The sequence below is a fragment of the Manacus vitellinus genome, unplaced genomic scaffold (genome assembly GCF_001715985.3).
Source record: "Manacus vitellinus isolate BGI_N305 unplaced genomic scaffold, ASM171598v3 scaffold_16_pilon, whole genome shotgun sequence".
In the NCBI taxonomy this organism is placed as follows: Eukaryota; Metazoa; Chordata; class Aves; order Passeriformes; family Pipridae; genus Manacus; species Manacus vitellinus.
In genome coordinates, this window is record NW_021939189.1 from 12201898 (window position 1) to 12273986 (window position 72089).

At 41.2% G+C, this 72089-nt stretch overlaps 3 protein-coding genes across 3 annotated transcripts in view; 1 reads left to right on the forward strand and 2 right to left on the reverse strand.

Moving 5' to 3' along the window:
- Window positions 1–1842: 1842 nt before the first annotated feature.
- Window positions 1843–26465, forward strand: SCG3 (secretogranin III). The gene is made up of 11 exons (XM_029958793.1): window positions 1843–1899; window positions 2214–2259; window positions 2354–2569; window positions 3628–3770; window positions 4923–5084; window positions 5404–5581; window positions 7401–7517; window positions 18984–19067; window positions 19656–19784; window positions 21795–21875; window positions 25906–26465. The coding sequence occupies exons 1-11, from the start codon at window positions 1843–1845 to the stop codon at window positions 26022–26024; spliced, it is 1332 nt and encodes a 443-aa protein (XP_029814653.1). The 3' UTR covers window positions 26025–26465.
- Window positions 26466–32511: 6046 nt separating this feature from the next.
- Window positions 32512–45063, reverse strand: LYSMD2 (LysM domain containing 2). The gene is given in 5 exon segments (XM_018069756.2): window positions 32512–33307; window positions 39444–39781; window positions 44873–44912; window positions 44914–45044; window positions 45046–45063. Coding segments are annotated over 5 exon segments (579 nt in total). The 3' UTR covers window positions 32512–33255.
- Window positions 45064–71930: 26867 nt separating this feature from the next.
- TMOD2 (tropomodulin 2) overlaps window positions 71931–72089 on the reverse strand; it is a 20349-nt gene continuing 20190 nt past the window's right edge. Inside the window, exon 9 of the mRNA XM_008927143.2 lies at window positions 71931–72089. This exon is cut by the window's right edge and continues 589 nt beyond it. The gene's annotated coding sequence lies outside the window, so the exon portion shown is untranslated.

Genomic DNA, 72089 nt, shown 5'->3' on the forward strand with positions numbered 1-72089 from the left:
CTTTGTTCTGCCGTGAAACGGCAAAAATGTCTTCCCCCGAGCTCTAGGGATTTGCTGGTGTTCTGTGCCTGCAAGGGCTAAACTTTAACATTGAAAACGTTGAGAATTATTGTCTTTTAATGATGCTTATCGTCATTTGCGCGACTGCCTTTTTTTAACCCTAAATTTTAAAAGAGCGAGACGTGCTATGATTAAACTTGTGATGTCCTCTCTTTGTAGTGAAAAGCAGATGATGATGAAGACTGATGACGGTGCCTTTGCTGGAAAGGGATGAAATAGATGGAAGTGATTCACAGGCCTCCCCTGAAGGGACGAATTCCACCCCTCCGGCTCCAAGCGCGGTGCAGCGCAGCCCTTGGGGGCTGATGGCGCTGCCGGGGGTGGGTTCGCGCCGGGTGGATTGTACCTGCAGCCCGTGGCGCAGCCCTTCCCGGAGCTCCTGGCCTGGCCCCTCTCCGCTTGCACACCCCGTTTGCCCCCACAGGCACCGGTGCCCCACAGCCCCTATCTATAGGTTGCCCCACGGACCCCAACTCCCCCTTTAAGGCTCATATCTGAACCCTAATTAGTCCGTCAAAGCGGTGCCCCACAGCCCCCGGCCCCCTGCCCGCCCCGGCGCGGGAAAAGGCTCAGGCCGCGGAGCCGCGCCATTGCTCCGCGCCCGCCCGCCCCGTCTCCTCCCCGCAGCCCCTGGGGCCGGCGGCTGGGCGGGCTCGACCATTTCTGCGGCGGGGGACGGCGGGGCCGAGCCCGGCAGCGCCTTCCCGAAGCTTCAGCACCGCGGGCCGGACAGCGCTCCGAGACGGCTCCCGCGAGGCCCCGCTCAGGGCCTCGATCCCCGCACGAGTTCCGTGGCGGTCGCGCGCTGCAAGGTGCTGTTCGCTTGCTGGCGAGCCCGCTCACGGCTTCCCAGACCGCGGGCAAAGGTAAGCGCCTGCCCCTCAGAGCCCTCTCCGCGGGTCCGCGGGTGCGGGACGTTCTGCGGGTGCGGGAAGTTCTGTGGGATGTAGAGGGAGAGGAGAGAAAACTTTCCTTCCACTCGGCGAAAAGCGATGAGGTCCTAAAGCGACAAAATTCCCGACGCTGATCGCTGAAGTTGCAATCTGATATTAAAGTGAAGGGATAGTTGCTGGTAGAGGGAAGAGCTCTGAATTTTTTCAGTCTTCTCCAAGCAGTGTTTTCATCCGTTCTACTGCGGCGTCTGCACGAGTCTTTCTTGCTCCCTGTCTCCCCCGCTATTCTGGATGGAAGAGATTTTTAATCTCTTGGTTGTGGCAATCCGATTATTGCTATTTTAGTCTATCTCTTCCAGGATTTTTCCCCAATTTGTGAGTTTTCTCATCAGAAAGAGGTTGCTGAGTCTGTATCTCTATATCTTGTGCAGAACCTCTTCCTCTGCCCCAATCATGGTTTATTTAAATGTTTGACTTTTTAATTGTGTTCTCGTTCTTCTAGGAACACTAATTTTTTTTTTTTTCAAGAACCAACAGTTGACATCCTATTTAAGACACTGTTTTTCGTGGGAGAAAACTATAAATTAAGAAAAAATGTGCCTTTTGTAGTTGCATGTATCATATAACTGAGTATATACGTGTGTGTGTTTATTCTAGATAAAGCTATACACAACAGACAATTAAGTGTAGAAAGACCTTTGGAGGAACAGGTGAGTGAAAGAAAAAATATTTACAATGGGTTTTTTATTATGGTATTCTCATAATATTTTGAGCCTTTCAAGTACCAAATCCCTGAATATCCCTGAGTTAAAAGTAGATATGTCAGTAAAGTGATTATTTATGGTGTTGAATACAAAATATAGTTTCAATAATTTTTTAAAACTGGAATATGGAGTTTCTCTGTCCAGCATTCCAAAAGCAGGTTGTTAGCTCCGACAGCTCACAGGTGTGCCACCCCTTTGTATTGACATCCTGGGGGAATATAGCATGAGCTTGGAATGAAGAAGGAAAATGTAACTGGCATTTGTCTTAAAATGGGAAGTTTGTTGCAGCTTCTTGTAGTGTGTGATTCTGATCAGAGATAGGGGGTACTGACAGAAAGTGCCAAGTGCTTAATCCTGTTCTACTTATTCAGGCAAACTTCTTAATAAGAGTGAAAACCAGACACTAAGGCTTCTGCTGGTATTGATAAATTAAGAGATCACGCATTTTATTCCTTCTGCCTGTTCTTGTTTTATTTGTTTTATTTTTCTGTATTAGATTGCTGAAGCTGAGGCAGATAGGAATAGGAAAACAGCTCCCACAGGTAAAATATCTTTCCTGGTTTTATAGCAATATTCGTAATGGTATTCAAAGAGGTATAAGGTTTTATGTTATGTGTGCATTGATATATTTTCCAGAAAATAAGCCAGAGTTCAGGAATTATTCCTTTGTTGATGACCTGAACCTGCTAAAATCAGTAGCAGAAAGAGAGAGGAATGAAAAGGAGAGGGAGTCAATTAGAAGCTCTTTGTACGAACAGCAGCTGGCCGTTGACGATGCAGACTCCACCAAGAACCGCAGGCTGGTGGATGACTATGACTCCACTAAAAGTGGACTGGATTATAAATTCCAAGGTATTCTATAATCATCTTTCAGTGACTTCTAGGTTAGATTTCTCTTGCAAAGTGACTGCTGTCATGAATGTTGTACTCAGCATCAAACATGAGCTTTATGTGTTACTGGAGTGCAGATTCAATTATTTCCAGTTGTGGAAGCTTGTTGTATTACAATTAGGGTTTTTTGAAATGCAGTACAAAACAATTGCTGTTGATTTTCAGTCTTCTTCCTTGGAGGAAAATCTAACTGTGTAATTTGTATTATGTGTTTTAGTAATTTAGATTTGATGGAAGGAAAATGGGACATATTTTTAAATGAAAATACATTTATTCTGGTTTGAGAGGAAGAAGCACCTTTACATGCACCTAAATCACATATATTTATTCCAAATGTTATGTGCAGTGTTAGATTATTCTCCTCATCATAAAGCTAAAAGAAATTACCAAAGGCAAAACAATACTTGCCTTTGCTACAGGAGTGTTTAATTGATTTGTAGTTTAAGTGAGTCCTCTGAGAGTTGTAAGCAGCATTTAACTCAGGATATTTTTAATTATATCAAAGTATCCTGATCACAGATCAAAGCTTACTCATCATGTTCTCTCCCATTGTCATTATGATATTATTTGCCATAAGTCATGATTACAAAATTAAAAGTTTATTTTCTGAAATTCAAACAAGAAGATCATGTACAGTTTGTCATGATATGATTTCATCTAAGTAGCCATACAATGAAATTAGATACCAGGAAGGCACATATAAGTATATATGGGAACAGTGCTCTCTCATTCTTACAATTTCTTCTATAAACAGGAGAGTATGCTCCTAATATTCATCTCTGCTCTTTTGACAGAGTCAGTCAGAAAGATATTTTTCAGATGTGGAAAATGGACACAAAGAACTTTTCACTGTGACTGATGTAGTGGCTTGCAAAGTGTGTATCAAAGTATAGTCCTAGTGTGTCTAAAAGGTGCAGCTTTGTTCTGAAGAGAAGAAGATGTGGGCAGATATTTTTACAAGATGTTTAATCCAAATGAGTTAGGACAGTCAGCACACAGTTAAACTATAATCCTTTCAGATGATCCAGATGGCCTCCATCAATTAGATGGCACTCCTCTGACTGCTGAAGACATTGTTCAAAAAATTGCTGCAAGAATTTATGAGGAAAATGACAGAGGAGTGTTTGACAAGATTGTTTCAAAACTTCTAAATCTGGGGCTAGTAAGTATCTTGTTAATACTTCATTTAACAGTTTTGTGGGTTGGTTTAATGCTCTTTTAAAAAACAATTTGGACAAACATCGTGTGTAATACTGACTTGAGTGAAAATGAATGGGATTCAGGCTCTAGGAAAATTTCTGTATTCATTTGGGCACACTGGTTTAGTTCTGCAATAACATTGTTGTTCCTGTGATGGCTTTGCAACAAAATAGGCCAAACTGCAGAATGTTTCTGATGCTGAGAAAACATTCACTGATTGTACTCCTCCCATGTCTGCCCTCATTTTTACTTTAAGTTCTCTTCCGATTTTCACTGAATTCTTTTGTATTATTAATTTCTATATTTAAGGGGGAAAGGTCTGACCTCATTCCTATCCACCTACTTAGTGTCATAAGCAAACATATAATGTTGCTGGTTTGTTGAGGATATATTATGTTACTGATTTTTAGCAAGACTGGATTTGTCTCTGACCTCTGGATGTCTCAATAGGTTTAGCCATGGCCATATGGGATTCTTGTATCTTAAAATATTGACCTGATGTTTTCTGCACTAGATTTTGCAGTTAGCTATTGCATGCTGCACCCCACTGATTACAGAGGGAGCTGTGGGCCAGATGCATGATAGAGTTCTTTTTCAAGTGACAGCTGTTACAAAGCAAAGACAAAACATTTTGATGATGCCATAGATGATGCCATGCTTTTTTCCCCTTCTATATCACTGTATGTAGATGTGTTGCAGAACATACTTTATATACACCTACATGTACACACATGCAGGGAGGTATGACACACTTGCAGTTCAATCTTTCAAGCTTCACTCCATTGTGTTAAGCCCTAAACAGATTTGTTTTCCTGTTGAAGGCTGTATCTGTGGATGAGTGGGTTTTATGTACACACAACGTATTTGGTGTGTGTTTCTGTGTGTGTATATATGTATGTGTGGGTGTGTTTATATAAATATAGACATGTGTATATGTCTATATATATACATGTATACACACACATTGGTGAAGATACCACGCCTAATTTGGTTGTGCTTTTTGTGAAGCAAACATATTTAAAGCAATCTATTTGCAAAGCTCGGGTTTCATATTGATGTTTCATCCAGGAGAAGCACAATATTCTATGAGTACTCTGCACAAATATTTCAACAGATCACAGAGAGTCAGGCCTATACCCTGGAGGATGAAGTGGCAGAGGTTTTACAACAGCTAATTGCAAATGAAGCAAAGGAACGTGAGAAGGAGTCTGAAGACTTTGATTACACTGCAAGCAGAGCAGACAGTGATCCAAAGGAAAAGCAACAGGAAAGAATGGTAATTTCTTAGCTAATGATTTTGTCTTCCTTGCCAAATGGTACTAGTAAACCAATATACTGCTTTCTTTGGGGAATAATTAGTTCAATCTGGAAACTAAAGGTGTTCTTAAAGAAATTGTTAGACACAAAATGAACCATGCGTTACTTTGGAGTTTAAGCCAAATGTCAAATTGAAATAACTTTGAGAAAATAGTATAGTCTTCACCTTGCAATTAGGAACATGTTGGCATAAGGTTCTGATACAATTTCTTGCTCTAGTAACTCTCTCACCAAAAGCAATGTGCTTATAGATATCTTTTTTTATATCTTTTGTGGAGACACCAAGCAAATCTTATCAGGATAGTATCATTAATGGAGAGATTGATGATACACTGGATAACACATGGTCATCATCTAATATCTTGGAAAGAAGAAATGAGCTGCCTTCTGAAGATAATTTTGAAGACCTCCAATACTTTCCAAATTTTTACGCACTATTAAAAAGTCTTAACTCAGGTGAGCTTATCATGTATTTACAGAATTATTTAGGAAAAAAGAAAATTAAGATTCTCTGTGTTTTCTCTTTTCCCTTCCCCACAACTTCCCTAGTTGCAAGACCACGTGCTTTGAAAATGTTCTCTAAGATGTGTAGCAGAAACTAATTTGATTAGTAATTTTGATGGCAAAACACTGGGAGGAACAGCACTCAGAACTGCAAAGAGTGTGACCTAGGCAGCCCTTCCCATCTTGTGCTGTGTGATTCAGGAGTCCTAAATTCTTTTCATTCCTGTAAGAACATGGTGAAAAACTGGCAAACTGTTTTCTCCAGAGATCATTCCAGTAACATCTGAGTCTTCCAAGCCAACAGAGGTACAAGTAAGCCACAGCAGAATCCTCGCAGTGATGGTACCAGTAAATGAGTCTGAGCCTTCCAGCCTTTTCACAAACCACAGGTTTGCTGTTTATTGCAGTGAAAGCTCTGCACGTCTCTTCCTATTCCGGTGCTGGGCATCACTGCCTTCCAGTCATTGCAGGCAGGACTGTGGCACCTCACCACAGCCCCTTTGTCAGCACCCACTCTGCAGCCACGCTCACACACACACACACTTATTTTTGTGTGTATGTGTGTTTGTTCTGTGGATTCCCTGTCCTGCAGGAGCCTTCAAACTGTCCCCATAAACACCTGAGTGGAGAGCTAAAATGAAAAACCCGAGGGCATATTTTGCTCAAGTCCAACCTACAGACTTCATATTCTTCCTGTTCTTTTCATTTTCCCATGGTGGTTTTGCATGCTAGCTCTTCTCCTTTTTCTGCTCACAAAGCAGAAAGGCATGTTGGGTTTAGCAGGTTGTCAAGCAAATCGAGCCAGGTCCCACTGGCTGCACATCCCTGCCTTGCCTCCTGCTTTGTGCTGTTCACCTGTCAGGTCGTATCAAGCTGGAGGAGAGGGATTCACTTGCATCCTACAGCTGTGTGTTAAATTGCAGGCAGCAATAAAAAGCCTGTTCAGCAGCTCTCAGAGTGGCTGGCCCTCTGCCAAGGCTGGGAGTGTGTTTCTGGCCGTCCCAGACTGACAGTGCCCCTAGCTCTGTTAGGTCCTTCTGTGATAACCTGGGGAGTGGGGATGGCTTTTGCAACTGGGGCAGTTTCATGCTGCTAATGCAGAAATAGCAGTAAAATTGTTCAGCTAAACAAAGGTATTGTTCAGGTAAACACAGCGGTGAAAGAAAAGCTAAGAAGGTAAGCATGGGCAAGAATAGATTTTTATAATAAAAAATAATTGTTTGTATCACTTCCTGAGGTCATGATCCTGTCAACCATGTAATATTACGTTGTCCCAGTACATGAGTCATGGACTTGTGCGTGGTAACAATCTCATTTGAAACACTTTATATTTTTATCATCGAACCCATGGGTCTTGTAGGAGAAAGGAACTCTGAACTCATACAGAGCCAGACTGCTCTACAAAATAGTTCACAAACAAATAAAAGAAAGATAAAAGAAACTGTAGAAAACTCTACCCTCTGATCAGCAATTTGGACTGTCAGGTCACTTCATCTCAGTGTGTTTAGTGTTCTTAGCTGTAAAATGGAATGACACAGCCCTTCAAGACACAAAGCTGTAAAGAAGAACTAAAGCCTGAAGCTTTAAAGTATATTCAGCTGTGTTTTGCAGGAACAGTTTATATGTAAGTTCTCTTTGCTGATCCAGCACAGCATTTTCTCTTTCAGTGAGTAGGTCATTCTTTATGCAGAAAGTTTGCACAGTTTGCAGAACTGAGTTTTCCCAAGTTGCCTGAAGTCTCTGACTAATTTTGCTTCATCCCCTCACACAGAGACAGAGACAAAAGAGAAGGAGACCTTGATAACTATCATGAAAACCCTGATTGATTTTGTGAAGATGATGGTTAAATATGGAACAATCACACCAGAAGAAGGAGTTTCATATCTGGGTGAGAATGCTGTTTTCTTACTCTAACAACAGTGATAACTATCTTCTCATCTTCCTTGCTCTTATAAAACCTGCTTCAGCTTTGTTCATTCTAAATGTTTTAAAGCTGTACTTCTAAATGATTGATTATTCACTATAGTGTGTTTAATTCCATACTGCTTTAATACTTCCATCTAATGAAGGGAAGGTAATTTATGAGATATGCATTTAGAGAATTATTGCATTTTCACACCTGTGAAGCACAATTGATTTCAAGGACTTTATGTCAGGGTAAGATCAGGGTTTTCTGTGTTCTGTTGAGGTGAATCAGGCACCTGCATTTTCTAAAGACAATCTAGCACTTCAGCTCCTGTAACCTGTCACATGTAAGTAGCCAGAATAGATGGCACCTAATGCTATGGTTGTCTACTAAGTAAAACTCCTTCCATCTATGAAAAGTGCTACATTTTGGCACAGGAGTAGATTTTGAAGCACTCTTTCCTGGATCCATTTTAGAGTCTGTGGCTATGTAGGTATTGTAAAATCATTGTAATTTCCTGAAGAGAGAATTTGGAACAGCCTGGTTTTGTTCTTGTTTTGTTTTGTTTTGTGTCTCACACACCTTTCCTGGCTTTGACAAACTCTCCTCCATTTACTGTTGGTAGCCTTTCTGTGTAAATAAGCAGACCTACAGAAGAAGGGCTCATCTGCATAAACTCTGCACAATCCTTTCATTTTTCTGAAGTGTTCCTGGTCTGGCTTAGTCTGAAAAGTTTTTGTTTACATCAGGGCAATTTCTCAGCTTCATAGATCAACCTGTCACAGAGATAGAACTGGCAATGATCTTTCATGGCTTCTCCAGGCTTGTCTGATCTGAGCCATTGCAGATACATGATTGATGGATGCAACTGTAACTGTACAGATTGATTATCACTCACTTGGCTACAAAAGATCCAGTGCATCATGACTCACATTCAGTACATGATTGCACTTCCTCTCCAAAGAATTATATCTCTGACCAAGACTATCCTTTTATTTTCCATGAGAAGTCCTTGAATTTTGGAATATTTGGACAAGTTATGCTACAGTTCAGCTCTTTATTTCTCTGTCTTCCTGTGCATTTAAAGAAAGATGCACATAAAGAAATGGTGGATTTTAAGCACATTTTTTTTTGTGTCATTCTACAAATGAAGATGGTATGACTTGAGCAGATATTGCCCTCACTGATAGTGTTATGCCAAAACTTAATAGACCACATTCATCCCTGACACAAGGCCACTCAGATAATGGAATTACACTAGGGATGCATTTTTCCTACTAAAATTCAGAGCAGTTGTTCACATTGGCTTTACTTTGAGTAAATAAATACTGTAACCCTGGAAACAAATTGCCATGATGACATAGTACAGAAGGCAGGGATTAGGTTAAGAGTTTCAGAGGTCTGATTTAGTCTGGATTTAAAGTAAGACTATCAACTGATGTATCCAGACTCTGCCTTGCAAATAAGTGATTTATGCAGAGATGGATTTTTTGCTCCATCAAAGGAACTTACTGTAGTGGAAAAAGCTTTCTCATAGTTCTCAAGTTGCTTCTGTGGTATTCTTTTTTTAGACTTGCTGTTGAGAAATTACTTCAAAGCTGACCTTCATTTATTGAACTGATATTCTCAAATACTCAAGGAGAGCATCCACAGGAGCTTGTTAGCTTCTTGCACTATCCTTGAGCATGGCAGCAATTTTATTGCCACTCTTATTCAACTAAAAGTTATATACACTAAATAATACTTGGATATGTACTGCGTATCTTGGTGCAGGTTGGGTCAGGGAATTGATGCCCAGCTGTGTTTACTTATAGCAGATAAGGGAATTAGTATGAATATGTCTCAGACAGAAGAATTAATTTTAAAAATTGGTAGCTTTTTGTTGTTCTCTCAGTCCAAAACCAGTAAGCAGATTCCATGCTAGTTGATGGAAAATACCTACTGGGCCAATGCAGAAGGGTTATATCCTCTTTCCATTTTATTAAAGTAGGAAACTGCCTAAGTTAATTTTTCCCACTCTGTGTCTGAAGCCGTGCATAAGCTATGTCTGTGAATTATACATTCAAAAAAATAAATCATTTATTGAATCAAGTCACAAGCCTTTTTGCCTTTCACAGGGGTGCAGAGACAGTGAATTTGAATGCATATACCAGTAACAGCTGGCTTGGGATTTGGAAACCACAGCATTATGTCATCATTGTATCTTACTCCAGGGGAAAGTATTTTCCTGCTGCAGTGACTGATGTTATTAGGTTTAGCTTAAAGTTACAAAGGATCTAGCTGCAGTGTGGTGCAGGAAAAGTGCCGATGCACACACATGAAAACACAAGGAATAAGTTCATTTTTTAATACGCATATTCAATATTACATAATAGATATTTAGAAGCTTTCCATATGCTAATCTGTAATCTGTAACAGAACACTGGAAGCCAAAACCAACATATTCATATATATGAAAGACAAGGAAAAATAATGCCTACATTTCCCAGTATGTTTTCAGAAAGTATAACTCTGGAAGCATTAAAGAGGAACTCTAACGAGCTGATATAAAATGTGTGTTCAGCTGAAATGCGTCAAATTTGATAATTTCCCTGCTGTGGCAAAATGCCACTATCTTCCATCACTCTTTACTTTCTTAGCTATGAATGCTGTATCTTGATGTACAGGGAGCAAATTCTGCTGTGGAGTGAAAGTCTCATGTTTCTAGCCTGCTTAAAGGCTTTCTAGAAAACCCATCTACCCTTTGAAGATTGAAAGCTGCTTTAAAATCACTTTTGCAATTAAAAGAATGGACAAGCATTATCAGTACAGAAAGCATAAGGTTATTACCTTATGACTCAGGATCACAGTTACACAGGTGGCTTGTGAATGAGATCCAACTGTGGTATCAGTTTACCCAACTTTGGGTTTGTTGTCAGGATCCAGCAAATGCTGCCCAAACAAGCCCTTGCTTGTCCCAGCCTGCTGGATGCACAGACTGTTATCACTGAACAGGCTGAGTGTTGGGAAGGACTTGAGACAGCTACTGAAATGATGTGGCTGTTGGCAAGGGTGCAGTGACAGAGTGGAATGGAAGAGTTGGAATAACTCCACATAGTGACCAGCAGAAAGCAGCGAGAGGCTTTCAGATAAGTTATGACTGATTCAGCATAAAATGTTTCATTACTCATGGCATTCATATACTGTTTATGTTGCATAAATAGCTGATACTGATGCATAACTAGCGGATACTCCATGCAGAACTGAAAGGACTGTGTCCTTCACGGTGCTGAGTGTTTGAAGGGAAAAAGTGCTTTTTGAGCCAATAGCAAAGCTCACTTTGGTTTCAGCAGAGTGGAATAAGCCATGCATTGCACAGATACTTGTACTGTCTGAGTATTAGGTTGTGAATAATATCCTACCTCATTTTCCTTCTGTCTATTGTGTAATGTCATGGTGGAGATTCGCTCTGATAGCTTTTCTATCAGACCCATCTATCATAGACCAGATAAATATTAAGGAGAAGCTTCATCTACACCACACAAAGAAGAGGAATTTTTTGTGGGACAAGTGACTTTTCCTGTGTATGCCAGACTATATAGCTAGTTTTAAAATGAAAGTATATCAGTCCACTACCATCCTGGTAAAAGCTCTATTTTTAGTAATTATGTAAAGTAAACAATAGTTTTTTAATGCATTTATTTTAATAATATTGTTGTCAGCTTAGAAACAGGAACAAATGTTTTCTGCCAGTTTGTTCAGATACATTTGAAAATCTTTTCCACTAATAAGATTTTTAGAACCATTCTAGGAAATACTTGTCATTAGAGGCTTGTGGACCATAACAAAAATAGTTTTCAGAGATGATGGAAAAATTCTTAAGAGGCACCAGTGTGTGTATATGAATTCTTTTTACACAGTCCATTAATTACGTTCTCCTGCTGTGCTCTGCTTACAAGAGTAGATTAGTAGCAAATTTACCCACTGCCAACCCAACCAAATGAAAGTTGTGTTATCCAATGAACTATTACCTTAGAAATGCAAATTAGTTACATGCACATTGTAATGTTGTGTGGAGTTCTCATTTATTGACTAGTACATGTAGCACAAACTTTTGCCATCGGTACTTCTCTATCTCACAGATACCATAGAAATCTTTTCCATGATACTGCATAAAATGTGTAATTTATCACATCTTATGATTGAGTTTGGTCATTTTGTTTTCAGTTTCTAAATCAGGGCTTCTGTATCTTCCACAACTGGAGAAAAGAAAGGGACAAAGGGCTGGGAAGAAAATTAAGTTTAAGAACTCTGTAGCCTTGCTCTCTCTTGAAGGGGATCACACTTTTCACCTCCTTGTAGTAAAGCATTTAGATTCCTGGAGCCACAGTGTACCACACACAGCCCGCAGCAGACTGGCTGGGGAGCAAATCCCCCTTTATTTAGGAGGGAAACAGAGAAATGGCTCCAGCTGATCAGTGTGCAGTGTTTGAGTCACAACTGCCTTCCTCCATAGACCAAACCAAAGCCACCTCTCACACCTCCTCCCTTTGGCTCTGACTCACTGTCAGAATCCACACTGTCCCTTGTGACTGAGTAGGAGATTGTGTTGGTTAGAAATGAGCAAGAACAGATGTCTCTGTTTACCTTTTCCACCCCCATATCATTTGTTCTTCGTGGACAACAGGGAAGAAGAGCAAACTGCAGGGGACACAAGGAACAGGGAGATGGATGGGTCATTAGTGAACTCTGGCTGAGGTATATGAACACTCATTACTTTGGTCCTTTTCTAAAGAACTGTTGGGATATTGTTTTGCTATAATACTCTCTTTTAGGCAGACTGAGGCTGCATGAAAAAAGTCAGGTGAAACAGAAGAGGCAGAAAGTCTCCTATGTGGATTTTTAATATGTCCCTGCCTCTCCATGCTAAGGAATATGAAATAGCTGTTCTTCCTCTTGCATTCGTGCTGTGGTGTCTTCCACAGCTCCACTTGTGGTGAAGGCAAAGCTCTGCAATTTCCTCATTACAGGTCAGTGCATAGTAGACACAATCTGGCCTTTTCTTGGGAGAGAAGAACTCATTTGAATAGTGTGATAATGCCTGAAGTTCTCATCAGCACAGATGCTGCAGGCCAAAGGTCTGATCCTGCTATTTGTTTAGTCAGCCAAGAACAGGCAGAGAGCCAGGAGTGTGAGGCAAAGAGCAGATCACAGCCCAGACTGGCATCATCTTTCCCATCCTCACTGTGACCATAAGCTGCTGCTCCCTGATACAGACTGGGATTTCAAAGGGCTGAGGGAAGGTGAGGCTAAAGCAGTGCCAGAGGCTACAAGTGGCATATGAACAGTGTCATGTGGACTTTTTGTTCTCCCCTTCATTTTGACCTGGGCGATGAAGGGCACTGACAGTACTTCATACAGGGAACCTTTCATGCATAACACCTTCTTTTTCTTTTTTAATTTTTTTTTTCAGAGGGCTCTTTCTTGCTACTGTAGGTTTTCTCCATAAGCATTAAAATATTTAACAAAATTTTCCCTATCTGAATTTCCCTTTGGTGATTTTCCTTGCCCAGTATTTATCATATGACTGATGCATACAGCTGCCAGTGGGAGTTATTTAATTTCAGGCAGCTCTCTTTTCTGTGCTATTTATTTTGTATCTGATGAACTAAGGTCACACAGATGCCAGTATACTGTACTATATCTGAAAAGCACAAATCAGGGGCACCTCAGATGATGAGAGTGAGCTGAATACTGAGGAGCAACAGTGATAATAGAAAGTATTTGTGAATAGTTAAACTCAAGATGAATTTGCATGGAGGTAAGATAAAAGGATATGGGGACAGAGAGTGTGCAAAGATAGGCAAGACTTTAATCTAGGAATTATGTTGGCTGCACACCCCACTGCAGCTTGAGCTTTTCTTTAGTACCCTCATCCATTTCTGCCCATGCTACTTTTGCATTTGCACAAACATGTGAATGTGGGTTTTTTCCCCCACTACTTAGATCTTATTTCCTATTTTCCCCCATTCAGACTCTCACTGCATAGAAAAACAAATGGGTAGCTATGGCAGCTGATCTCACAAGTCCTAAGAAGCAGGACACTACACACTGCAGTAAACTGGGCATCACCTGAGGGTGACAGTATGTGTGAGAGCATAGTTTTCTCAGTATCCATAGGCTCTAAATCTTCTCAGATATGATTTGGGAGAGACCCAGTAGTTTTAGTATCACTAATTGTTTTTCCCACCACATTACATGACTATCAAGTCATGTGTTCAAGAACCCAAAAAAATCTTTTACAGTTCATTCCTTTGCTTATCACCATCTACCTTTTAAATTTGCAGATATTTCTTGCAAACAAATTACCTCTTCTTCCATTTCCCTTCACTGCCTCCTTTATGCTTTCCAGACTGGATACTTAGTAAGAAATCTCCATCTTCTCATAGTGTCTATTTTGACAGGTGCATTCCTTAGTTCCTGAAAATCTAGCTTTTGCATCCTACCAGGTGGTTTATGTTTCTAAAGGAGGGCAATGCTTTTATTTTTTTGCACTGTATTTAATAGCTGCATAAAATCCCCCACTTTCTGAATTCAGTATGTCTCTGTTGACAGCTGAGCACTGAGCCCATAAGTTCTGATTTGAGATGATTATGTGGGTGCAGGGTAAAGAGGGTGTCACTGAACTTTCAAAACTGAGCTACATCCCACTCCTGCAGGAGAGGCAGCTCTGTGCTGCTTCAGTCCCAAACCATCATGTTATAAAGGGTATGCTATCAAAACATAAATGTGTGCACAGGCCGTGGAGCAGCTTCAGGATGGGAAAGGATTAGGAAAGAACAGCACCACACAGCTCTAGCAGACCTGGAATAATGCAAAGGAAATGCCTGGAGAATACTGAAAGGATAACTCTGAGAAATAGTCCATGAGGTAGGGAATTTAATAAGGATAATAAAGGAGACTTGGTCAGAGCTTTCTTTACCTCAAAACACATCTATTTAATTATGTTTTGCTTTTGGAGTTGCTTTTAACCTGATTGCTAAGTGATACTGCTGCTGTTTTAATTTCAAGTCACTCTGCCCATCTTGCCTGTAATCCATTTACAAGGAATGCCGTGACCTGGAGTTTGTCACCTGACATGTCATTCCTCATGGCAGCATTAGATTTCAGACACACCATCTCAACAAATCAGTCAAGCAGGAAGATTCAGAAAGGAAATGTCATATCTTGACGTGTAAGCCAGTGAGTAAGAGAGGAGCAGGAGGTTTGCAAGGCTCAGACCCATCTCTATTTCCACAATGGAGGGATTTCTCCTGTTCATCACAGTTTAACAGTTTATGTGACATATGCATGATATGTATATGAGCTGACTAAAAGTCTAACTCTGCTTTTGGCTACACTATTGAAAATCCAGTGGGTATTGACAGTTCTTGGACCTGCTATCATGTAAAGTGAAAGGCAGATTTGTCCAAAGAACTAATCAGTTATGCTCTTCCCACAGAATAGTCACGAGCAAATGCTGTGCTGTCCTGACATTTTTCACAGATGGAAAAAGGCCTTGCAAACTCTTCAGGATCATCTACTGCAGGAGACAGAAGAGCCCTGGGAGAACTGTGCTTTTTTAATGCCTGCAATATGTGCATCTCCCACAGGCAGTCGTCAGCACAAAGCTTTGCAGCTGAAGCAGTTGTAGTGTATGAACTCATTAAGTAAACTAATTTTTTCGCTATCATTAAGATTGATCTCAGGTACCTTGATGATCCCTTTTCTGCTTTAATAAACAGTCATTTTATGCTGTATGGAAACAGAACAGCAAAGCAGGCCTTTCTGTGGAAGTTGAATGACATAAAATCTCAGCTTCAGTCAATTTGATGAGGATAGAATGTGAAACTGCCTCCCGGGTACAAGACAATTATGCAGAAGAAAAAAACCTTTGCAGGAAAATTTACAAGAGTCTGGAAAACACCATGAATCTATCAACAGAGAAGGGTCCATTTCAGGCTTCCATTACCAATTCCATTAAATATTCAAACGGTTATGTTAGTTTCTGCCCCTCTAATAAGAACAAAGTAATTTAAATTGTAATATTTTTTTCATGTAGTATCTTTTCCCATGGATTTAGAGGGTATTGCCACAGTGCATTCTCCCAGAGAAAAACATTCTGCTTTTATGCAGTTCAGATTTTTGGATATCCGTCTTGAAGGACTTCAGAGTTTCAAAAGTGCTGGGAATTTGCATTTTCAGATGCAATTAAGAGGATCTATCAGTGTGTAGAAACCGGGCCTAGAATGCCTGAGAATGCCTACTCAAAATAGGAGCCCTCCTGCAGCATGAGTGGTTTAGTGAGTCATCCCAGATCAAAGAGCAAGTTAGAAAGTGAGGCAAGGCAGAAACCAGATCTCCTGACTCCGGGTGTCTGGTTCCAGTGATGAGATTATCCTGCTCCGGGAAAGCGGCCGCCAGAGTAGTGACCTATTTACCAACGTAGGTCACTTCCATTAGCTCAGTGGTTATTGTTCTGTTGTTTTAATTAGTGCCATTTCAAATAAGTGGCCATCTCTGTGGAAAGGTCAGTACCTTTCTAAACTCTTCCTCTGTACAAATGACATTGCTAGGGAAACAACACCGGAGAAGTAATCAATTCTTGTTAGACCTCCGAACACGCCATGCAGTTGCTAAGCTGCTGGCCAGGCACATCTCAGTTGAGGAGATGACTCACTCCATCAGTGGTTCTCAGAGCAAACATTGTTCAGCCCTGGCCTAACCACACATGACAAGTACAAACATGTTTTGAAACAATACCAGCTGTTAAAGCATTAATTCTGAAGCGGGGGGGGGGAAAGGGCAATAAATCCTGTTCAGGAAGAACTGGGACTCTGTGGTAATATCCTCTCTAGGAAATTTATGTAGGTACACCAAACAACCCCCACAAACATGGAGAGGCCCACAGAATTAACTCCTCTCTATCACAGAGGAAATATGTCTGCTTATAAATCTTCAGATCCATGTTGATGTGCCACCCAGCCAGCAAGGCAGCTTCGCCATTTCTCCTGTAAAGTGTAGTCCTTGTTAAAAGGCCTGTCATGTCAATTTGTTCATATTTTTACTGACAAAAAGAAAGCTTTGAAAATGGAACACAGTTGATACCATGTTCAGTCTGGCTTTAGTGGCAAAGCTCAGATCATTAGTGGTCAATGGTGCCTTGTTACACTTCATGTCTGCACATGGCTGGAAAGGAATACTGTACTGATAAAGGAGTCAGAGTGAACTCAAATAAAATTGTGAGCTGGATCAAAAGGCTCAGAGAAACTGCAGAACTCCTGATGTGATTTATAGAAGTGACTAAATAATGGAGAAGTATAAATCCTGTTGCCTTCAGTAGCACGTGCTGTATGTGGATATGTGCACAACTTTTAAACAATTTATCAAAAGAAGAAAAAATTTGGAAATATCAGTATGCAGACATTGAAATCTTAAGTTGTCAAAGCAGGTTATAAATCTATCTTGTGGTGAAGTCTTTCTGTTTTCTGCTAATAGAAACTGACTGCAGCAGTGCCTAAATGCAGACACCTTAAAGAAAGAACATGAAAGGCACTTATGAATCAATGCACTTATGTATGTGTGACATTTTAAACTTTTAAATACTCCTATTTCTTTTAAAACGCTATATTTAGACCTAAAATTAGGCCTAATTTAATAGATTTTGCTGGATTAAACTCTAAAATCAGTGACATTTTTGCATTTGCATGAATTAGTGAAGGAGAATAATCTATTCACTTGAGTTTACAAAGGGTTTTTAAGTTCTTGACTGTATAATCTTATCCTGAAAACTGTGCCTCTTACAACAGAGAAATCCTTATATTCCTGTTGAAATACTAGTATGGTACTGATTCAGGATAAAAAAATAGAATCTTAAGCTCAGCTGAAAGGAATGTTTATGGTCCTTTCCATAAGCTTTAGATCAAGTGATTAGTGAGGCATCAATACCACCACTATAATTCTAGCTTGTTTTTTTCTTCATCAGTATGTCTGATCCAGCTTGTAACACAGCCCAGACCTGTTTTGTTCAGGACATATGGCAAGGTCAGGAATCACATTAAAAGGATACATACCAAAATGAAAAGAGTTGTCACAAAAACACCATCATGTGATGTAGAATTGAGAGGGTGCAATCAGGCAGGGTGCCAGCAAATACTGCTTTCATTTTAATTTTATGTAAATAACATAGTATAGAGGACTCAGGCAGACAGGATTATGTGATTTCTCATCAGATGGCAGGCACAATTGCTTCTGCTGATCTGCCATGAAGAGAAATATGTTTGCTAAAAAACTAGTTTTTAGGTATCAGTGCTGTGTATCTTTCTGAAGAAAAAGGATCCTCCCAACTGATGGATAAAATATTGGCATTACACAGAGAATATGATCTAAAATTTTTACTAGCCCTATTATGTCTGTTCTGTCACAGTTCCCACATCTCATACTGAATATTTTAGCTGTTCATATAAAAGGAATTTTGATATTTCAAAACCAAGTCTCTCAAAAATGTCCACCAACTAGCTGATATGCATCAAATTTTGAATCCATGTTTAACTGAAGCTTTAAAAAGCTGATAAAGGGAAGGAAAATTCTACACCATGTCCATAATATGACTGAGGAAATATGGCAGATACTATGATGATCTGTATTTTGAATATCTACTGTGGTATCAAAAGGACTTTTTTCCCACATAAGCATACAATATTTATGTCTGAAACATCCATCTTTATGAAGAGATGCTTTTACTTTCAAATTAGATGAGTTCAGCCCCGAAATTTTCATAGAAATACATTTTCTAGTCTTCTAGAGCTGTATACATGGCTACAACTGTCCAGTGGGTTTTCAAGTAAATGCTTGACTTTAGCAACTTTGGAAAATATTTGTTTTAATCACTTCAATTTACATATTTATTTCATCTAAGTATGATTTTAAACATTTTATTAGACTTCTTTTCCAATGAAACCACATAAAATCCAGACATATAAGCAGTTTGGGATAGAGTTTTTCCAGCAGGATGAAGCACATATTTCATAGTCTTGTATTCTTTGTGAAGTTAATTAAAGCCTTTCATTGCTTTCATCAGAATAAATTGCTACAGATAGTTATCTGTAGTTTGTGACTTACGTGACTGGAATACAGAATATATATGCATACTTTTACTGTCTTTATGTATATTGCTCTATTTGGTGCTCCTATTGTCATGATTCAGTTATTATTTTTTTTTTAAGTAAGATTGATCAATATTCCATATAGCTATTTGTTTGTTCTTTTACTATTGGCTCTGCATTAATCCTTCAGAGGCAAGGGTGAAGGCTGTTCTTTTGGGTTTCTGCTTACCACTCAGACTGGTGCTAGGGAGCATATAGTATAGATTCTGCATTTTATCCACTGAAGAATAACTGGGGTTTGGTTTTGTTTTGCCTTGCTTTCCAGAAAACTTAGATACAATGATAGCTGAGCAGACGAAGAAGAAGCTTGAGAACCCTTCCACTAAAACCAGAACAAAACTAACAGCAGGTACCTATTCTACAATTTTCTCTCCTGGAATAACACATTTTTTTAATCTATTCAGTTGAAAGTATGCTAATTGCTGTAGCATCCAGACTACTGTTTAAAGCTACAATCCCTCAAGGACCTATAGCCAAGTTTGGTTTTCTAAACACACAACAAGAGAGAAATTTTCACTTAATTGTCCAGACTTTGAGAAGTGTACTCACTGTCTTTTTCTTCAGTGGAGTCCATACATTACACATATACAAAAGCTTTTCATAAGAATGAAAAAACGTTATTTGTCAACTTTGGATCTAGTGAATGTAAATTCCACATAATCTTTCTCTGCACAAAGAAATGTGGCTTTATGAACTCTGTATTATCACATCATAGTTACCTGTGTTCAGCTACTGTTTGTAAGAGCAGAAGCAGACATTCCAATTTCCAGAGGTCTGGAGCAGAGATGACCTTTAGAAACCACTTTGAGACAGACTCCAGTGAGGCTCTTCCTCAATCATCAGTCAAAATGTTTTACTTGCCAAAGATTGTTGGTGTGATTGAGAAATGCTTTTGGTATATTTGATGCAAAATTGTTTGCTCTTGTCATTTCTTTAGACAAGAGTAGTGAAGAAGCAGACAGTACAAAGGAAGAAGCAGCTAAAATGGAAAAGGAATACGAAGTTTCAAAGGATTCTACAAAAAATGAAGGGCAAAATGCAGCAGGAAATAGTGAAGAGACTGGAGGTACAAAATAGCCATTGCTTTTCCTACTGTGTCTGCTCCAAGTGATTGGAGTCTTTTCCTATCTTTGGTATTGTTTTTCCTTTGTGTTAGCATAAATACCTTCAGCTTAGAGTCACTGGGAGTCAGCACACAACAGCTTGATTTGGAAGTGTACTTATTTGCCCAGTTTTAAACATATGACACTATATCCCTTGCTGAGCAAGACCATAATTCATAGCCCCTTGTGAGAACAATATGAAATACAGATTGACACAGTAGTGCAGAGAGATTTTTGCTTCTTTGCATCTGTGCTTTTCAGTGAAATCAGATGATCAGAATATTCAATAATCTGAGTGGGCCCAATGTTTCTATAGTTTGTGTTAGAACAAGCTGGTACAGGAAAGTTCTGCAGTGACAGAATTTGCATTGCTCACTGCCAGAGGTTAAGGGTTATCAGCAATTAACTTGTTTTACATAACTCTGATACCTGTTACAGTAAGTTAGTGTCTCCCTAAGCAAACATAGCACAGTAGTACTGTTACTGTGCCAGTTGCCTCAGCATGACACATAATGCCACGTGCTAAATTAGACTGTGATAAAGTCACTTGGGTGCAAATCAGCTACTGTATCTCAAAACAAATCTGCAGAGGACATTGTGCCTCCTTATTGTGCTGAACTTTTGAAGGAGAATGTTTGTTAGTGCAGAAACCTTTCAGTGAGTTCTTATTGCTAAGGATCCAGCAGAAGCATCTATGTTTTGTAGTCAGTTGGCTAAACAAAATTGCTTATTATCTATTTTGCACCAATGCTGTTTAATGCTTTTTGGAATACCTGTGTGTCCACTGCAGCCTGCTCAGCCATGAATGGCAGAAATAAAGGCTGCAGTGGATTGTGGAGCATTGGCACCTGGGTCAGTCCTGTGGGCAGTGCAGCCACTCACAGATGGAAGGTGGCATTTTTTCCAGCAGGTCATTTTTTTGAGCATAGAAGAGGAAAATTTCTCAAGATGGTTGTCTGATTTCACAGGAAAAAAAAGTTGTCTCAATACCTGTGGGAAGTGATAAATAACACATTTTGCTTGTCCGTGAAGATTTGTCTTTCCAATTTGGTTCAGGTTATTTTCCTTTACCTTCAGCCCAATAGCTTTTTAGAAATGTTAATTGGATAAGTATTTAGTTCTTTGTATCATAATGCAATGCCCTTTGCTCTTTCACAGAGTAACTTACTATAAAGTAACCGCACTCCCAGCTCAAAAAATATGATATATCTAATACTATATCCATTTGGTAATAGAAGCAGACATGCATAGTTGGCACTAGTAATCTTCTACATGCTAATCACACTAGGTTTTTATTCCTGATAAATGTAAGAACATTACATCAATAAAGCTCCAGTCAAGTTAAGAATTCAAAATCCATTAGCTGGAATATTTCCTTAGGGGCCTTATTAGGTAATCCTTGAACTAATTCTGTACTGTGTGCTTTCTGGTCCAAAAATAGCCATCACTTTAAAATTTCAGCTATAACAAGGAGTTATCATGGTAATGTTAATACATTCCTTTTCTCAGTAAATGTAGTAGCTACATTTCCACTTGTCTTTCAAAATTTTGAAATTTGTTTACCATGTGCTGTTAGCACTACTGTATGGAAGAGTTTTGATACTCAAAGCTCTCAGTTTTAATTAATTCCTTGCTATCTCAACAGCTTCATCTTTGCTGAACAATAATGATGATCAAAAAGCTACAGGCTGCCTTTAATCCACACAGGCAGTTTGTGTGGATACCACCAAAAGCTATGTATAAAGATCAAAAAAAGCCACAATCCTAAATTTGTGTATGACTAATCTTGCACAGACAAAACCTTCTAGCTGTCTGGGGGAATTTTGCCTGACTAAGTTTGACAGGACTCAGCTTTTAAACAGAAACTAAGAATAGTTTTAATCTGCCTTTGCTGTGACCACCTTCGCCCAGTTAAGCAAGCTGCATCAATCATTGATGTAAGTGCCTGAATTCTCTCTCATCCTTTTCTCCAGGGAAATCTGAGGCATATTTGGAAGCAATCAGGAAGAACATAGAATGGCTGAAAAAACACAATAAACAAGGTAACAAGGAAGGTATGCAGTGAAAGGCCTTGACATTGGGGTGGGCACCCTATACATTACAAAGCACGTCATTTATATTGTGGTGTATGACTTAGCATTATGTTATAAGTTAAAAAATAGTGATGTGATACTGCGCTTGTCTGTGGTGATAGTTAGTGTGTTAAAGTTAAATAAATGTCAAAGTTAAATCAATGAATGAAAATAGTAGACTAAGGCAGATTAATTTAAGCTGGCTTGAATGGCTGCTGGCCACAAAACACAGAGACCTGGTGGTCTGCCAGTGTGGCAGGTTTGTCTAGTGCTTCATCTCCTATTTCAACATGCCTTTTAATTATGATTTTATAAGTGATAGGAATGTATTTTAAACGTCTGGATGTGTCTAGAAGAGCTCAGTGCATCTGGCTAACATGCCTTCATAAACAGCAATGTACTTTGTTTCATAACCAAGAATAGTTAAGATACAAATTTATGTCACAATGTAATACGTTGGATTACAGCCCGAGTCAACTTGAATGACTTGTAGCTCACACGCAAAGCTGTGCAGAAGGGAGCAGAGATTGAAGCAGCTGCACGGGGTGTGCTCACCAGCTGTCCCCCCGTTTGGCTCCTCCCCGGAGGCAGGGCTGTGTGAGCACTGGAGGCAGGAGATAACAGAACAGCAGCAGGATTTCTCGCTTATTTTTCACAGATCTTTATTTATCCATACCAGTTCTTCCCTCAAGATCTTACATAAAAGCAGCCTCCTATCCCTTTTCTCTGCCATGGCTGTGTGTTCTGCCATCAGCCTCTCTGGAAGTGAAGGCTCCTAGCCGAGGGACCCATCCCTGGGCTATGACTGGCGCCTGGTGAGAAGGATCCTTCTTTGCACCAGCCGAGCAGAGGGTGATCTGAGATGAGATTAGCCCTGGGTAATCTGTGTGTTGAAGTGTATATGAATTACATTTCAGACATGGGTGCATGCCTACAGCCCAACACAGGCATTTTCCTATACAGAAACTGTAATAGGAAGGACTTGTAAAAAAAATTTCCATCTCTAAAATCATTTCCTCACAGTGGCAGTGATGGCAATTAGCAGCAGGCACACATATTTGCTCAAGAGTTTGCCTGCCAATTCTAATAAATGGTTCTGTTTAGCAGTGTATTCATTATGGTAATTAGATCTCAGTCATGTGTGATTATATCCCAGTATCACACATACTGACTGGGCAGCCCCTCGCTCCCCTTCATAGTAACCTTACCTCTGCACTGCTGCACTCTGAAAATGGCTGTGACTGCAGATCAATAGCATTTTATCTGCTTGTGACTGCATTAAGATATACATTTCTGTTTAGATGGATTTTCATTTGCACTAAAATATCTTTATTGCCCCCTGGCAATGGAAATGAGTCCTAAAGTGAGCGTAAATTATGACAAAATTAGAATACTCTTCTGATACATCATCTTTATTGTGCCTTTCCATACTTTTTATTTTTGTAAAATGCTACTTCAGGTCCCCTGGGTTGATGTTAAAAGAAGTGCAGTCAGGGTAAGCTTATCTAACTGTGAATGCATTGCAGTGTGTTTCTTTGGTACAAGATGAGGTGGTATTGGTGTGCTCATCAATCATTTCTCCACTTCCAGCTACCACCTGGGAACTGGCAGAAAAGTAATTCTCAAAGTAATTCGTGTATTAAAATGGCCAGTCTTTCCCACCCCCACTCATGGATTGGTTTACTCACTGAATATACTTGAAGAGGTTTAGATTTTCTTCAGGCAAATGTTTGTAGATCCTTATCTTTGTATGAATTTCAGTAGAAATTATTATTTGTTCAATGACTAATAAGCCTGGAAATGTTAATTAACATTTCCCCAGTTTAAAAATATCAATTTCCTATTAAGGAGGCTGGTAAACTTGAGGGGCTGGGATGATCTAAAGAGAAACATCAAAAGCCTGAATTTTGGGCTGATGGCCTTTTGTGTCCAAAGTTTGGTTTGCATATTTTCAGTCTATAGGCTCTGTGGGCCTGTCCTTTGTATCTCCCAGACCTGGCTTGATGATTGAAATGCTTTTCAAGAGGAGCTCCTCTCCAGTGTAAACCAGCTTCCCACAGTAGCTGCTGGGTGTTCTATTGCAGTTGGTCTCCAAAGCACAGAAATGAGGCATTTAACTAATACATGTGGATTTTTTACCAAATACTCAGCAGTTTATAGTTTCATAACACTGAGAGTAGCCATTTAGGAATGAAAGTAAATTCTGTAATCAATTGCAATGGCAAATGGCTTGATTTGAATATGCAAATAAGACCTCACTTCATTTACTGTAGCTGTTTCACAGCTCAATGAAATCCTGCAGCTGTTGCGGTGAATATAACCCAAAGCTGATTTTTCTAATTACAATAGGTTGTAAATAAGTATTAGAAATTAGAGGTTATAAATTTCTAGGAAAAAGAAATCAAATTAGATTGCAATGAGATATATAACAAATTAGCCAGAACTGGATAATATTGTGGTGGTTGTAATCCCGTACAGAATGTTTAGTAATTAAACATTCCCATTTCCACATAATGATTTGAAGTTATAAATAGTATTCTAGAAGTAAAATAAGCTCAGGGATTTTAATGTGAATAATGTGGATATCATATTAATTTAGTGTTTGTTCTTCCATTCATTTCCATTCCTTGATATCTTTCACCAGGGACCCTCATTCTGTCAACGTGAATGAAATCTCAGAACCTCATTATGAAATTGCTGGGTACTGTTTGTCCCTATTACTCACACAGGCTGGAGAGACAAGCAGGTTACATTCTCTTAAGTAATGACAGTAGCAGACCAGACAAGAAATCTTGGCCTCAGTACAGTGAATGGCAAAATTCCTGTTAACTCAGACATGGAAAGACACCTCTGCAGGAGTGGGGAGTTTTGAATATCAATTTTCTGTATTACTCATTTGAAATTGCCTTATACTGTTGTAAAAATGATTGCAGGCATCAATTTGCTTCATAATGTCTTTCTATTTGTATCCAATTTTGGTCACTGACCCCTAAAAAGACAGCTCTATCTGTGAATAAGTAATTTATACTGAAAATATCAGAATGTATCTGCTCTTGTGAGAGATACTCATTCATTTAACTTAGTATGAACCCTTAAAACATTGAAGTTCTTTGGGTTCTAACAAATTAACTTCTGATTCTATCAAATTAATTTTTGATTCTAACAAATTAAGCTTTACATTTTATGCAGCAAATTAGGTAGCTAACTGAAACTTTATTGTGTTTATATGTGAATATACTGAATCTGTTGCCAGAGTTACAACTACACAATAGGTTACCCATTTATTTTATTTGAAAGGTTGCTTTGCAGTAGAATTCTTTTCGTGGAAAATAGTGATGTTTTCCAGCATGGGAAAAGCCTATTTAACACATATGATGTGAGTTTGGCTGTATAGATGCACTCATCCACTGGAAAAGCAGGAAGGATCTTTCAGTACTCTATTGCAGAGTCTACTTGTCAGTCAGAAACTGACACTAACACTGTCACAAAGACTGCTCACTGCAGTATTTTTCAAGTCAGAATATTATGTTCTCTATCAAGGTAAATAATTGTATTGAGCTATTTTCAGGACGTTGGTTTCTTGAATTTTCACTACAGTGTTTGTAGTAAGTGGGAATTTTACTAGGATTTCAATAAGAAATAGTCCATTTAATATTTTCTTTTGATTCTGTGACAGCTGCGAAAATAATAGGGTTCTAACAACAGGTTTTGCTCTGCAGACTAGAACATCAAATCTCTGGACCAGAAAATATTCTTACTTTAGCATTTGACAGCAATCAATCAAGAGCAAGAGATGATTATTCCTCTTGAACACTAAAATCACTATGATGTGTAAAAGCACTTTGTGCAGGTGTTTTGGGTTTATTTATTGTTTTCACAAGCTGCACTTAGAGTGAATTTTCTTTATGTTTGATCAAGTGCATTTGTTGGATAAACTTTGCAATGACATTTCTGTTAGGTGAAGCAATATAATGGCAATGACTCATTGTGCAAATGAATTCTTATTTTTCAGACTATGATCTTTCAAAGCTGAGGGAATTCATTGATCAGCAAGCTGATGCTTATGTGGACAAGGGCATCCTGGACAAGGAGGAGGCTGATGTAATTAAACGCATCTATGGCAGCCTGTAAAAGTCAGTGGCTGCCAGACATGTAGAAAACTAGTCTAGTTTCCCCCACTCCTGGCTCAGTGACTTATGATCTGTTAATTTGAGGATATCACTAGAAATGCTCTGTTTACATTGTACTGACAACTTTCTAGACAGCAATGAAGAGCTGTAGTGCTCCATTCACCCTCTGCATCCTGTATTTTCCTACATTCACAAATCAACCCTAAACACCAAATTCTGACAGTGAATTTCTATTGGATAGGGTCAATATTTCTGTAATGCTCTCCTTGATTTATTATTTGTGTTTGGTTTACTTTTGTAGATCAACCAATTGTTTCTGATGGAAAGTTCTTTTAATGCTACATCTTTTTGCTCACACTCAACAAGCTTTCTATAGATGCAACTATGTAAAGGGCATTATTAGAAAATAGTTCATAGTTCTCTAAATAAAATATTTGAAAATTATTTACCTATTAAAGTTTTCATTAATCTTAATGTTATTTTATATTCAAAAATTTTGTGTTTAAATCTTAATATCTTTTATTTGATCCTTTTTTTATTTCTTTATGTAGTATCCTGTAATTTGGACTGTAGTGTCCTTAGCTAACTGATAAATCTTTGACATTACCATTGCCTTTCATATTACAGAGCTGTATTCTCTTCTTCAGCATGTATGAACATTCTCTTTGGTGCACCATTTGATGATTGTGCATGCATAATTAGTTGAATTCCTGATGTGAGTATCCTGATAGCAAGTGTAAATAGCTGTTACTTTCTCTAAAGAAAAAAAAAAGGAAAGCAATTCAAGTTATTTTGCATGGAAAGGGAAGTTTGCAACTAGAGATGTTTTTAGGAACATGGGCCTTGCTTTTCAGAAAGACTTAAAGGATCTATCATATCTCAGTGTCTCTGAATATCAAGGCTGTGGTCTCTTTACTGACCTCTGCTCTGTGTTGAGCAGTATCATCTTGTAAATTTTCTTTTTTTTTTTTTTTTTTGCTTATATAGATGTTGTCATTAGCCAAGAATTTGGTACTTCCCAATGAAAAAGGAAAACAAAAATGTCACCCTCATTCTTCTTCCTGAACTTACATAGTTTTGGAAGAATGGTTTATGGGGCCTTTTGTCTTTAAGTGAATGGATAATTTTATATATGAAGAACTTATAAAACAAGATCAAAGGTAAGGAAGTTTTTAGAAAGGGAGATTTTAAACTGAGTTCCAGAAGATGTAAGTCCTGAGACTTATCACCTGCAGCAGTTATTTGTGTAGATGAACTCCAGGAAAACCCTGTTCTCTTTACTTACAGATTCTTCATTGATAATTGAGGTTATCCCTCTCTGATTTTTTAAAAAACACCTTATGATATCTCTGAGATTGATACAGTTAAAAAATGTCAGCTGATGCAGAGGTTGGAATCTGCCTGCAGTGAAGGGAGATACTGACTAACAGCACTGCCTGCACAGCACAAAGTCCTCTAAATGTTAAAACACTTCCTTGGGTCATTTCCCTTCTCATTTTCTTAGCATAGCTGGAGATTAGGGAGGAAGAGATTTGAGCAATGAAGTAAACCCTGGAATCTCTGAAAAACATAAATGATCAACTGATTATTGATAAATTATCAACTGATAACCAATATTAAGTGAATGTGATGGTAGTGAGGTATAACAGCACAACTCTTTGCAAACTTATGTGATGACACATAAGCCAGTGAATGGTTTCTGGCAGACAGAGTACGTCACTGCCGGCTCACACACATCCTGATATGAATCACTGAACTGCAGTATCACTCACTAATGGTGATTTATTTCTTTAAGGCAAAAACTGTATCCAAAAACGTAGTCAATATAAGCTTCCTCTTTAAAAAATAGTCCCTTAGGAACTCTAGAGAAAATAATTAGGGAAAAGAATTCCTGTTGTTTCGAATCGGTGTATTTGTTTTCATTCAAACCCTCTAATTTGTTTATTATTATTTGCTAATGTTCCCAAAGATCCAAATTTCTTGTCCCTGTGGATCTCAATTGTGTTCTGCAACAGCTTGTGACTTGTTTTCCTATGTGACTATCACACAGGAAAAGCAGACTGATTCACAAATATGGATTTTTGAAAGAAATCAGGAGAATGGTAACTAACTAACTGTAGACCTTTAAAGCAGTGATCAAGGATCTGCATGTGAAAAAACAAAAAAGGACAAACTTTTCTTCCCCAATGGTTACTTTAAAAAAGACCCCAAATTTTCTTCTCCTGTCAATATAATGAGTAGTATAATAATATTTTCAATTTTCATTGTAAGTTAGTTTCTTACTTTGGTCTCTCATGAGTCTGGTACTAATGGGAAGATGTCATCAGCAAGTGACCTGTGATTATGAACAGTATGTGTCCACAAAAAGGGTGGTGCCATATTTGTTAATCTCTCAGTTTTGCAAATTCTATAACTTCAACAAAGTATCAGTGACATAATTTAGAGAAAAAAAAGTCCCAACAATGGGTATGACCTGATTGTATTTCAGAGTATGCATGTTCTTGGACTGTTCTTACACTGCTGCTGTGCATCACTTGGGGTACACACTTAGATAATTGGACCAACCTGACAAGTAGCTGAGAACAGGGAAGCCTCTGATGGATAAACCAGCAATCCAGCTATGGTTCCTCAAATTAGATTCACTTCCCAGCCTGCCCAAGCCCACTAAACTTGTTATTTGAATGCTTCACATACTGGTTTCATTGCTGGTACGTTGGATGAACATCTATCAGTACATCACACCTTTCAGAACTAGACAGTGAAAACCCAGCCAGGCTGATGAATCACCCTGCGTTTTTAAGGGGCTGTGACTTGTGCTAAATAAAATCAAACCAAGTGACGCAGGTTTCAACCTGCACTACAGATCAGTCCTTGTTTTTCTGGGAACACTTCGAGCACATTAGGACTGGACATCCCCTGCTGATGTGTTTAGTCCATAATTAGTAAATCTCATTATTGCATTCTTCCTGATGAGAAAGGTATCTTCAACACCTGCATGTCTCTGGTTCTAAACTGACAAAAATCGGTTTCTGTGTTGTTTATATCTCTGCTGGATCCTTCAGAAATCCTTCACTCCTAAATTATCACTGAAAATGTAACAAGTACAATATATATGGTATTCACCTTTTGAGCTTTTCTAATAGACTATTGTTTCTGATACTGTACTTTATTAAACACTTTACTACAAGCTACATTAGTGTGCTGGTTTTGGCTGGGATAGAGTTTATTTTCTCCATAGTAGCCAATATATGTTTTGGATTTGTGCTGGAAACACAAATGTGTTGATAACACAGAGATGTTTTAGTTTCTGCTGAGCAGAGCTCACACTGAGCCAAGGCCTTTTGTGCTCCTCACCCCACCCCACCAGCAAGGAGGCTGGGGGTGCACAAGAAGCTGGGACACAGCTGACACAGCTGACCACAGCTGACCCCAGGGATATCCCAGACCATGTGGCACCATGCTCAGTGTATAAAGCTGGAGAAGAAGGAGGAAGGGGGCGGGACATTGAGAGTGATGATATTTGTCTTCCCAAATAACCGTTACTTGGGATGGGGCCCTGCTTTCCTGGGGATGGCTGAACACCTGCCTGCCCATGGGAAGTGTGAATGAATCCCTTGTTTTCCTTTGCTTGTGTGCACAGCTTTTGCATTACCTCTTAAACTGGCTTTATCTCAACATGTGAGTTTTCTCACTTTCACCCTCCTACTCGTCTCCCCCATCCACTGCAGGGGAGTCAGTGAGTGCCTGCGTGGGGCCAAGCTGCCAGCTGGGGTTAAACCACAACAAGCAGTACAAGGTTGCTGTTGTGTGCTAAGGAGAATGCATCTTTTCTATCCACTGCCCAGCTTTTTTTAAGCTATCCTGCACCATGGAGCAACAGGAGTTCATCTCAATGCAGGAAGGGGTGGGACACCGCAGGGATGCCCTTCTGAGAATGCTGGGTACAACTACAGAACCTGGTGGCTGTAGATTTACAGGGGTTTAGTAGCCTCCAGCCACGTTACAATGGAGTCCCAAATGTAAACTTTTTATGAGGTATGTCCCACATATTTCATTTGAAAAGATCCTAGTCCAAGCGTGCCCAAGTTTTGACTTTTCAAGCTTTGATTGAAGAAATATATAAAAACAGAACTTCAAACATGCAGGTTCCTCACCACAAAACAGCTGCAAAACATAGAATTTTATCTGCACTAAGTGCTTCACTTTTGCCTGAAATTGCCCTGTTCCAGCCATAAACCACACCTTGCAGGATTGGTAGAAATACAGAAACAAAGAATGAAGCTACAAGTGTACCAGGCATAAAAGCAGAGTGGGAAGCAAAATATACGTGGTAACAAATACAAATACATAGAAAGTACAGACAGATATGTCACTTTGTTAAATAATAACATGAAAATGTGGATTAAGATATTAAAACATGAGTTATTCCAGAGTCTTAACTCTTTTTGAGAGTAGTAAAGCTCCACGTTGAATCGCTCTGAGTGTATTGCAGACGATTTCCAGGCAGTTTCCTCTTGCCTGCCCAGCTCTCCCCGGGCCCAGCCGCCGGCAGCCATGATGAGTCGCCAGTGAAGGAAAGCAATTCCTAAAAATATTTTACCTCTACTTAAAAAATGGGCAGTCGGTCTCCATATTTGCCCTAGGGATTATGACACACCACATCTATCTACCGGAAAACCTGTACTCTTTGCCCACACTGTGAGGGGCTGCCAGGACACAATCTGTGCAATCGGTGCTCAAGGAAAAGCTGGAGTGCCCTCAGGTGAGGAGACCCAGCCACCTGTGGGCTCATCAGGGCTCAGCTGTACCAAAGGATCATCAGAGCTCCTACCCTGCCCACAAAGAGCAGACAGGCCCAGGGCAGAGGAGAGTGGCTGCTGTGGGGCCTGGTAAACAGGACTAGAAGAGCCAAAGATGGAGTGGAAGTAAAAGCTGGGGCTTCTCTGCCCAGCCCTGAGCACTTGGGGCACATGAAGGACATCTGTGGGCAGGCGAGGAGTGGAGACCAGCGCTGGGGCGGCAGCAAGGTAGGGCTTTTACAAGTGTCCCTTGTGTTGGGCAGTGACAGCCCTGAAACCCTCCCTGCAGGAGGATGGTGTGTGGCACAGGTGGGTTGGGTGTCTCTACTGGTTTTGCACCGAATGCCATGTTGTGTGCCGGTGTGGAGGGGTTTCCAGGGAGCAGAGGTGCTGTGGGTTATCAGGGCACTGCTGGGCTGAAATCTGCCGTGTGGCTGCTGTGTCTGAGGGGTCGGGGGTGTGCTCAAGGGGCTCTGGTGTGTTCAGGCTGGCAGAGCTGCTTCCTCCCTTCCTTCCCTTCTCTATGGCTTTCTCAGTCAGGGAAAATGGTGTACGTGGTGTGAGGGACTGTTTGTCCTGAAGGCTCTGCAGCCCACTGGGAGGGTCAGAGTGAAGTGTCACTGCCAGGAGCTCGGTCAGCGCTGGGCAGGAGGGGCAGCACTCGCTGGGCCAGGACAGCTGCGCTTCTGCTCAGCAAAGCACCCTGGTCCTGTGTGTGCTGGATGGGTGGGGTATCACAATAGCAGGCCCTTGGCAGAAAAGGATTAAATTTTTCTGTAAGATTATAAAATATAACTGGGCTTGAAGCTAGGGTTCCCTCTGGAAAAGCAGTTCATTCTGGCTTCATAATGTCCTGAAATTAACTGACAATAGAAGTTACTACCCTGTGAGGAATAAATAAAAATTTCAATTTAAGAAAGATACAAGACTTAAAACTAATTCACCAGTCTCTTCAAGAAAAATCAGTGCTTCCTTTTATTCACTCTGGGCTTTCTCTGTTCTTGTTAATTTGTGTGCCACTGCAGACCTCCTCTTTAGGACCAGAGCTGGAGTTGAGTTGAATGAGCCTGCCAGGTCTGAGCTCCTGCCAGCTCTAGGGAAATACCAATTCCTGCCAAGCTTGGAATTTTTACTTCTGGTTTTAGTAAATCAATGAAACTTTCTATATTGCTTCTCTCTTAACGTACTGCAAAAGGGTTTTGCTTTTGAGGGAATGATAAATTATATTGATGAGCAGAAAAATAGGAAACTGCATCTGTCACAGTGGGGATCCAGCAAGTCTTTAATGATGGGAGTTTTGTGAAGCTTATCGAATACTTGAGGAAAAAATTTAGGATGCCTAATAAGAAGTTGCTAATACACTAACTTTGGGGCAAAGAGTGAATGCAGGCTGCATTCTGCCTATTCTGCCTTCCTGAGCTTCAGGTGAGGTCTACCTGCAGACTTGAACACTGGCATTTCTTCTCAGAACAGGCTTGTCAGGGTGGCTCTTAATAGTTTTCATCTTTCTTATCCTAATACTTTTCTTGACTGCACAACTAGAGAAAATAGCTCTTACAGGTCTCCTTGAAGAGGGTGAGTTATATGGTAAAGGTAAAGGACACTATTTACCCTGATATTAGTATCTAATAGTTCATACAACTAGACAAACCATTCTTCACACAAAACAGGCTAGGACCAAGCTCACTGCATTATGAACAGACACATCGGTGGTTTTGTATTTTATTAAATTAAACCCACACAAAATATAACTGCACACAAGAACACACATCTGATATTCCAATGTCATATCTCACAAAGAAAAATCTCTGGCTGTAACTCGTCCCTTGTATTAGCAGAAATCCAATTTGAAAACAGTTGTTTAACCATAAAGGCTTTAACTCATCAAAGCAAGTTGAATTCCCCCTTTCTAGGAATACATCATAACCACACACAGACACACACACAGAGTTCAGAGGCAAGTTCTGCAGCCCTGAAGTAGACAAAACTTTCACAGCAAACTTGCCTATGTTTGCAGAATAAGTAAATTCCTATTACTTTCATAGTTTGTCATTTACAAGCAAACTTTAATATTTTTAAATACTTAAAACAAATTTCACTTTAACAATTATTTACAAAATCTTTACTAAAGATCAACATCCTGCATAAAGGTGACCTCAAGGATATATTGTTGCTACCATGCTACAGTTTGCACTGAAGGGGTAGAAAGGCCATTACTAGTTTTGGAAGGCTTAAACCCTTTGTTGATATAGCATAAGGACATTAACCTATGGAAGGCAGAAGAGGTCATCATTTCAGTGCAATTACCCATTCGTGACTTCTTTTAAGTACATCAAGATGATGAGTCCAAAAGACTTGGGTTTTGAATTATTGACTGTTTAGTTCTTTAAGAACTGATTTCATGGGAAGTTTTCAGGCCATCACATCTGTCTTCTACTGGTGATATGAAGAAGTTGCATAGGGACCTTCCTCATCCTCCTCCTCTCTAAAAAGAAAATGGTCATAATCATCAGGTCAGGAACATACCATGTCTCAACAGTAAAGCTGTAATGAAAATGCAGGTAACCAGTTTTCCTAATGGGTCAAACTAAGCAAAGCCAGCCTTGCCCAACAGGAATACCTGCAGTATAATACTGTTAATTACACACCTCCAGAGTTCCTACTGTGTTTAAAGAACAGAATGCTGAACACAAGTAAAGCTGTGTAAGTTCAACAACATCAGAAAGTACTATTCTTGACACTACATTGCCAAATCAATAAGAAATGCTGTAAAGGATAAAAAAGTGGAGGGCATAATGGAATTCCTGTACTGTTGCTCTCAATTTCTTATTTTACAAAATAAGTTTAGTTAGAGGTTTGTTTCAACCTTTTGAATGGCAGGGGTACAGATGGACCAAATGAAGCAAGAACAGGAGCTGTAGCTGGATCTGTGTCTTGCTGCTGCAAGGACATTCCTTGAGTGGGCTCCCTGATTGATGCTCCTGAGCATCAATCACCATGGAGAATCATCACTCGGATTTTCTTAGGAAAACTAGTTCTCCCAAAGTGGTTTTATTAATGCAATGACTGGACAATGGTAAATAGTGTTGCTATTAAAGCATCCTCAGGAAAAATCAGTCTGCCTGCTGTTTACTTGACTGCCTTAAAAAAAAAGTGGTTATGTAAACCTTTTGCAGTGCAGCATCCAGTACTAACTCAAGCATGCCACGTTCTCCAAAGATCATTGTTTTGTACTACTGTAGCTTCAAAATTTTGTTCCTGAGAGTCTAGTCTAAAAGCTGCTGCCAATTTTAGTGTTTTGGTGAGAACAGAAAGACTCTACATTTGCTACACTGTGAGCTTCTAGGGATTACTTTTAATATTGTATCTGCCTTCATACAAAGGTACAGTTATTCCAATAGTCTAATAATGATATGAGGTAAAAATTAAATATTTCAATATCAAAACCCTAATCATGCTTTCCCTAATAACTTTTAAACATGATTATTTATCTACAACTGAAATTTCATACAGCCCCCCAAAACAGAATCAGAGAGAAGAACTCTACAAACTAACCAAGCAGCTGAGTAATTTGCACTCATTTTCCCAGCAAGAGTATTATCTTAAGCCAAAGGCATAATATTTCTTTTGCCTTGAAGCAATCTTTTCAAAAAAAGAAACCTCAAAAAACCCGTGTTTTGGATGAAACTGGTAGTTGTTGCAGGGATGTGTGGTTACAGTAGTACTGTGAACAGATTTTTAGCCATTCTTACAAATACATCTGTTTACATTAAAGATGCTCCAGAACCAGTATCAGGGATGATCTTAAGATACAGATGACATGTGTACAACACTTAAGTAACATCCTTCCTTACATAATCAATGCTGCATATAAAACTGCCAGGGAATACTATCATTTGCAGATACTTTCCATGACACCTGGCATGACAGTAAAGTAAGGAAGCAAACAATTCATGTTTAGTTGAACATGTTTAGTTTTAGTTGAACACTAAAAACACTTCAGACTTGTAAGTTCTCTCAAGACAACACATCTTAAAATGTTTTTCAGAACTGAAACCTATCCACATTCCAGACTTGTAAGACTGGACTGCAGGACTCTAAAATTCAACCATAACTACTTGGCTGAAGCTAAATATTTCAAAAAGTGTATTCTGAAGCTCTGATATATGCTCTTCTGGGGCACTGTGTTTCTAGCCACATATGCCTGGAACTTAGTTACAAGTAGCAGTCTCCTGTTAGTTTGTGTGAGGATGAAGGAGAACCACTACATTTTCAGAGCTCAGACTGTCCAGAGGGGGAGAACTTATTTTCTATGCTCCACACTGGAAATTACTTTGTACTGCTTAGCTTTGTTATATTTCTCCTTTCAGGAGAATAAAATGTGGCAGTGTTACAGCAAATGACCTTCCTTCCAATCAAAGGCTAACAGAATCAGCCTTTCAATCATTCTTCTTGAAAGCCTTAATACAGGAATAACATACATAATGACATGGCAACAGCCAAACACTGGACTGAAATGAGCTGCAGTTGATTATGGGTGAATATAAACTGAAGAACTGAAATACTGATGTTGTATTAGCAGCTCTTCAGACATCCAAGTAACAAAAGCATTGTCTAGGCTCTTTGTCCCCACTTCCCTTGTGCAGTGTGGATTATGGGCTCTTAGATGTCAGCAGAGGGCACAAAGCACTGGGGTTACAGCTAGTTTTGAGGGGCTTCTGTGCATGGCAGGGACATAAAAACTCTATAGTAGGTTGTTATGCTTGAACTGAGGCAAAGCAGTGACTGGCTGTAAGGTGCAAAATACATTTCGGACCATGGCTTGGAACTGCTGCTGCAGCTGCCAGCAAGGGTGGGCAAGAACACCTTCTGCCTTTCTGTCTCAGGCTGCAGGACTAGCTTGGGAGGTCTGCAACACTACTCCAAACCACAGTAGTGGCCAGGGAATATTACTAATGTAGATCTTAGAACCATGCATAGCAAGTACAAGTCTGTTCTGATGGCTTAAAAACAAGCTGAGCTTTATATAAAATAAAATCTTATGTGGCCCACAGGCACCAACATGGCAGGGTGTATCTGCTTAACGACCAAACAATTTTCTTCACTTTTAAGATGCCTAAAATAGCAGAGTGGTAAGTCACTTTAACATTCTCCTTCAGGGAATGGAAAAGGAACAGCACAGCATTAAAACACTGCAGTGCTGTCTCCTCCCATTTGCTGTCTCCACTTTGCCCAGTAGGATACAGGAGCTGAAAGAAGTCTCCTCCAAGCTGTGGTATGGATCAGGCACAATCAACCACTTCTGTAAGGGCAAGCACACCTGAGTGTGAACAAATAAACTCAAATGCTTGGATGCTTCTAGAACGCACAATTAGACAAGGCAGCAATCTGAGCTGCTAGTTAATAGGCTTCAACACCCTACTCTTTCCTCCACTCAGGTCAAGGCAACTGAGCAGGTGACAGTATATGGTTGTCTTCCTGTGCTGACACCACTTATATCAGCTCATATAACCAACAGTGATTAGAGTGGCTCTACTCAGTTACAAGGTTTTCAAAATGAGCCACTAAAAGGCAAATGCAGAAAGATGTGACCTGTCCCACAAGCATAGTACATGGCCTCAGTGTTCTGGTCTACCACAGTACCACCCTAAATCTTAAGGACTTGCATTAGACACCTGGTGTTCAACTACCTGAGACAAAAAGCATAACTAAACTTATTTTCGGTTTTGACATCCTGAAGCAAGCATAACAGCATTTGGGGCTGTTGTGAAGATGAAGCACCATCATATCTTCTATTATGTTGCTTTTATTTCACATGTGGATAAAACTGAGTATTCTTCTCTAATATGCAAATACGAGAGTTAGCAACATATGCTACAAACAACTATATTAATCCTTTCACCTTTCTTTTGGCCTATTATAAAAACACTGCTCAAAGCAAAAAGGTTTTATTGCTTGAACTGCATCCTGGGTAAATATGCATGATTAGTGATTCATTAGCTAATGATTTCTTACTCAATGAAACTCTAGTAAAAGTCGTATTGCATGTAGATCTATCCATGTGCTTACATAAACTGTAACAGTGAACGGCAGCTGGCACAAACTCAGTGGATCACACCTTTAATGCTTATCTACTTGCACAGCTATTATAGTTTAGTATCTAGTCTAAATCTGCAACTATGTGCTCCTCAGCATTTCTACCTAAAAGCAAGAGGTTTTAGCTGGAAAGTAGCTGACTTCAGAGGTTAATATACTTTATTCCTTTGAAAGCACTCAAAGGAGTGACTTCAAGAGTTGTGATTAAAGAATGTAATTTACCTTAAGCTGCTTTTGTAGCACAAGGCAGTTTCTGACTATATAAAACAGCCTTGTGTGGTTTAATCTGAGTCAGTGCATGTATGCACATGCATTCTTGGCAACTTAAGGGCGATCAAAGTAAAGAGCAATTAAACAGACGTTGTGGTTCTCACAATCAGTCAGATCAGGCTCACTGTAGGGTGAGAAGTTATGGCTCTTTAAGTTCTCAAACCGATAGTCTGCTTCTGCTTGCAGTTGTCTTAGTTTCATATCACTTTTGGTGGCAGCAGATTAACTTCAGGTGCTCCTTTGTTACTCTCAAACAGGCACTGAAACACGGCAGGGTTGGCACGCGTCACATTCTAAGCAGGCTTTGACAAGGCAACCCTAATACAGAAGGCCAGAGCAGCTGGAAACAGCACTTTAACTTCATAAATGGCTTTCACTCTAATAGAAAACTTGCATATTCATGAGGCTGCTTTACTATCTTGGCTCTCCATTTTTCAAAGGCTTCCTGCTCCAAGCAAGGGACAAGAAAGGTCTGGGCAGGAAGGAGAACAGGTGCCTCCTGGGACGTGGCTGGGACACAGTAAGGAATGTTGCCACCTTCCAGTCTGGGTCCAGAAACATCACTGATGGTACATAGCTGAAAAGTATCTCCAAGGCTTTTGGCAATGGTCTCTCTCTACTCCTGCTGCCTGCAAGGAATAAACATTCACTTTGGTCCTCTGCCCCTTCCTGTCTGACTGTAAAGGGGCCTGTCCTTTCTAGCTGTGTTGGAGAGAAAAGGCAGGGATGGCTTTTGTGGGCCATGACTGAAAGCTGGATGTGGTGGGGTAGAAGGGAACATTGTGAAGACTTCGTCAGATGCACAGGAAGCTATTTCTCTTCAGAAGCTTTGGGTAACATCCTGCTCAGCAGAGAGCCTGCAGCTCTGTATCTCATGTGTCCTGTAGCATCCTGACCAACAAAAATTGTGCTCTGTGCATAACTAACAAAATTCTCTGCTAAATCTGAACAGGAGGTAGAAAAGTAACTCATTCTCCTGTAAACATTATTTCTTAGGAGGAAATGTGGTACCAGGCCCCCATTTCCCAAGTTGTAACTTAAGCAATACAGGAAATGGATATTAGTAGCAGCAGTGCACTACTTGTGTGATGTTGCTTTCACTGTATTGGCTCTGCTCACAGGGCAGCAAGGTCTGAGAGAATTTCCTTCTGTAAATCAGCATGTTATTTTGTTGAAGGGATGTTAAAGTAATTGCCTTTCTGTGGCAGGGACTGTGGTTTCCTGTCACACAGTTTAACTGCTGGGTCAACACCTCTAGTCCGTGTTAGGTACATACATCTAATGATCTGAAAGTCAGCAGCAGCACATTTTGACAGATGCTCTACGTGGCTTCATATGTAACAATGGAAGTGGATGAGTTTAAACAGAGAAGGTTCTGACCTCCAACAGCAATTTTTCCTGAAAGGTTACTTTCTGCTTAGTGTGAAAAGTATGTTGCTTGTAATATCAGTGCTCTGCAGTCACACCTTTTATTGTCATGGCAAAGGCCACCTCAGCATCCCCCACTGAGGTGATTTCTGAAGAGAATAAACAGGTAGGGAGCCAGCCCAAGAGGTTGCTTGTGACCAGGCTGAGGAAGCTTGTCCCAGGGACATGGAGAACAAACACTACTGAAGTCCACTCTTGCTCTTAGTCTTTCTATGCTCTCCATGGGATACCTACATATGTGAGGGGATAACCACTGTGGCAGACAGGACAGAAAATACTGCTTTTTCTATGAGTGAATGTGGGGGAGCTCCTGGCTGTAGAAGAAATACTGAAGAAAAGATGACATCTGCACAGGTGGATCCACAAAGGGAGAGACTGCACAGGGAAAGGTGATAGGATAGCTTAACTGCAACTGCATTATGGAGCATATTTACACAATAATGAGGCAATTTGGGACAGAAGAAAAATGAAATCATGCCTTGCTGTACACATTCAGCTTCCACGTAGGCCTACTGAAAACTATGGCTTTGTTTAAGTAGTTGCCCTCTTAGACAGCAAGGCATCTTGGAGAAGACTGCCCTTCCAGCTTTTATGAAATATTATTGCTATTCTCTAACCATGTATTGTGAGGCAGCCTTTCTAACTGCCATGACAAGGCACCTGCTAATGCTGTGCTTTCAATGTATCTGGTGCGTGATAATAGCAGAGACTTGTTGACAAACTAAAGCTGCAGATGCTGTCTGAGAGGCCCCACAAAGAGGGTCCAGCCCAGACTAAAATGCCTTCAGGGTGAGATTAACATGCTTAATACCAAAAGAGGCATTTACCTGACATTGTCATCTTTTAGTTTTCTGGCTGCTTGTTTGGATAACTTAATCTGCAAGTCCAATCTCTGTAGGAAATCTTTGGCAGATAATTCTTCTGGTGCAGTGGGCTGACTGTCAGGCTCTTGAGGACTGGGAGAAGAACTACTTTCTTCCTGAACTGTTACTAGTCCTTCATCACAAGAAGGGGAGCTGTCAACAGTTTCATTCTCAGGAGACTCCAGTGAACTAAGTCCATTGAACAGTAATGGTTTCTCTGATACAACAGGAATATTCAGGGTTTTCCTCAGAAATATACAGTCATTAGTGAACAGTTTATTTGCCCTCTTTATTTGTTCCATCTGAAAAAGATAGGAAAAATGTAAGTTATTAGGTTTTGGCTAACTTTCTGAAGTAGTACAATACCCTTTAGTTATAATAAATCCATACTTTCTTTGCAGCAGCAATGACTTCAGGAAAGAGTCTGTTTGCATTCAAAGTGATGTCAGAGTGCATGGTCTGTTTTAGCCTTGCTAACATCCTAGCTTCTTTCATGTAGACTTGACTCCAAAACACTGCTTTTTCTAAAGTCTTGCACTACCTGAAGATGCTTTTCTTGAACAGTCTTCCAGTCTCTAGACAGGCTCACATGAACAACCTGCCAAAGAATAAAACTTCTGTTGCAAAAGTGCTGCTGATTTGGATTTATATTACAGTAAGGCTCAGAACTGCTAGCAGCTGCTGCAGGTGAACCCTCTGGTAAAAGCATGCAGAGTCCAAATAAGGGGTAGTGAAGTTACCTTGAGGATTCTAGGACATGTTAGTTATGAACAGTGAGCAACACAAGTCCTGGAAGAGCAGTATATGCCTCATCCCCCCAGCTGATGTAACACATTCAGACTTCAGATGAAGTCCTGATTTTCAGTGAGGAGTCAGGTAGTGAAAAGAATGGGGGACTCTTGTACACTGTCATGCAGCTGCACAGACCAGTGGCTGCATTTGTTCAGTGAACTGAATCTGCAGCACCTTCAACAGCAACCTCATGTGTGTGATAACGTGCCTGGTAACAGCCACCACATGCCTGCTACATACTTTTTATGCTACTTTTACCCAAGATTGCCTGTACTAATGAGTAGGTTGTGACAGAAGCAATCTTCTTTCTTAGGATGCTAATGCATAAAACTCCCTTGTTCCATAGTTAATCTGAGAAGCTATTATGAATTCCATTGCTTTACAGGCGAAGGAAAGCTCCCAGTAAATGTTTATACTGTGTCCCTACTAAAAATGTTTAAGTTCTAACTCATCAAAATTTCTCTTCTAAGTCAACAAACTAACTTCCTGTTTCTCAACTGTAAGCTTTTAAAAAGCGCAGAATTCTGTATCCATGATTATGTGACTTTATGCTTCAGTTATAACCTGAATTCATGATTTCATTAGTGAAAGTTCTAAGTGGAAAAAAAAATTACCATTCTGGTCCCCTTGTGACTGTAATAAGCAGAAAATCCCCAATCACTACAGATGATAAATGCCCTCTAAATAAAACTTGCTTGAAAATAAGTATAAAGAGAACAGAAAAAAACCTTGTGCTTTCATTAGAACTGTTAATTATTTTTATTGAACTACATGGAGCTAAAGTGAATAAGAATAAAGACTAAGTCTTGTCATAATAGGAGTCTTGCTGCTAGCATAATCACTCAGAGCTGAGTGCTCCAAGTACTAGCCACTTGCTGCTTCAAAGTCTGAGTATCTAGAGTTCAGTGCTCAGATGATGAGAAAATTGCTCCATCATCTTATCCTTGTCAGTCTTAAACTCTCTTAAACTTTGGCACTACTTGGAGTCCTTCCCAACTGCAAAAGACCATTGCTACCAGATAACTGGTTTAAACATGCCTGTGCATTTCTCACACTGAACATACCAGCAGGGAAACCTTTTGGGATCCAAGGGAACCTACTGCACTCTGCATGTCTGTGCAGATGTGAGATTGTGTGGCCACTTCCAGAACTCAAGTCAGCTACTCTATGCAGTGTAGACCTGTACTGTGCACTAAAATATCTGCTGCAGTGCTGTTATAGAAGTGGTGTCCTGCATGGATGCATTTGCTTGGGTCCTGGAAACCTAACAAAATCTTTCTCCCTAAAAGTAAACAGGATTCTCTCTAGAAAGGGCAGGTGTATGGGAAGGTAGTGAAAACAGTGCAGTAAAGCTCAGGAGGAAGCAACTTCTACCTGTTAAATATTAAAAAAAAAAAAAATGTATTCTCTGGTTAAAGATAACCCCAACCTGTTGATGCAGATGGCTAAAATGATGAAATGCTTAGATTTAATAATCCCTTTCAAAAACTGAATAGCTAACATCTGGTGACTCACACTAAGTTACTACAAGTAAGAGAAGCTCTCTACCAGCTCTTGAAGCTTGGAAGCTGTTTTTAGTTAGGCTCATACAGTAGAGGGTAAAAGTTCTCTCCCAAGCTGAGCACCATCTGAAGGGCAAAAAGGAAGTTTCACCCGATTTAGTCATGAGACCTTATAATGGCCCTAGTGTGAATGTCAACTGTTAAAATTTCTAAAAGCTGTCTATCTGGATGGGTGTCAAAAATGTTTAAAATACTAGCTGGAGCTATTCTCTAATACAATACAGAAGCTGAAAACTGAGATCTTTACTGCAGGGGAGTTGGAAGGTGATGCTTCAATAGCTGATAAATAATGCACTGTACTGCTATTCTCTCTCCTACTTCACTGTAATTCTACCTCTGGTTACTTCTTACTAAAGTACCACCTCACGGCATTTGGAAGACTGTGTACCTCTGAACTGAGTACCAGTGAAATGGAAAGTACTTGGTTCTAAAAAGAACATCCCTCAGCCTTGAGCAGGTTAATTCATATGTGCAATATATAACTCCTAAAGTCAGTATGACACTCATAGGCCTATGGAGAACAGAATTTAACAAGAGCTTTCTTTTTTTAGTGCTAGGAAGACTAAACTTGAGTCTGTTAGCTACAGATCTATCACAGTGAAAGAGCAAAAGCTGTAGCACGTGCTTAATACTTTAACTGAACCTGCACTAATGCATAAACTGGTGCTGAACTAAGTAATTAAAACTGCTTCTACTGACAGTGAAACATAGTCCTCTTTCTTCTCCCCTCAAAAGAGATGCAGCACTTGCACTGAACCATAAATATGATACCAAACATGAATTCCCAGTGTTAATTTACCCAGAAGGAAGATATAATGAAGGCAAGTTGTAAAGATTAATAGCCAGTATCTGGGGGATGGGGTGAAGAGTAGAGCATGAGGCCAAACAAAGCACACTGATCTCTCTCCCTCAACATGACATTTTCATCTGTCCTGCACTGTCTCTGCCAAGTCATGCCAAAGCAGGCATTGGACAGGATGTCTCTTGCTACAAAGTAACTCCCAGAGAGGAAAACCACAGGGGAAACTTCTAAAAACAGTGATACTGGAGGCAAGGGCAGCCAAAGATAATTCTGATGTTTTCATTACAGCAACTCCCACTCCTAGCCAAGGATACATGATGCAGGAAGCAAATGGAATGACTCTTTAGGGGAAGTGAGTCCTTGTCATTGTGTGCAACCACGATGTTCTTCATTTTGCTAAAAGCAAACACGTTTGCATACATTCCTACCCTGGGTTGAAACCCATGAAAACAGAAACACAATGGCTAATTTCACCAAACTTGGCACTCCTCTTAGGGACATTTCATGTCAGATTAACCTTTCTCAACTGAAGTCTATAATGATGCAGCTCTGGTTTCTTAAGCACAATACTTACCAACACTAAATTGAGTAACCAATGACATGTTGGGGAAAAACCCCCAACATTTATACTTTAAATGCATCATCAACACAGCAAAAGCTTATTAAACCCATACTATAAACAAAGTTTATGGTTCATAACTTAAAAGTTATTTGTACAGGTTTGATCCACAACTTCACTTTAGCTGAAAGGGGGTTTTAAATTGTTTAGAAATGACTTTTTTTCTGGAAAACTACTCTTTTAGTAATCTGTTTATATTTTTCACTTCTGAATGAGGGATAACATGGCTAAATCATTTAGGCCAGAGACTTTATCCATAATGGAAAGTGCTGCCAAAACCAAAAAAGAAATCAAACATCCAATGTGCTGCTTTGCCTTCTTAGTGAGCAAAACTTCATTTTAATGTGGACCAGTGTAAATCCAAAGTGTCATTAGCCCTGTTGCCAAAAAGAATCGGTCAAAAGTGGCGTAATCTTTCAAAAGGGAAGAGAAATAGACTTTTAACCCATTCCACAACAAAGGCTGAGTGCTATTAAGGTGATGGAAGGTTTTAGTAGATCTTGCAGACCAAGAGAAGGAAAAGAAACCGTTCCAGTCAGAGCCTATTAGTTTGGGACTGTATTGTATCTGTTCTAGAAAGAGCCAACTGGAAGGTGCTGTTTGCAGCTGATGTGAGTGTAACACTGACTGTGTACCAGTGCCATGCTCATCAGCTGCTTGGCCCCAAGCAATTCTGCATATTGGGACTACTGAAGATGCCTATCAGTATATGGGCCCCAAAAAAGCAGAGATGAAGGCAGGGTAGGTGAGCTCTGCTCTGTCAGGAATGGTAGTGCTGGTAGACCCTACTGGACTCTGCATGTCCTCAGCTGCCATAAGCCTTTCAGTATTTTTCACAGAAAAAAACTTTCTTTCTCCATAGAAAGTAAGCAGAAAAGCAACACTTTCAAACCAGTGGCACTTGTGCCTCACCTCTGGGCTGGGAGGCAGATCACAAGGGAGGAATGTTTAGCCCCGAAGCTACCAGGAGAAATTCTTTCCCCTTGTCACAGCCTATGCGTCAAGCTCAAAATAATGATTCTCTTCAAGATAAATTTAATTTCTTTTTTAATCTGAAGTGAGTGTAGTAATGAATAGTTGAGTGGGTATAGGTTTCCTGGTGGAAGCAAGTGTGTCTCCTTTCCCAGGGACCTCTGTCCCATCCCGGGATCCCGGTGCTTGTCAGTTTGGAGCCGTGTCCTGGCCGGGCAGTGCGAACTTCAGCCCTTCGCCGGGTGCTGACCCCTCCGAGCAGGCCATGAACTCAGATGTCATCATTTCAAATACCGAAACTAAAGCCAGCGCCGTACCACGGGGAGAACACCATTTCCTGCCCGCTGTGAGTGGGAAATGCTCTAAGGCACAAGTTGCTGTCCTCTCCCGGCTCGGGGCCCCACCACCGCTGCGGAGCCGGGCTGCCCAGGGATGCTCTGCACTCCCCATCCCTGCAAGCGCTCAAGGCCTGGCTGGCTGGGGCTCTGAGCAACCTGGCCTAGTGGAAGGCACCCCTGCCCACGGCAGGAGGGTTGGAACTGGCTGATCTTCATGCTCCCTTCCAACCCAAACCATTCCATGGCTCCAAGCGCCGCTCCGGGCCCCTCCGCCCCTGTGTCGGCGCCAGCGGCGCTCCCTCCCTTACCGTGACGCCGTACTTGAGGGCGATGCCCTGCAGCGTGTCCGGCGCTCAGCCGGTGTCACGTATCGCTTCTGCCGCGGGGCGCCACGCTGGCGTGTGCCTACGAGCGGGCTTGGTGGCGGGCGAGCCGCTGCGACAGTCGGCCTCCGGATGGCGCCCGCCCCGGCGGCTCTGGCTCGCAGCGCCTCGGCCATGCTCCCACCCCGCCTCAGCGCCGGGGTCCCGCGGCCCCGCCACCCCGGGCATCACCCCGGGCATCGCCCCGCCCGGCCCGGCGGACCGCAGGACACGGCCCCGGCTCGGGCCCGGGGAGGCCCCGGGCGCGGCCCGCCGGCGGGGAGAGGCCGCATGCGCGGGCAGCGCCCGCCCAGCGGCGGGCGGGCCGGGCCGGGCCGGCGAGGGGAGGAGGGGGCGAGGGCAGCGAGGGCGAGGGGCTGGGCTGGGCTGGGCTGGCCTGGGCTGGGCAGTCTGCGTCACTCTGCAGAAACCCTCCAGAGGCCCTCCCCGTTCCTCTTTGCCCGTTTGTGAAGGGGCCAGCGCAGAGCGCTGCGGGCTGTGGAGACTCCAACCCGCTGGAGTCTCAGTAATGCGGATTTTGTCATTGAGTCTGAGATGCGAAGGGAGAGTGAAAAGGAGTGGCTTCGGGCATAAGTGCGCAAATATGAAAGTGTAATTGTACCAGAATGGTTTGGGTTGGAAGGCGACCTTGAAAATCGCTTTGTTCCAACGCCCCTGCCGTGGGCAGGGACACCTTCAACCAGGCCAGGTTGCTCAGAGCCCCGTTCCACCTGGCCTTGAACAGCACAAGGGATGGGGCATCCACGACTTCCCTGGGCAACCTGTTCCAGTGCCTCCTCACCCTCCAGCCACCTGTGCCTCACCCACCACTACAGTAAAGAATTTTTTTCCTAATATCTAGTCTAAACCTACTCTCTTTCAATTTGAACCCATTCCCCCTTGTCCTGTCACTGTGTGATCTTGTCCCATCTTTCCTGTAAGGTCCCTTCAGGTATTGGAATAACATTTTATATTAAAATTAATGTAATGACAGTGTTTTAAGTGGGTACTTCCCACCAAGAAACCTGTGTAAGTTTTCTTGGAAAGCTGATCCATTATTGCTGAAGTGGAGCTTTCTAACAAAAACTGTGTTACGTACAGATGGTGCACATTTGTGCATCCTGTACAGGCACAATATGTACCAAAATACCAAGCATTGTCCAAAGTCACCTGCTCTAGGTGCCTGTGTTCGGGGCTATTGGACAAGATGCCCCTCAAAGGTCACTTCCAAATTCAACCAGGCTGGGATTCTGGGAAGTGTGTAGACGGAACATCTACTGTGGTGTAATTTTATTTTTTTTCTGGGAAGTCCTAGAAGGATAGACCTCTCTCTGAAACCTAAGCAAAAAAGACGTGCGTGTCATAACCTCAGCATTCCTCAGCACAGTATGTATTCACATAAGTGTTTCCAAAAATAAAATGCTTCAACTGACATAATATCTAGTTGTGGGTTTTTTAGATTATGTTCAGTGGGTGACTCATGGAGTCTCTGTTAGGAATACAGTGCAAAAATCCAGGCAGAGCTCACAAACGTTGCTACTCTGGCCACAAGTTTCCAGGCATAAATTAGGAAAATACAAAAGCTGCCCTGCAAGATGCACGAGTTGCTGATAAGGAATGACACATCAACACCCCATTATCACATGAGAAGCCAATGTGACAATCATGAACAGAGGAACTGTAAGCAATGCATAGACAGATCAGGGAAGTACAAGAGACTCCATAAACTGATGGCAAGAAAAGGTTCACTTTAATTTTTATGCAGTCTACAATAGGTTTGGGAAGCTGGAGGCTCCCCTAGGGATGTGCAATTGAGTTTATATCAACTACAGAAGGAGATCACCCAACTGTGACGCCTCAGTGCTTTCAATTCCTTGTGAAGCAACTTGATCTGCTGAACTGGATCAGCAGTTCAGCCGTGACCCACCTAGCAAAAGAGCTGAGCTGCGGGTCAGCATTTATTAAAAATGTCTACTGTGTGTGCAGTGTGGAGCCATGGATCAGCTTTGGCCTTACGGCTGATTAATGGAAGTTGCAAACATCTGGATGCCTGCCTAGAGCTGGAATAACTCAGAGGAGTTACTTCAGCTAAAGTGGCTTTTAGTAAAGGGGAGCTGCAGTTCAATAAAATGGAAATGTTGTGTAACATTAGTGATACAATGAGTTGAACATGCAATATCAATTAGTTTGAAAATGTGCTTGAAAGGTGCACTAATATTAGACAGTATTATTCCCTCTAATGTTATATTAAACTTTATATGCCAAGTGTGTGCAATACACTTTAAATCAGCTGTCACAACTCGGAGAACAGCAGAAGCACCCCTTGCATTAGTATAAAGATACCATGGATATTTTAATGTTGAAAGATTTATTTTAGTAATAAACCTTTTCAAGGATATATGAGATTTTTTTTCTTCTGGAGTTGCTGGACTGTCTTTTCCTTGCATCAGCAAATTGTGGAGATGCTTGTTTATTATCTCAAAATCCATATTATAGCCAGAGAGACATTTGGATCCTGGGATGTTGCCAAGATACTTGATCTGATTAGCTGTCTGCCTTTTTTCTACATGAAGTGAATACCTTCTGAAACAAACATTTAGTTAGAAATTTGAGCCAGAACTTAAATTAGGTATCCCATCTTTTACCTGTATCTTTAATATGCATTCAAAATGAATTACAGAAGAAACTAGAAGTGTCTTGCTAATAACACTTCATTTTTAAGGAAGAAAATTGCATTACCATTTAAAATGTGGTGTCTAGGCTACTGAAATATCTTTATGGATTGGTCTGTGAAATAGTAGCTTCCCTGGGGTGTATTGGCCCTGAGTTGTGAGTTGCCAGCCCCCTGTCTGATCTTGGTAGAAGCTGGAGCTCACTTGCTTCACAGTGTCCTGCTAAAAAGGGCTGGAGCTGGTGTGGTGCAGACTGGCATTGTGCCAACACTGCCAGCTGGGTGGGCTGCTCCATGACTGACTCCAGAGCAGTGAACAAGCTCCTCTGGCAGCCCCCAGGAGGGAAGGACTTGCAGTGCTTACCTACCCCTCAAGGTGTGAGCATTCAATATCACAACATCAAACTTGCCACATTAGAAACAGTCCCTGCTATAACTGGGATTCTCAGTTCCCTGGAGCAATATTCCCCCTCCTGATCTCTGAATCAGCAGCTTATTGTCATGTGTGGGTATTTCCTGATAGGCACAGGGTTACATGGCAATTAGTTTGAGTTCATTGGTTTAATAGCTGATAATGACCTTCCTTGTTCAAGGAGTCTCTTGGCACTACTGACTCCCCTTCCTTTCTTTTTGTTCTTTTCTGTCTTTGCTGTTTCCTTATTACTGCATCTGTGACCTCTTTCCCCACAGTAGCTTCCAGTTTCAAGGAGCTGTACTTGCCCAAATAATTTCTTGCTTTAAAATCAGTAGTGCAAGCATTGAAGTCACATAACTGAGGGTTGGACTTGACACTCATCAGACCCACATGGGACAGAGGAGTTCACTCCTCTGAGTCATTGTCCCAGGGGTGGCTGCAGACGTTGTAGCATCTGTTACTCACTTTGCCTTTGGGAGGTTATTGCTGCAGCTATAGTAGCTAGAAACATACTTTTAGAAATGAAGGCTTTAATCTCATAAAACTCAACTAAGCTTTATGGAGTGCTTCCCTGACCCAAGAGTTCCTTAGAGCTGAATCTGGAGAAGACAAAGTCCCTCTCTGCATTTTTTTTTCCTTGGGGACATGTTCAGACCTAGATAATACTAGTCTTACATTCTTACATAGAATCATTGTACAGGAATTGGATAATGACAGAAATGATGCATGGGAGCTAATATTATATTTACTCATGCAGCAGTGGTTAAAGGTAATTCTAATTAATTTTTCAGTTCAGGAATTGTCACTGCCTCTTCTGTCTTTCTGAACTTGTTCTGAGGATGAGAGCTTTCCTTTCGGTAATATTGCATGATAAATCTTCTAAATAACCAACAGTATTTGAGTCTGGACTACTTCTAGTTAGTATTGGATATCTAGCTGCCATTTTATCATTCAAAATCATTCATATCTAGATCAGTAAGTGCACCATGATCTTGATTTATTTTAGATGTTATATGGTCAACAGATTACAGTCAGCAATCTTCTAAAATAGAGATCAGTACCAAGTCAGTCTGGTTAAGGTGGGCATATGATTTAGTGGCAAAGTAAGTAGAGAAGAGAATGCCTTCTGGCTAAATAAGCATTCTGTTAATGGTCACAGCTATTCATCACCTACTTTGCCAGTAAAGAAACTCAAACCTGCTTAGTAAAGGATTAAATGTAACAGCCAGCATTTCCTAACTTTGATGTTTATGATGATGCACACCAGGGACATTACCATTTATAATAGTTGTACTGATGTAGAACAGGGATGTTTTAATTTCAGGAACAATAAAAAAGCTATCCTTGTGGGCTATATGTGTGGGCAGATTTGCACTAATTGGGATAGAACAGGGAAAAAGAAGGCTACCCTCTGGTAATAAGCCGTGCATCAAGCTAAACCGTCCACCCCTGCTCATGTTGCAACCTCTGACAAAAAAGAAGATGTAATGTAGGACAAAGATCAGAGACAAAACTTGCCTTTTAAGAATAATAGCCCTGGGTTCTTCAATTAATTGCAGCAAAGAGAGAGGGTCTTGCATGAATTTCAAAAGGAAAGTAGGATCATCTGAACTGATGAACGTTCCTTAAGCTGTGCACATCTTCCTCATCAAAATAAGCCCATTATGTAGCAGGAGCAGCTGGGAGCCATTATTAATATTTAACGCTCCTAGCAGGGGTTACTGTGGGTTTCTGTATTAAGGTTACAAGACAATGTTGCAATATCATATGCTGTGGGTTTGCATTCTCAGAGCTTTGTTGGCTTTGTATAAAGCGCCAGTGAAGTTTTATTTATTTATTCCTCTTCCCTGCCATTTGCAGAGGCTAAATATTTTTCTAATCGGGATTGTACTGGGTGATTATCCATTCTTCACTGCCTCCAGTTTTACTTATACATCACCAGCTGACTTGGTAATGTGTGTTGCAAGTCCTGTCCTGGTAGAAGCAACCTTGCACAGGAAAGGATGAAACTAGTTTGGGTGTCATAGCAAGGCCTGGCTTGTGCTATCACAGGTGTGTTCTGTTTTCTCCAACCATGTGGTTTTTGATGTGACCTCCTGGAGAGTGATGATACCAGTCAGCCTCTTCTTCCTAACCACATCTTTTGACTGATACTTGTTTTCTACCTGTGCATGTTCTAAGGGCAGATAGTTATTGAGCAATTCACAGTTGTTTTCACTGAAAATAGGTGAGCCAAATATGCAAGATGGAATCACCGTGTTCTGCACATCTGCATCTGAGGGGACACTATCCATGGATGTATTAGAACTTGGGAATGGGCCAGCAGGCAGTGCCAAGCACAACATGGGGACATGGCAGACAGGGAGTTTCTGCTGACATTGCTTTGGAGGAGTGTGGGACAAGTTCTCCAATGGCTCCTCAGGAATAGCCTCTGGCCTTCAGGCTTTCTTTTTGCTCGTTTTTTTGTTTTTACCCATTTTATTTTTTATCAACTTTTTTTTCCTTGAAGTCATAAAATCCTTGAAATCAAGTTATTTACAGCTCTATCTGGTTAATAAGTTATCAGGCAGTGAAGTCAACAGTACAGGAGGAGGAAGCATTTGGAGCATCATCATCACATATATCCTTTAACATCATAAACTATATAAAACATTATGAAACAGTTGTTGGGAAGGTGCCCTGGGACAGTATCTGCTCTCCTTCAATGACTTCTGGATTAAATGTATTCAGTTTAGAACTAAAATGTCAGGCTATAGCCTTCCTTAAATTCATGCCTTGCTGATCATATGTGCAACCTGAGATTATGTGTGGCAGATGGCTGGGTGTTGATTAACTTCATAATGCCTCAGTAGCACGGTCCCTTTTACACTGTTTATCCAACATATTAGTGACAGCGGATATTGGCAACACATCTTTTACCTCCTAAGCTGGCTTATAGATTTGCAGGTGGAGATGCCTTGTGTTACTTAACTGTTGTTTGTGTAAACCCTGCTGCAAGATGATGGCAGCACATCATGCTCAGTTTGGAAGGGGAGGAGTGAAAAATACTGCTGAAAACATGGAGGTAGATATGAGTGAGAACAGACAACTTTCTGAGTGACTCCTTTATCATTGGACCTCATGAGACAATAGTTGATTTCAATTTCCAGGCTGAAATTAATGTCAAATTGGAATATTAGCCATTGCAGAATACTTCTGCGTTTAAATGTGTTTTTGATTTAGCTTCTGTGTGTTTCTATTCACATTGCCTGAGTTGTCCATGTAACAGCTGCTTCCCATGCACCTACAGCCCAGCTAAAGCTGGATATGCAGGATCCCCACCACTATTGCACTCTGCCATCACTGCTGAGCCTTCTGGTGCCAAGTTAAAAATAGCGTCTTCCTGTTCCTGCTAAATTCAAATTCACTGCAATTAACCTCTGCTTTAGCCTCTTTTAATTAAAAAAGCAATGAATACAGTAAATCTGGATGTAATAAGGATGCTAATGGCACCTTCACTGATGTGTAAACCCAATAATGAGCATAAGAAAAACATCTCTGTTGTTTGGGAGAACTGTGCAGAACAGCCAGAGGGATGGCAATAAGGAAGTGACTTGTCTTCACCCCATTATGTCTGTGAGTGGCTTTTTTCCTGCCTGGAGAATATTTTATTGGAAAATCTGTAAACAGGTGATTCACCCCTAGAAATAGTTTATTCATACAGATTTAAAAATAAATAAAATCAATATTTATTCATCAGTGAGTGTTTTTTCTTTAAGTATCATTATGCACCTCATTTTGCCAAAATAGTTCCAGTCACATCTCTGTCTAAAGCCAAAGGGAACTTTCTTAATTAAGTGAAGAACCATAGGAAAAAAGACTGCTTTACTTATATATGTTATTACAATTCCCTTTTTGAGCTTATTTTTACCAACAGTTTTGTATAACCTGTTCTAACAGGTTGAGAATGACTTCTTTATTTTATACATGCCTTTAGATTTTTTTTAGCTCAAGAAGACTTAAAAAATAATCAAACAGCTGTTTTAAGCCTTCCTTCAATCTTAGGATTCAGTTCAATAGCAATCAACTAGTGATTTCAAAGAGGTCTGTCCTTTATCAAAGTGTACCTCAAACTGCTTCAATAGGAAATCCAAAGAAGTTGTCCAGAAATTCCCCAAGAACGTGAATGAAGTCGTCTGATGTGCAAAAATCCAGATCAGAATATCAAGCTTTTCATCTCCATGTCTACCTTCTAGACTATACTTATTCTTCCTTTTCGCCTGCTTATTGATCCTATTTCTCTTAACTGTCCATCAGTCCTCATTCTATATTTCCATCCTTTTGTTGCCTTTTCTCCTTCTTGAGGTTGGACCTGGCTTCATCTAAGGAGCTGAAGTAATCTAAGACAGAATCTGGGCTGCCAGTAGACTTGGTCTGTCATCTAGACTCCGGTTTGCTTCAGTGGAGTCACTGGGGTGATTAAGGGCATAACTTTGAAACTCAAGCTGCAAGTCTTCAGCCGCCTGCAGACATCCCAACAGTCCCCTGCCCACTTGAAAGACAAGTTAGGAGAAGCATATGGGCGCTTGCTTTTGCAGTGTGTGCTCGCAGGGTATTCATGTGTCTGAGGAAAAAGAGCAGTGCTTCAAAATAAGGGGGAGAGGGCTCTGTTTGTGGATATTTTCCTTCAAGGTAAAACAAAGTTTAACTCTTGTCTGGGAAAGAGCAACTCAAAGGAGGTTTTTGCTGTGAGTCACTTCTGAAATTACCTGTCTTCACTGAGTGCAGAGGCTTCCTCAAACTACAGCATCCCCAGGCCTGAAGGTGGTGGCCCTTGTGAAGCTCCTCTGAGAGCAGCCTGTCCTCGGAAGAAAGGAAAGCTGCTCTGGAATAAGAAGACAAAACAATGACAAGGGTGCATTTGAAGCTGTGTAGCAACTTTCTATTCCAAGACTCTCTTTGCCTTCAAAACAAAGTTTACTAGTGTTTATTTTCTTCCTGTGGGTACATATTAATATGACCTAATTGGCCCTGTAGCTCATATTGTCATTCAGTGTCCAAAACTGGAGTATGTTTTTTGCCTGTGATTATTTTTATCTGGTGTAAATAGGGCACTAAACCTACAGCATTCATTTTATTACAGGCTTCTCTCTTTGGTTGGTTGGCCTTAGAACTATTACAATGCTCTTATTGGAAGTGAGAAGGTGATGATGGACCAAGTAGGTCATTGTTTTGTATCCTGACAGTTTCTAGGTGCTGTTCCTTAGCTTTTAAAGTGACAATTGTACAAGAACTTTCTGTGATCTGATAGAAGACAGTTGGCTGATCTGAGTGGAAACTAACTTTTTCCCTTTCTCAGGTAAATTGTTTCCGTTGGAGGAGGGTGAGAGACTAGAATGTGGGTGTGTCTGCCTTTCTTTTTGGTAGCTAAGAAATATGCAGACTAAACTGTACATATCTGTAAAGTCTCTGCTCAAATTTATCTGGCATTGACCTCATATTTCTTCACTGCTTACACTTCAGTACTCTGCCACTCCGTTTAAATTCGTACAGAAAGCTTTGAGATCAGCCTGCAAACAAAATCCTCGTGGTGAGCTAGAACAGTCCGGCAGTTTGGTGTCCTTCATTTTCGTTCCCTTGTCTTTTCTTTACTGAAATGCTGCCCTCGAGTGGCGACCAGCTGATTGATCCCAGCTGGAGGTCTCCAAGCTGTTAGTCCTGCCTGGCCGGTCCCTGCATGCCCCTCTGGGAGGTAAATATTCCCGGTGCCCGGGTACCCCGAGCACAGCGAGGCTCCAGACTCAGCATCCAGCTGAAGGCACCTGCTCAGCCTGTTCTGTGCAGTAACTGATCTGAAGTTTCCAAGCAATGCTATGGCACAGCAGCTTGAACTCCCTGGCACCAACAGTGTCCTCAGCTTTTACAAGAAAATGGAGAGCTGTGATTCTGAAGGAAATGTAATCATTCAAGATGTTAATCTGACCACAAGACCTCTAAATTTAATTTATATGAATATTTCTTCCAATAACTCCATCTGTTGTGCTGTTTCTCTACATTAGTTCAAGGTTTTAACGTAGAAACCGTTTACAGAAGAGTGTCTGTGACAGGGTAAAGATCTCTGAGCTTGTCTGAGCAGTATCTCCACTGTGCTCTCTGTCCTGTATGAAGGTATCCTCTGAATGAGCTCCAGAGCACCCCAACAGTGTATTAAGTAACAATATAAGATGAGAGGTTAATAAAGGGATAAAGTTGGCTTGTGGGAAAGCAGCTTGGGGCATTACTGCTTTGAGTTTTACTCTGTGTCTCTATGCCAGGGGTTACAGCCTTTATAGCAGCGTTGCTAGAAGCATAAGGACACTGACTCCTCAGCCAGTAAGTCATGGCTTAGTGTACTGGTATAACTAAGATGGTTGTTTTTCTGGGCCACTGAAAAGTGTGTCAGTATGTGACTTGTTTTACCTGCAAGATAAAAAGCAAAAACAAAAATGAGGAAGGTTTTTTATGTGAAGGGAGCCGTGTCTTTTGGGAGGACTTTGTTCTTAGCATTCCCAGGGTATTTGAAGAGTACTCCATGTTTCCATGCTTCACTGTAGACCAATTGTCCAAAGGGATATATAATCCTACCTGTATGTAGTTAACTCTTCTGGCAAGTACCAAGTGTGTCCTATTGGGAATAGTCTCATGTTCTCATCTTTTCAAAAAGACAGAACATAGTGCTTTTCTTATGTACTGTAAATTTCTATCAACCTGCACAATATGCAAATACCATAATTTCTTCCTTCATTAACACACCTAATTAGGGACAGACTTGGTTGTTCAAGCATCAGTACTGTTTGCAGACTCAAAGTGAGAACATAAAGTCATGCACTTTCAGATGCAGAGTCCTTTCTGGGGAGTCCTTCAGGACTGGTTATTTAAGTGCTCGAGTCTCCCCTACTCCCCTACATTCCTTCAGAATCCCTTTAGGTTCCAGTTTGAGTGATTTTTCAGCTAGTTTCTCCCCCTGCTGCTCAGTCCTCATCCTATGAAGTACTTGCTGCAATGACCAGCTAATTCTTGCTCACTGTCCTTTGGGTGATTAGTCTTGGCAATAGCTGTGCCTATGTGTCTATGGATATATGGGTGTATGAAGGCCTCTGAGAGCCTCTGTGTGAAATATATATGTCAAATATTGTCAGTAAAATTGTCTCCTTGATGACTTGGCTCCGCTGAAGACTGCCTGTACTGAAAAGCTCTCTCAGAAATGATTTACATCTCTATTTCTAGCTGCTGAGAGCTCCTTAATTAAGATGCTGGTACAAGCCATAAGATGTGATTTTTTTCAAATGATTGTAATAGCACCTCATCTGCTTTTACCCAGCACTATCTGAAATCCCATCAAAACAGAGTGAAGTGTGGGAAGACTATTTGGGACAGTATTACCACAGGCAAGAATACAGCAAGGAAATGCCCAGAATATTATGGCAGTAAACCAGGTAAGTATTAGTTCATGCTCTGAATTTGCAAACAAGAATGCCAGGCTTGCAAGCTGATGTCACAGGCAGCTGACTCGAGTGGAAGTTAGTAAGCTCGAGTGCTTGAAGCAGTGGTTATCTCTAATATTAAACCAGTGATAGGTAAGATGCTAAATGTCAGTGCCTGGGCTGTACGTATATAGAGGTCTGGACAATTATAGTTCCTGGAAACAGTTACTCTTCACTGGACTTGCAAATGAAAGTAGCCAGCTGGCCAGAGCTGCAACTAAAGGAGGCAGAGTCTCTCTTTCAGCTAGACTGTACTAGATACATTAGATTTCACGTTTATTTACAGTAAACAAGAATACATTTTGATACATTTAATCCATTCAGGTGAAACTTGACTTGAATAGGGACCCACTGATTTGCTTGCTGCTTACATCAAATAATCTTTGCTTCCCTTGAATTTCAGATTTGGTTTTGTATCCTTGTAAAGATAACTGGAATGGAAATTAAGGGAGAAAAATGGAGAACATCAGTTAAATAGGAATGCTTGCTCCCTTCAAGTCAATGCAGAAAAGCATTTTTTCTTCCTTTTCCTGGCTGAAATACTCCATATACTTTTGGCTTTAGTTTCCAAGCTCAGTCCAGCATCCATTTTTTACCGTGCAGTGAATCTGTGTATGATACTAACTAGACATGGCAGCTCTTTTCTAAAATAGACCATTCCAATCTGTCACTTTATTCTTTGGCACCAGGGATTTTCATTTTCCTGAGATGAACTCCACTGCTGGCCATCAACCTGAGTGGAAGAATTGCAGAACAAACTGCTGCCATCAGCTAATTCACCTGAACAGAGTAGTGTGTGAGGCCTGCCTTGTCCTGTGAGAGTCCTGTCACTTGTAGCAGCTCAACAAATATTTTCAAGATGGCAAGTGAGCCAATGGGAGGAATTACCTGAAAGAGCCCAGACATTTTATGCAAATACCTGTGCTGTTGTTAGTCATACAAATTTGCTGGAACTTGCCTCACATCAGCTTTCCTGTTAAGCAATTATTTCAAGCTGCTCTGAATCACTTCCTAACTCCATGCATGTGAAGAGCCTGAAAAGGTATCTTCAGTGTCTCAGGATCAGTCTTCTGATGCTTCCTGGTGAGCATCCCTGGCAGGTTTTTCATTTAGGAAGCAATCATGGAATTAATTATCATTTAGTGTCAAGGTTGGCTTTCTTGTAAAATTATGTAAACCCCCAAAGTATACTTGTTGGTTAGACTGGTCACAGCTGCCACATTGCATTTCTCCATCAAAAAATGCATTGTGATCACTAACATGTCACCAGTAAGTGATGCCTTTGTTTAGTGTGTATTGCTCAGTATCTTGCTTCTAGAAAAGGATACCAGATAAAAAAGGAAAGAAAAGGTGAAGGACATGAGAGGTAAAGGAATGTCATCAGCAGAGCAAGGGGATCAGAAGTTGTATCTTGACCTTGTTTGTAGAAAACATGGAGCTCACTCACCTCTGCAGCTCCATAGCTGGAACAGAAGCTCAAGGACTTCAAGCACATGTCAGGAGTAGAGTCAGAGCAGCCATCTGCAGCCAGGGTCTCTGCAAAGCTGTGTCTGTGCCTCTCCAATGACTTTGTAAGGAAAAAAAAAAAGGTTATTTTCATGCTTTGGGCCTCCTCGTGCTTGGATGCTGAGGGATTAGGATGTCATTGTGGGATGGGTATTCAGACCCTTTTGTTGCCTCTGTTCTCTTCTGCAGCACAATGTGAGATAATTTGAATCTGCAAAAAGAGCTGGCTGGAGTCCATGTATTTAGTTGTAAAGATCAAACTCTGCAAGCTGACCACCAGTATTTAATGCATGAACTGAGGAACAAGAAGTACTGAATATATTAATCTCTTAAGTGATGTGACCTAGTTGCCATCTGCCTTCATTACTAACAGTTTTAATTGTCTGTCAGGGTAAGAGGTTAATTTTCCTTCATTAAAATAGCATTTCATACTAACAGTACATTTCTGCTCACTCATGTGACTGATTTGTATGAAATGTAAAGCGAGCACAAAATATGCAAGAAAGAAAGACCTTCTTTGGAGTAGAATATTACATTCTAATTGCTCTTTTGGTTGATGGCGATGTCTGTTCATGTAATCAGTCCAAGTGAGTGCTGAGAAATACATGAAATCTAAGGAAAAAAAGGCTGCTAAACCCCTGTTTCTTGCAGAAAGATATAACTATGGATATCAAGTGGCTCTGAGGGCATAATTTTTTTGAAGTTGTAGGCTTTTCACCTGTCAAGTGCACTTACTCATCTCTGTGAATATTTGTACAAATGGCTTGAACAGCATGGAAACTCTTGTAGTAAACAATTATATGCCTCCTAGGGCAATAATGAGTGCCTTAAAATTAGCAACAGTAGTTCTGAGATGCTGGCTGTGAATTAGATTCTAAAAATGGAATCTTATTTCACAGTTTTGAATAGGAAAAATCTGAGTTTGAACAAGAACTAGGGTTTTTTGGTGGTTTTTGGGGTTTTTTGGGTTTTTGTTGTTGTTGTTGTTGTTTAACTGGCAAGAATAACGTCCTTGAATGAAAAGGTGGTGTGAACTGCTCTTCAGCTGCCTTGGTTATGCAAAGGTTCTTCAGCCTGTTTTACTGAAAGAAATTAATAGATGTTTAATCGTCCTGTGAATTGGGATCATTATTTTAGTGTAGTCATAACTACAAAGGAAAACGGTAATCACTGAGATTGGATTATGCAGTGACCTTTTAAATCCATGGTTGTTTGCAGCTATTAGACCTCCTTCAAAGTGGGAGTTGGAAAGCACTTTTAGTTGTGGGCCTCTTAGAAATAATTTAAATGTTTCTGTCCAAAAAATAACTACTTTTCCCCAAAAATGCTAATTTCTAGTTACTGATTTTTTTAATCCTTCATATAATCCACACCATGAATACACACGATGTTCTCTAGTGCCTCACTGTCTGAAAAAAAACCAGTTTTCAGCTTTTGTTTATAAACTTGTAAACTTCCTTTCTTCTTGGTTAAAAGGACTCGATATTTTGGTTTGGTATTTTATGTTCCATCTGAAAGTGGAAACAAGAAACCCAAGCTCTTTTAGGCAGATCTTTCTCCCCAGTGGGACTGCAGCTGCTTGTGAGTTGTAGTTCAGTGGGTGTGGAGGTGCTGGTCACTGTGTGGGATTTCTGTGGGGAACACACTTGCAAACAAAGAAGAGTTTGTGTGGAGGGCAACTTATGCCCAGGAGATGAGGAGTCCTTGCTCTGCTGCAGAGGCTGAGTGAGATCCCTGGGCACTCTGTCACGCCTGGGCACTGCTCCAGTCTGACTGCAGGGGCTTTCAAAGGTTCCTGGGCTGGAGGTCGCTGGAGAGACCAGAATACACAAAAGTAAATGCATCTGAGATTCTATATATTGGGTGCAATGGAGCCAGACATGTGTTTGTAATTTTGAACTCTGAAATAGAAATAATAAACCTGCTGGTTTAGTTTCTAATCTTTGTGCAATAGTAACTATGCTTTTGCTTGATATGTGGGCTCTGCATGGCACACTGGGGCCTCCCACTCAGCTCTGTAAATTATAAAGAGCTGTTACAAATGCACATGCATCTTTAGAGCTAGTTTTGTACCTTTTAATTGACCCCAGTGATTATCTAAGCTACAGTGAGAGCACTACCTGAGCTGTTCCAGTGCAGGGCTTAGACTCATCTTCTTAAAAGCCTTTTTATGAATCATAACTCTTTCTGTCCTTGAATAACTTAAAATATAACAGCATTGCAAATCTCAAGATTAACAGCCCAAACCTCTTAATGATGGTTGGTTTTGATGCACATCTGAGGAAGCAGGTACCATTACTCATCCTCACTTGGATTATATCCCTAGGTCCATTTTGTAACATCCTGTAGTTCTGTCACGAACTCCTGACCTGTTCTGTAAACAGGCAGGCTTCTGTTGTTGAATGTTAAATGTAGCAAACAAGTAAATCAAGTAGAATGTGTACTCAGAGCTGACATTTTAAAGGTGAAGCCTATGAGGTTTAGACTAAGATTGAGTTTATTTTTACAAAAGTGATTACACCAAAACTTACTTGCCCTGGATGACGCCACACCATACTGGTAATTCACCCCCTTTTATAACTGCACTCTCTAATCAGGAATTCTCTTAGCAGATGTTTTTCTTGCGAGGATTTCTGCTCATCATCTCTGTTACCAATATATTATCTTTGCACAAAATCTACCTTAGCTTCACTGACAGACCGTAAAGTTTCATTTCAGGGTATCAGGTATTACATTAGTATATCAGTGTTTGTCTCTCATGTTGTCTGTATTCTCTCAAGCTCTCTAGTCCTCATAAACCCACATCTTGGCAGAGTAGCAGTATTTCCTTACAGAGACCTGAGTCTTCCTTGCATGTGGGTTTGTTTTGTGTGATTACATCTGGTTTGGGGATGAGGCTGCTGTTATTTCAGCTGTGCCATTACACAGAGCAGCATAGTTGCTCCTGGTTGGTGGTTTCTCTTTATGCTGACTTTTAGAAGGCTCAGGCCAGTCTGTCACCATGAACAGCATCGGGTTTTATCTATTTTACTGTTTCATCTCCTAACAAGGGCATGAACTCTGATTAGTCTGCGGTGTGACACAAAACAAAGCTTTCAAGTCAGTCTGAACTGCATATGTAAATGGGATGAAATCAAAGCAATGAAAGTTCCATCATCTTTATTACAACTGGACTGGTCATTTTGAAAAGTAAGTTTGATCTTCCATGGATCATTCTAGTAACAATCCCTGTAAATAGGTTAGTTCTTCCCTTGTTAGCATCAACCTCCCTGTGTCTCAGGTATGAAATGCAGGACAAGAAAATGCCCTCTAATTGCAGAGAATATTTTATTAGTCATGTTTCTCCCCTATACTTAAACAGATTTTTCTCTAGTACTTATTCAAAAGAAAGTGATGTTCTGGAGAAAGAATGTGTCCTGCTTCTTCCTGAGTCAAAATAAGTCCTCAGCACTTTAAACTTGCCTCAGGAATTTCTTCTGGGTAGTTTCATTCATTTTGTCCTTGTAAGGCAAGTTCATCAGGAGCCCTAAACCTTGAGTGTCTTCTGTGAGACAGAGCCAATGGCATCTGAGGAGCGGGGTAGAGGGGGAAGTCCAAATGCTGATTTACATCACTTGGTGCTGAGATTAAAATAGGGAGCTCTTCACAAGTCAGAGTTTTAACTAAAGGCTTAGCTGTATCTGGAGGCTTTTGTGTTATCTGCATTATGGGCAAAGCACTTCAGACTTTGAACCTTGAAGTCAAATTGTAAAGTCTTGAAAGAAAAGAGCTGTGTTTGTATCCCCCACACTGCTGATCCTTTCTTGCTGTGGACATCGGGCAATTAGGGGCACAATGCTGGTCTCATTCTTCTGCTTCCAATTGCACACCTGATATGTACTAGCAGTACCATTTATTTTTAAACCTATTTTACATGTGTAAAGCAGAGATCATCTTGAGTGCCTTTAGTTACAGAGAAAATGGAGATTCTCAATGCAATGCCATTTACTGCTGTTAGCAAATCTGCAGCCCCTTGCCTGGCAGCATAAAAATGGTTGGGAGCAGCAGGCATTGCATGGAAAGGCAGTGCAATGAGTTAGTGAGGAAATCTGGGCTCTGTAATATGACTAGAGACATCTTTTGTTCATGTGTCTGAAGATTGGATGAGCATCAGTGACCACATGCATATAGTTGTGGTATATGCAATGACCTTGTCGTTAAGAACAGATTATCCATCCTTCAGCTGTTAGAAATAGTCATCACCGAACAGCCAGTCCTGAAAGGCTGTAATGGAAACTGTGCCAAGGCTGTGCACTCAGGGAAGGGTGGTGTTGCTCCACTCAGCTGAGCGCAAGGTACAGCTGAACAGCTCTAAACTTACAATGAGTAAGTGCTGTTCTCACTGTGCAGTGACTTACAGATGAGTTTAAAAATGCTTAAATCAGACTTATGAGAATGTAGATTTTCACACCTGAAAAAAAAAAGCAAATTGCTTCATGTTTTAATTTTATTGTTTTCTGAGTATTTTTTTTGTCTTCCTTGCACACTTAGTTATTTAGTCCATAGAACTCACAGGGCTGGTCTGTTCCTACAGGCTGTGAATTTCACTTCCTCATCATTAAAAGGGGATCATTATAGTAACTGTTGTATACCTTGTCCCAAGTTGATTTTTCTTTTTTAAAAAATTACTTTTAGCATCCACTCTGGATTCATGTCTTCTCACATTGCATGCTGTGTCTGGAATTTCCTCTGTTATAAAGCACTTCAAAAAAGTATGAGGGTTAGCCTTCCTGTTGCCTTTGATTTCACGTCTTTTTTTTTTTGTGAATGATTCCTAGTATAGACTTTCACCTAATACTGAAACAGCAAGAAACTCCCAGTATTTCTAACTATGTCTTCAGTTACTCCTCTGTACTACAGTGGTTTCTAGCCTATGATCTTTGGATTTCTGAAGGTTACTGACCTGCTGTCCATCTGCCAGGAGATGTAAACCTGTTTGTGGTAGGTCTCAGTCATCCCACAGTGAGGAGAGGGGACAAAGCCTGACCTCTTCCTCCCATGATCAGTGATACAACCGAGGGAATGCTTGGGAGCTTCTGATGACAAGTATATGTTTTCCTCCCTTGCTCTGACGCTGAAGGACTTTCTCAGTGTTAGAGGCTGACAGATGCTGGCAGTGAATCGTGGTCTTCTAGTGCTGAGCACGTGGCTCTAGGCAGATCTACCTGGTGTCCATCACCTTGGAAGTGCCCTTCCTTGGGGCAGCTAGCAACTGCACCCAGCCCTGTTTCATCAGTGCTCCTTGCAGCTCAGGACTTTCCCCCATATGCTTTTTGGACCAACTGTTGTCTCAGCTGTTTGCTGTCTGTTTGGAGTCTTTCAGAGGCTTGCCTAGGGAGTGCAGTAAATATTACAACTGTGGGAGAAAGGAGGGAGCGAGAGTCAAGCCATTAATTAAAGGCTGCCTAGTCTGAGTAACCCCATGGTTAGAGCACAGTTGCCATGGCAGCACTGCCCCTGGATGCTCCAGCCTGAATCATGCTCCTCCTGCTCCCTGTGCCGTGCTGGGGTGCCTGGCTGCCGGTGTGCAGGGAGGGTGACGCTGCTCTCGCTCCTTCCCAGACAGGGAGCCAAGGCTGAGTGGCTCACGGCACAGATCAGAGGGAAAGAAGCATTACTGCAGCCCCAGTGAGATCCACTGAAAACCAAATGCATGACTAATAGATGAATCTTCACTGACAGGCTGGTGGATCAGGATCTGTAGGAACTACTACAAAGAATATCAAGGGACATCTACTTTTAACGCATTGAACGTGTCTGTGGCTCAGTTTCCACCTCTGTAATGCATGAAGGATATGTGCAGCAGTGCCTGTTTGAGTCCTTTTCAATGTTTACACCAAAACTGTTTGGCAAAATGCAGTGAACTATGATTTATTAATGATTTGAAGACAGTCCAGAAATTGAAATGTCACTTGTACCAGTCAAAGGGCGAGTGCAGGTGATAGCCAGCCCTTCTAAAGCAGGTAATTACAAAGACTTGTTTTAAAGTGTAAAGTTGACATTGCAGGGGATGTTCTGAACATCAGTATCCTGAGGGGTAGTCATTAATGCCCAGTTTAGAGAAATATATAAAGACACGTCACCCCAGCAATATTTATGTGCTTAAGGTATTCCTCAGTTTTGCAAAAGTAGTGCATTTATAATGAGGCCCATACATTCAGCCCAGATCTCCTCCTGCCTCCCTTCCCTCTTCAGTTAACCATAAGTAACTTGTTTGTCATCCTGTGACTTCTCTGTTACTGGAGGCAAACCTGCTGTACCCTGTGTCCCTGGCAGAGCAGCCACCAGAACTGACCTACCCAAAGCCATGGTGGGAGAGAGGGGAGCTGTGCCGTGCAGGGCACTCCACTGAATGGCAGCACTTGTTTCAGAGCTTGATTTCTCATCCTGCTGCTTGTAAAACTTGCTGAGGGAAACGTCATTTGCCTTTGCAGTAAATTGATGTTAACTAATAGTAGGTGACTGTGGTGTTTCCAGCACAGTGCCTGCATTTTCTCTGTTAAAACCCAGTTCAATAGACCCTGTTTTGTGACAATGAGCGGACAAGGATGAGCAGTAATTTGCTGCTTGCTTGGGCTGTCCTTCACAGTGTAGGAATACTGTTCGTGTTCTGTGCTGCAGATAAGAGAGGATTTCCAAATATAGCCCAGCCTAACAGCCCTGCTTATTCTGAACTCCACCAGGTAGACACAGTCTGCTTAGGCACCATCAGCACACTGACAGTGCTAGGCATGGTCTGAGGGAAAGCAGTTGAAAAGTGCTTGCTGACTCCACTGGTGATGAGGTTAAACTCTGGCTGTCAGTGCCAGATCCATTGGAGCTGGTGTGAGTTTTATGCTGTGTAAACCCTTGTGGTATCTAAATTCCTTTGGAGGTAAATCTCTCTTTAAGTTCAGGGCAGCTTTATTCAGGGGAGGAGATTCAAAGGGTCATCCAGAGGGCTGATTAGCTTGGCATGGGTTTAAACATTTTCAAGTAAATTAGCCTGCTGAGATTTCTTTGTTAAGTTCCAAGCAGAACAAATGATTGGGCTCAATGTGAACATCCGGAAAACGATGCAGAAGGTTGGTGCCAATGCTTTTTTAGTATCTCTGGCAGACCTTGTGTGCCAAACTGCATATGTGTCCAGAGGTAAACTTAATCACCAGCTCTGAGCTGATTCCCTCCACCCAGCTGAGCTGACGGAGACCTCAGGCTTTTCACTTCCTCTGTAGCAGGTGGATTTTACATTCAGCACATGGAAAATATCTGCATATGTCACACCTAATTCATTCCTGTCATTGCATCACTTACCCTCTGGAACACAGTTCTACTGTCAACATTTTTCTTTTATTCTATATGATGCAAGGACTTGGCCTGATTAAATTATAGGCTGGGTCGTGGCATGCAATTTAAGGATATCAGATACACAAGAGGCCAAACTAGGTGGCCCCATAGTCCCTGTCATGGAAAAATGAGACCCAGTGGAATTATTACAAAGCACTAAGCAGTTTCAAAGCAGCAGTAACTCATGGGCAAAGCTGTGACCTGTCCCACCAGGTGATCAAACACTCACATGGCCTTTGTGAGGGCTTATATGGCACTGCTATGAGTGGCATAGCTGGATGCTCCAATCACTGTGTGCACCAGTGGAAAAACAATAAGCAAAACCTTTTGCAAGTGCCCCCTTGAACACCTAGATCTCCTTGGATATTCTTGCAGTGATTCATTCTGACTCCAAGCTATCAAGACAGCCTAGTGAGTCCTTCACTGACCAGCCAGAGTCCCCAGGGATTGCTGCCACTCTCAGCACTGGCTGTGTGCAGGTTTGAGTCCCTGCTGACTCCTCAGCATGCAGGATCCTGCTGCTTCTCCTTGGAAATAGTTTTCCATTGTACAAATACTAAAAGTAACTTGTTATGACTTGTTCATTTAATCACGGAGTCAGCTTGAAAGCTTCAAAAGAGCAAAGGGAAATCATATTTTTAATTGGATTTTCTCACTGGTACAGGAATAGAATAGGAAATAACTGGAAGGTATTAAGTACAGCTGTCTCATTTTAATGAAAAATGTATACGAAGTGAAAGCAAATGCATTTTTATCTAAATGTCATCACATATTTTTGTTTAAACCTTCAGTCTTTCTCATCGTGGAACTGATCTTTCAAACCCCATGAATCTCTAGTGCTGGAAGGGACTCCAGCTCTTGGCAGGTGGCATAACCACTTATGTCCCTGCTGGCTGGGTTTGTCACAGCTGCTGAGCACTTCTGTCCACTTATGACAATCAAACTTCCATTTCCCTTCTGTCAGGCACTCTAGTTTTTATCCACAAATGCATATGAGATCAGTACTCTGCAAAAAAGGGGGCAACTTAAATGTGAGGTAGCCAGGTTCAGCTTCAGTAAAAGTGCTCTTGACTTTATTCCAGGCTCAGAAGAGATGCCATAAACTTCCCTTTGGTGCATTGAAGTTGTCACAGTAGTTAACCTGGATCAACCAGCACATTTGGAGTGTAAAGGCAGAGGGAGCTTAACTGCAGCTTTAATCAGCAGTCACAGATCAATTGGTTCTGCAGAACAAAATTTTAAGGAGATTCTTTTGAGGGACTATCCTTATTTTCTAGTGAGCTTGACACATTCGATGACACCTTTTTTCCCCCCACCCCCAAGCAGCCCAAACACATGCAGGAAAAAATGAAGGAATGGAAGAGTGACTGTGCTGCCTGGTGCTGTTGCCGGTGGCAGGGAGGGGGGAGCCTCCAAGCAGCTCCTGTTCCTGAATGCAGTGTAATGTGAACTGTTATAATGACAAGAAAACACATTAAATCTCTAAGCAACTGAGTTAATGTGGGTGATGAACACCAGTGTGTGCAGTGTGCCAGCATTGCTGAGCACAAACTAACCAAGAATGCCAACGCCCCAGTTCACCAGACAGTCGTACACAGTGACCTCCTTCTCCACCATCACCATCTGAAAGCTTTTCAAGCTAATTTAGATAGATTATGCATATATAATTTTTCAGAATTAGTACAAGATTCTCAGGGCTGGGGAGTTCTTTATGTATAGTATTCACCACCAGAGATTGAGAATCTAGGCAGCTTTTAGGTGACCTGCATCTGTGGTGGCAGCTGGGAAATAAACAACTTTGCAACTATGAAATGTTGCTTCCAGATTCTCTTCAATATATTGTCAATGCAGTAATCATCAGAAAAGATTGAGTCTGAAACAACACATGCAATTGCTTTATCTGAGTGCCTTGTTTTCTCCTCCCTTGCCCACTGAATGAGTCTACCTAATGTCAGGCTCAATAAAGTCAGGCAGCTGGCTATAAGAAACAAACAGTCCCTCATTAAGAGAGGCCCCTTGTGCTGCTTTTGTTTGTGCTCTTCTGCTTTACGGGAATGGACAAGAAAAGCATGAATATTTAAAGCACTTTCCTGTGGCTGGGAACCAGCTGAACACAATTCTGCTGGTTTTTCCACCCCTCTTCTCTTCCTCAAAAAGGAAGCCTCAAAGGCCATTAACAGTTCTGCTCCATTCAGACAGATGTACATTTGCTATAGCTGAAACAGATCGTTGGTTTTAATGTGCAAATGCTGTCCTCTATTAAAATAGCTAAAAAGTTGATTTGAGACCTGCCCAGTTTTGTGGTTTCTGTCCAACAGCCTCATACCCAGCCGAGTCCTTGCCCTGTGGTTCCTCTCCCCAGCAGTCCTTGCTCTCCAGAGCTGCATTTGCATGCCAGCCTGCTGCAGGTTTGGCAGCAGCTTGTGTTGGGCAGAGAGCACAGGGCTCCTGGCTGTGACTAGAGAGACACACAAGCCAACAGAGCAGAGCTACTGCAGTGTGGCAGGAGGTTCAGTCAGCTTGCACTCATTCTTTGATCTTGTATTAAAACCCCCCGTATCACTCAAAACTGAGATTTTACTTTTGGGTAGATGCACAAGCGAGGGAGCTTCTGCATGGCAGCAGCAGGAGATGGATGGGCAAGGGGTAAATGCAGTTGGTGCAGTTCAGGCTGTCACTCCATATCACATTCATGGGGAGACTGACCTGGCATCCCTTGCACAATATGAAGCACCTGGGGTTTGCACTGCTGTCACTCAGGCTTGGGAGAGGATTGAACAGATCGGAATAGGAAAGATATGAAGATGGAAGCTCAGAGACTTAGAACAGTATATAACTCTGTAAGTTCATAGATTTTCAACTGTTTGCACACGAAATTTTCATTCTGAAAAAAAGTGAATGCAAGGGAAGAAGCTGATTCCTAAAATAAAGGTTCAGAGTGATAAGGTGGGATACAGTATTTGTATTCTTTGGCATATATTGCATTCATAGTCAAAATCCCAAGGGACTTGAACATGACCCCTGTAATGAAAGGGATGTAGGACCCAAAATCGGTCTTTTTGTAAGAATTATGTAGAAGTAAAGCTGTATCTTGGAGATAGGAAATGGAGTGTGTGACCTCATAAGCTTCTCTGCAGCTGTATTCTCTGATTCCCTTATGACTGAGGATCTGGGAATTGTGCTGCATAGTTCCCATGAGCACTCCCTCTAATGTTAGGCTCTGCAAATCCCAGCAGAACCACATACTGGGACACAGATACCTCCTCTTCTTTCAATATGAGATTTCCTCATTTTCTTGGAAGAGTCTCAACCATTTATTGACATGGATGAGAGGAAAAGAAAGATATTGTGAGATTTCAGATTTAAAGTATTGACATAAGTAAAGTCTTAAAATGGGTAGAGAAGGTATTTTGTTCATTTGTGGGTTAACTGTGAACTTCTCTGGGGTTGTGGAGAGCAAATTGTCTGTTGGGAGATGTTCTGACATTTCCTTTTCAATTATTCTTATGCATGTGTGGTTATGTGTATTTTGCACCATCTTTGAACATGTAACATAGATTCTTAGGACCATCTAACTCAAGTCATGCCTTCAGGCACTCCACAGTGCACTTGAGTCCTTGAAGCTTTAGAGCTGTGCATACTGTGGAAGAAATTGGTGTATGTTCTTGGTGTCAAATTCTAATGAGGTGCCATATGGAAAACTGCTGAGACACTGTGTGGAAAACAGAGGGCAGGAAATACAAAAAATCTCTCTACCTGATGCTCACAGAAAGCCCACTTTGCAGGCTTTCCAAGTAGAAGCTAGCTGAGGAGGGATAATTGGATATAATGCTTCTGCTATGTTTTGGATCCTGGTCAGACAATAGGGGTTTTTATGCTTGCAACTGCACACAGTTAAACTGGATTCTAAATTTTGCAAAACAGTGAAATCTCTATCTTCCCTGAGTTAGTGATGAAGAAAACATGAAATCTAGTCTTTGGAGCCCCAGTGGCAGCAGATTTTTATAAATTGCACTCATTTTATACTCCAAAAAAAGACAGCAGCCTGCAGAGATCTGTTACTGTGCTGTCACACAATTTCAAAATACATGCAGACTCATGTCCAGCTTTTCATCCACCAGTACTCCCAGGTCCTTCTCTGCAGGACTGTGCCCTTGGCCTTGTGCAACCTCATGAGGTTCACAGGACCCTAGTTCTCCAGCTTGTCCAGGTCCCTCTGGAAGGCATCCTGTTCCTCAGGTGTGTCAACCACATCACTCAGCTTGGTGTCATGTGCAAACCAGCTGAGAGTGAAGCTGTGCTGGCTGTCTCAAATCACCAACCTGTTCTCCTTGTGCCTCAGTACAACTTCTAGGAAGATCTGTTCCATGATCTTCCTGGGCACTGAGGTGAGGCTGGCAGGTCAGTCGTTCCCAGGGTCCTCCTTTCTACCCTTTTTTAAAAGTAAGTTTCCCTTTTTTGAGTCACCAGGGATTTCACCTGATGACCGTGACTTTTCAAATATCATGGAGAGTGGCAACTACATCAGCCAATTCCCTCAGGACTCTGGGATGCATCTCACCAGGCCCCATAGACTGACTTTTGTAAACCTGGGAGCTTCTGTTAAACCTGTAAGGAGTATCCAGGTTTCTCTGCTCCCAGTCTTGGTTCTGAGCACACAGTCATTGTTCACAAAGCTCCAGCATGTAATGTGGGGGGAAGAGAAGGTGAAACCTAGCAGGTAATCCAGATGAGTGAAAGCTGCAAGAGCCACAGTGGAGAAAGCTGCTTAATCTGATGTCACAGCATCAAGGGAGGCTTGATTCAAGGCACAAACCCATGAGAAACTGCAAAAGCCAAATCCTTTATGAAGATTTATTTAGAAAAACCACGATGCTGGGGAGTCACTGTTACATAGCGTGATAATTCTCTTCCTCTTGAGTAATATGCACCACACTGTGCGCATGCAATTGCTTTTGTTCCAGATAACATCTTCATCTATACATGTACATACAGTCCTCAGTGCACACTACACTTCACATGTGTGTTAGGACACGCACAAAGTTGAACTTTTCCATGAAAAAACTGTATAAAAAATACAAACCAAACTGAAGCAGTCAACACGAGAAGCAATGTGCAAAAATAGTCAAAGTTACTCCTGAATGTTTGCTTAAGAAAAAAGGACTCTTCTGTCCCTGTTCCCCATTCAGCATTGACAATGCCAGATGTTGCCTGAAAGTAGGATATGAAATAACTAGTCACATCCTGCCCCCCCTTCATGTTAGTTGCAGAGATTTTTAACCAGCTAAATAATCCTATATTAGTATGAAAATCTGCCTTCAGGCATCACCCTCATGTGCTGTTGTTTCATGGAACAGATCTTTATACTGTTGCAATGTTTGACTGGTGATGCTCAAGGCCGATGACAACCGAGACCTTGTGTGGAGCACACAGAAGAGGCAGGACAAAGATGTCCCTGGTCACTGAGGCCCCTGGCAGGGGCTGGCAGCAGCTGCCTGGAGAAAATGGCCAGGGATTAGGAGTTATCTTCATGCAGGCTGGAAGAAGCCTGACCTCCCAGGTCCCCTGCCATGGCATGCACAGCTCCAGGCCCTGTCTGCGAGCACGTGGTGGGGCTGCTGGTTGAGATGATCCTCTCAGAGTGCCTGAGGAATCCTCCCTTCAGAGGAAACATGGTGAAGGGATGGAGAGCCTGCAGGGCTTTCCCCAGCCAGGTGCCTTGGTCCATGGTGGAAAACTGTAGCTGACATGGATGGCTCTGTGACCACTCATGTGGCTCTGGGCAAAGCTATACAAGGTGACATGCTGCAGACATCATGAAGCAGTCAGACCAATCCACCTTTGCAAAACTGCTGCATGCAAATACCAACACTTTAAATGGCAATTAAGACTAGAAATGGATTGCACTTGTTTCCCTTAAACACGTACCACCCTTAAAAAAAAGTAACCATTAAAAAGAAATCTTCAAAAAGTGATTGATAGTTGGGATTACCCTGGTTGGATCAAAGGAAAAGAAGAAGAAATTAGGGGCAGTATGATTCCTATCACTGAAGTTTGTCAGTAACATAGTCTTTAGCTTTTGTGGATAAGGATTCTTCCTACCCATCAAACTCGATGCTGCAAAAGCCCAGTATTCTCCTGGTAAGCCAAATGGGTATTAAGGACTTTACTGAAACTCATGCAGAGTTATTACTATATTACAGAACTTGTAATTTTTTTTTTAATGGGATATCAAATTTTTTCACAGCCAATCCTGCATGGATCCAGGGAAAATCTCAGCATGACTCCCCCGTGTGTTATGTTTTCTACTTGCAAAGCAAAGATTTCAGTTTATTCTGAGGAAGTGAAGCAGTGGAGGAAATTGTAGAGACTGGGAGCTCTCAGGGAAGTAAACTGTGGCTACTGCACTTTACATCCCAGGTCAGCAGACCACTTTAGCAAACTATTTTAAGTAGGATTTATATCAGTGTTATTTACTTCGAACCCCAGTATGAAGACCAGTATCCAACAGAAAGAGTGTTGCCTTGGGCCTACTCATTTCCATTATAAAAGGCACAGAGAGAGGGTTCATCCTGTTAGCTTGCACCCCAGCTCTGGTCATGAAAACATCACTCAGGGAAGTGTGTCAAACATTTACCGACTGCTCCTGGGGCTCCCTGGGTTTCTAATCCCTGGATGCCCAGCTGCACAGCATCTCACAGCTCTCCCCCCTGGGTCAGGAGAAGCTGCAGTGACTGTGACCTCCAGCGTTGTCCCAGGGAAGCAGTGCTTCATCCCTGCTCTCAGAGGAGAGGCCAGTGTGTCCCAGGTAATGGCACCAGCCCCAGGTGCATTTCTGCCCCTTTCTGGAAGCCTTGGTATGTGTGACACACCTGAACTGAGTGTCCCTTAGCTCTTACAGCATGCACACATGTAACCAAAATGAACCTCTGGCTGTCAGTCAACTGTTGGCAGTGATAAAACAGTGGCAGAGAATAGTTTTAGACTGTAAAATACACAAAATGAAACACCAGACTGAATTCTCACTAAAATTTCAACGCTGCTGAGCACTGGGTTAGCTGCTGCTTCATGGGTGTTATCCACTGGGTTAGGATTATGTCCAGCATCTGAGTTAAGGCCCTGATTTAGCAAAGCATTTGTGCATATGCTTAAATCTGCCCTTATTCAGATAAGCACTGACACAAAAACCCTTGTGCCTTGTGATATAGGGACAAACCTCAACTGCAGCCTATAAATGTAGCTGTCAAAACTACTCCTTTAATGCTTTTTCCTGGTAGCACAGTGGCTCTCCTGGATTAAATATTTAATTAATCTTTATTTAAAAGGTCCTGAGAACAGTTCTATAATACTAAAAAATGTACATAAATACCAGAACTAAAAAAAGTCAAACTCATGGCTCAAAGCAAAACAAATATTGCTCAGAATACTTGTTTAGGTTAAGATTAGCTGTAAACTGTGCATTCTAGTAGCAAACAAAAACTTGTTGGCCTAGAAAAAAACTCAAAACATTCAATTGGCAGCACTAATATTACTTTACAATGTGGAGTAAGGATAAAAAACGTTGCAAAATGATCCACCTACCCTAAACTCATGTAAACAAGTACGCTTTGACAATGCTTGTACGTCTAGGCGTGATCCTGCACTTGGACCTGGACGGGTGGAGACCCAACAAGGGAGATGGGTGCTGTTCCAGTGTGGTTCCAG

Coding starts and splice junctions, on each gene's coding strand:
- SCG3 (XM_029958793.1), top strand. CDS start 1,843: ATGGAGTTTCTCTGTCCAGCATTCCAAAAGCAGGTTGTTAGCTCCGAC. Junction 2,570..3,627: donor ACTGGATTATAAATTCCAAG/GTATTCTATAAT, acceptor TAATCCTTTCAG/ATGATCCAGATGGCCTCCAT. Junction 5,085..5,403: donor AAAAGCAACAGGAAAGAATG/GTAATTTCTTAG, acceptor TCTTTTGTGGAG/ACACCAAGCAAATCTTATCA.